Consider the following 71,544-nt stretch of genomic DNA (forward strand, 5'->3'; position numbering starts at 1 on the left):
AAATTGTGATTTAATATTAAAAACACGAACAATTCATTTTTTGAAAATTTTCACTCGTTTATAATTTTAATACTTTTTTGATACTTTGTAGACGTGTTCTACACGTTAGAACATTTAAGATATAAAATTACAATGGAAAAGTTGGTCAAAATAAAAATCCACACCATTTGAATAAATAATGAATATCTTAACTAAGAAAATGTGTATATATATATTCATTACTGTCCTATGAATCCTATCTACTTGATAACTTCCTAGCAAAAGTAGACTACTGTATTTGGCTTAAACTCGTTATCAAGGAAAAAAAAACAATGAACACTAATAAACTCACCAACCCAATCAACTTGTTAAAGTCCAATACATCAATCCATATCCGTACTTGGCTGCCATCCTATTCCACCAGAAAAGATTCCATCCACCCTCACAGGCCCCCACAGCCTGCCGCGTGGAAGGAAATAATGTAAAACCCCAACCCAAAGTGGGACCCCAAGAGGCCAAAAAGCACCACCCCACCCCAATAATTCCAATTATTAAAGCCTCCCACTCTATCTCTCCCCACTTTCTTCTCCACTTTGCTCTATCTCTCTCTCTCACTTCCCACAGTAGAAAACAAACAGATCAGTGCCCATGGCCATGGCCTCAGATCAGATCTCACCCTCTCTCTCAACCACCCAACCCTAACAAACCAACCCTCACAGCCTCACCTCTCAGATCCCACCATGCAAAAATTCAAGCTCTTAGCCACACAATGCGCCGTCGTCACCGGAAAAAGCCCCACCCACAGCCCCACCGCCAGCCCCGTCATCCACCTCCGCCGCCGTAAAACCCTCCGCATGTTCCTCTCCCGCCGAATCCCTCGCCCTTCGGACTCTCCTAACTCCGACGACGACGACGGTCTCGGAGATGCAAATGACCGCCCGCCGGAGAAGAGCAAGGAGGCTCGGGTGCGCCGCAAGCTCAAGGACCTGTTCGTGTCGTCGCCGCCGCTGGAGAGAGGCCGGGAGGTGGGAGACGGAGACCAGCTGGGATTGCTGTCGGCGACCGACGGCGGCGGTGTCGGTGGGTTGGCGAGGACTCGGCGCGGCGGGGTGTTCAGCCGGCCGCTGACGGCGTCGCTTCGTTGTAGATTGCTGAGGAGAGCTTGGCGACCTGTGCTGGTTAGTATTCCAGAGTCGGAGCGGTGAGTGATCGAGAGTAGTAATCAAGGTGTTTCCAGTTTTGTTACCTGGTTCTGATTTCATAAAATTTCACCAAACATGGTAAAAATCTTCTCTGATACGCCTGTAATTAGTTACTATAGTTAATTTTATTGTGAAAACAATATTAACTGCAAGATTTATACCTGCATTTCATTTTCCATTGCAATATATTCATAATGGCCCAAGCATTACAAGGTTCAGTAATGCATTTTCAATATTCCTGATGCCGAATTCTTATCAGTTTGACACTTTTGCCAATATTATCATAGTGCATTGTGGTGTACTAGAACGAAAAGGCTAAGGCAGGGTTGCGAATGGCAAGTGCCACGTTCGGCACTAATGAAGGCGAGTTTTGATGCCCATTGATGTGGAGCTGAAACTCTGGGGGTATTGGTGTAGTGTTTTGGCTGCTCTGGTGGCTTGGCTATGAAGGATCAGGTGAGGTGTGGACATTTTGTGACCAGATGAGACTACAAGGGTTATTATTTTCACACACAGGGGAAACTAGTTGAAGGGTGTCCAAATAAGCTGATTAATGTAGACATTTTCAAGAACGGGATGATCGAGCTCAAATGCTCAATGCCCCTCAAAGAAATGAAGGTAAAATTACAGGTACTAAACTAATCTCCCCATGAGAGAAGATTAAGGAGGACTTGTAGGATATGGTGACTGGTCCCTGGAACAAGATAGGTCGTATCGTATCAGAATTCACACCTAATGTTACATAAATGTTTTCACAACCGTTTGGAAGTGGCCTCTTCTCATGGGACTATTATATGTACACCTTTGCTTGGGCTAGAGTAGAGAAGAGGCGAGCCCCATTGTGTACAGTTTTTGTTGGTCGGAGAGATCCTTGAGAGAGAGAGAGAGAGAGAGAGAGACGATTTTGCCTGGCGGTAAATTTCTTCTTTCACGCTCGTGGTCCTAAACCCGTTTCTTGATGATTTTCTCCACTTTACGAAGTCTCCGAACCGATTGACTTATTTTGCCAAGTGTTTATTGTTGACAACAACCTACATTGGTTTCTCGACTTCACTCGAAATTGAAACCGAAACGCGTAAATTTCCAATTTAATTTCAAAAATAATTTAAATTTCAGGGCTCACATAGATTTTTACATTAGTTTTCAAAAAAAAGAAAGAGAGAAATATTATGCAACTAATTGCAATTAAAATTGGGCTTCTTATAAAAAAAATCACTTTTGACATTTGAAATTAGAAAAAAGTCTAGTAAGATTTCAAAATTATAAAAAACGCAGATGGTTAAACGCCTTAAAGCGTTGCCTGTTGCCCACAATTTTGTTAAAAATTACACGATGTCACTGCTATTAATTTACGAAGAATGCCACTCTCAGCTACCCACCCAAACTCTCACAATTCCATATCGGGTTTCAAACCCTTTTGCTCTCAGTAGAAAAATCCATCCCAACCTCCACTATCGCCTCCGACAGCGATTCTCCTCCCCCTTCGGCTTCTTGGTCAAGAAGGTCGCCTTCGACTCATCCTCCTTTACCTTCACCTTTAATTGGTCATCTCAATCTTGCTCGCGTCGCAGGGAATTGTGGTGACCGCCATTACTTACCATTTGCAAGCATGGGTGATCGAGAAGAAGGATCCGGTTTTCTTGGCTATCTCCACGCCATTGGCGTTGGTCATCACGCTCTTTGCTTATGCACTTCTCCTGGGAGAAATCATTAGTCTGGGAAGGTATACGATTGTGACAATGTTTAATTGATTGCTTAACTACGTAAATATTCATTTGGAAATGTATTCACTGCAGTTTTGGTAACCATGCTTCGTTTCTATTTTTGTTTGCAATATCTTAGGTGGGCTCTTATTGGTTGGAGGGTTGTATAGTGTTTTATGGGCGAAGAGCAGAGAGCAAAGTATAGTTAATGAGAGTTGCTCAGGAGCTGAAGTTGTCAAAGACTCCTCAAAACTGAAAGAAACAAAGGACGACTTTGTTTCTGTAGCGTAATATGTAACATCATGTTCTTGAATTCATATCGATCAGTGACATTATTAATGATCGATGTATACATCAATGAAGATGTAAGCTATGATTTTTGTAATAGTTTTAACTATATATACAGTATACCGTGGTGGATTGGAGAGATCGATACCGTAAATAGATAGTGTGACAGGAGGTGTGATATGAGGTGTGACAGTTAGTGTAATAGGTAGTGTGACAGAGATTGTGACAGTGGGTGTAAATAGATAGTGTGATAGCGGTTGTGACAGCGTCTGTGACAGGAGCTGTGACAGTGGGTGTGATAGGAGGTGTGACAGGAGGTGTGAAATTTAGTGTAGTAGGTAGTGTGATAGTGGTTGTGACAGGTAGTGTGACAGAGGTTGTGACAGTGTGTGTAAATAGATAGTGTGATAGCGGTTGTGACAACGTATGTGATAGCTTTTGTGACAGCGTCTGTGACAGCGTTTGTGACAGGAGTTGTGACCAGTGTTCGAACTATCGGATATATCGGCCGATATTTCGAATCCGATATGATAAGGGCATATCAGTCAAAATTTATCGGTCAACCCATAAATGATGGTCAACGGTCAAATATCGGTCAAACTTTGATTTTTTTTCAATTTTTGTTTAATTTTTTAATATGTATTTCCTCTTTTTTTTTGAAAAACTTATATATATTTTTTCATTTTTTCATATATATTTTAAATATATGAGATGAATTTCAAGGATAAATAATCATTCTTAAATACCTATTTTTATTATTAGATGTCGTTCGTGTACTTTAATTGTAAAAAAATCAAGTATTTATTTTCTTTAGTTTACTTAGTACTATTTTTTTAGTTTATTTGGTACATATTGAAGTATAATTTTATAAATTTTATTAAAAATAAGCAAATCCGATAAAACCGATATATCCCCGATAAAACCGATATATCTCCGATATATCGTTTTACCTCTCGACCGATACGATACCGATAAGCGATATTGTCACGACCCCAAAATTTCGAGTATGAAACCCTAATTTCGAAGTCATGAAAAACTCTAAAACAATCTCAATAAATCGAAATTATTTTAATGTTACAGTGGATTATTTCTGAGTTCAAAATACAACTCAGACAAACCGATTATTACAAACCAAATTTATAATTCGACATTATAACAAATGGAAATGTATAAATCCTCACAAAAATCCACACCAAATTCTCACCACAAGATAGAATAAAAACACTTCGAGTCTTCAGAGTTGTCCTTCGATTTCCACTAATCGACACCTGCAGAATTATCCCATACACCATCGAATAGGTGCACCGGGGTTGTAAACACAAACTCAGTAAGCTTTGCAGCTCGTATGAGTAAAAACAACAAATACAACTCGCTTAAAAATATATATATGAAAATCCACAAATCAACAATTATAAATGCACTCATGACTCATTAGACGGCTCATCTGGTTGTCTAATAATGTGAAAATATATATGCTCATGAGAAGTTGGGCAACCCCTCTGTTTACCCAATTGCATTTATAATACGGGTACTCATGAGCGCTGGTACACATCTGTTACCCTCATGTAGTACGCCGCCAACATTAGACAACCATCTGTCATCCAATATCAAAAATATATGGGTACTCATAAGCCGATAACTCATATGTTACCTCATATGCAGTACCCCGGTAGACAGACTAGAGCTCTAACTGGATCGTAACTTTCGCCCGGCCAAAAGCTAGGTTCCGACATGCCAAACACGTCCGAAGACATAAACACGTCCGAAGATTGGTCCGAAGACATAAACACGTCCGAAGACATAAAACACGTCTGAAGACATAACTCGTCCGAAGACATAAAACACGTCCGAACACATAAACTCGTCCGAACACATAAACTCGTCCGAAGACAATCACGTTTTAACAAAACTCAATGTTAAAACCACGTACAATAATCATCATGTCATATTATACAAATCAAATCACATGCTCGATATATAAATCTCATCACCAAAATGAACATATTCACCACGAAATCATGACAGTATATAGTATAACAAACTATATATATGTACCTATTTACCATTTATACAAATATATATTCCACTATATCATATACATGTCATATTTCATTCTTTAAAATTCTGCATAATCTTGAATCTCCACAAGGGTAGATTCGTAAATGTGAGATTTTACTCACCTTATAATCTCGAGTGTAATTCCACGATTCCGAAAGCAAAATATTTTCTTGAATTATCGATCACCTTGTCAAGATAAGAAAAGAATTTAGAATCGTTACGTAAACCTTAAATGACGAAACAGTAATAATAATTTACTGTTCAGCAATATATGGTTTTACGAAAGTACTGGTCACGTAGTTACTATTCACGTATTTTACTATTCACGTATTAGTGTACAAATACATATTAATTACGTATTCCTGTATGAGTAATACTGTTTACGTATTTCTATACGTATGCATACTATTCAATCGTAAATACTGTCTTAGTAAATAAAAATTACTGATTTACCATTCTGAAATTACTTTTACATTTACTGAACGTAATTTACATTTATAATTACCGTATGTAAAAGAAATTTACATTTACCGTACGTAAATCACTTTTACATTCACCGCACGTAAAAATAAATTTTACAAATTTACTGTTTCGAAAACATTATTCACGCGCCACTCACTGTGGCAGCGCGTGGGGCCCACGCGCCGATTAACCGGTGCGTAGCACGCCACCGCCGCCCCAAATCTCCTCCTCTCCTCTTCCTCTACCTTCTCATGGCCTCACGCCGCCTCTAGGCCACTCCACTGCCCTTCACGCACCGCCTAAGGCGGCGGTATCTTCACCAACTCCCTCCTCCTCCGATCTCCTCCAATTCGAATCAAAACAACCACAAATTCACATCAAAGAATCACAACAACCAACTTAGCTTAACCTCACCTCGATTCGAGCTTGAGAACCACAGGAGATGAGCTTGACAGCGGCGGAGGGAAAACGCAGAAGCTTGGCGACGTTGTGTGGCTTCACGGCGGCGAGCTCGAGGGTTGCAGTGGAGGGTCGCGCGATGCTCTAGGGACCGGCGGTGAAGGCCATGGCGGCCTGAGGAGGGAGATCACCGACGGCGATTTTTATGAGGCGAGAGAGAGAGAGAGAGAGAGAGAGAGAGAGAGAGAACTCGGGGAGAGAGAGAGAGAGAGAGAGAGAGAGAGAGAGAGAACTCGGGGAGAGAGAGGAGGGAGGCGCGAGTGAGAAGAGAAGAGGGGTTTCCAAAAATGGAAACCCTAATCTGAAAAATTCCATTTTTATACTCATTTCTAAAATCGGAAACTAACTTCCGACGTTGATAACTTTCACGTCCAATGTTCGATTTGAACGCGTGACGCGTCTACGAACTCGTATCGACGAGCTCCACAACTTTCGTGAAGGAAGTTTTCACAACCGAGCGACGAAATAAGAGTTGATTCTCACGTCGCGGAAACGTAACGTTTTTTTAAATCAAAGTTCCGATAACGTTTCCGTTTTCGATTTCCGATGTCACAAAGCGGCACAAACACGTTTAATGAATTTCACAAACTTTATAAATTTCAAAACAATCCAATAATCGTTCTGAAAAATCGGGTTATTACAGATATTTAGACCATTGGCTGTGACATGCCGAGAGGAAATGTGGAAATATGTGAAATTTTGTTTAAATTCAAATGAGATTGGTATAAGTATGCTCAGAATGAAGAGAATAGCAGGAATTATGGAACATTGAGCTTCAGTTTCGCCAGAATTGCTTGAATCACCGCCATTGATGGCGGCAACCCTTTGTGGTGGCTGTTGTGCCTTGTACGGTTAGTCCGTTCAGAGTGGGTAGTATATCAAATGAAAGAGGTGAGCGAGATTTTTCTAACGGTACCAATTTCGTCAATATATATCTCCGGATGAGAAAGTTATGGCCGAAATTAGAAAAAGAATAAATAAAAGAAGAAAAAGAGTAAGAAAGGGCAAAATTGTTCGTAAAAAATTTTTAAAGTGATATTTTTCTAATTTTATTGACTGTTTTATAATTTCCACTTAAATGTGATGAATTTTTTATAATTAATTCATAAATAGTGACTGTTTTCTAATATAAATTAATAAATGGTACATTTTTATGAGTTGTCCATTAAAATTAGCTAAAAATGTCTGAGACTTACAACATTGTGTAGAGTACAGAAGAATGTGACCTGACAAAATACAAGCTAGTGCTCGCACGGATGTTTTACATTTTATTTTATTTTTGAAAAATTTAAAATAATTAACCCTAGCACGTGTTGCAGTCGACACGTGGGAGTATGGTTTTGGCGCGAATATCGTTTAGTTATAAGGAGAAGTGGGAGGGAGAGAGTGAGAGTAGTAATGGCTCATCCTATCGCTACCTTAGGGTTTCGTCCGCCTCAGTTCTCCGAGGTACAATCTCTCTATCATTTCTGGGTTTCCCATTGATTGGATTCTAATCTCTTGTTTCTCTTTTCTATCATTTACGACCCAATGTCCCTAAAGTTTCTAGGGGGTTTCCAATCCGTAGAAGCCATCACATTTATGATCTGATTTCTCATATTCAAATGGGTACAGCTTCGAATTTGAGTATGAAAATGCATGTATTGTTTACGACTTGTCGGACCCAGAAGCTGGGGTTGTGTTGTTTTGGTTGGAAATGCTGTAATTCGATGAATCTGTGATCTTTACCAAGTTTAGGGTGTCTTTTCCTTTTCTTAATTAATGTTTAAGTTTCCGAAAGCTTTCTCATGATGAGCTAAAAAGCAAAATGTAATTAGAAATTATTTTGGTAAATCCTTCCAGTGAAGCTTCTCTTTATGAATCCTGTCGCATGCAATTATAACAGAGGTGATGTTTTTCTAATGCGGTAACCATACAGGACTTAGCTTGGGCTCCTGGTTGGCTTCAGCAGCATCAGATAGAACAGTTTGATGAGTGCATGAAAAATCTCAACGGTACCGACTTTGAGCTAGAATGCAAGGTTGGTACTAGACCTGTTCTTGTTCAGATGTCCAGAAGCTGTGGTGTGATTATGTTAAATTGTTTACTAATTCATCTTGTTCACCTCACTGATTAGGATTTGAAAGTCTCTCAAGGGGAAAACAGTAAAGGTAACTATGGCAATAATCTGACAAGGGAGGAAGGTGGAAACAAAAGCTACCACCTATTCTTATCAGGGGAAGACAATACACCAGCTGATTTTGCTTCATCTTCTGGAAATGTAAGCTTATCAATTAAACATGATAGCCAAACTATGATTATGTTTTCTCGTTCAAACAAGTAAATTTTGCTCTATTATGTGCCTCTTAGCACTGTGTAATAAATCTGCAAAGCTGTCAGCTATCCATCATTTTTAGTGCTATATATAGGTGTAGAATATATTTCTCTTGGAATATTCTTTTTATATTGCTTACAGATCTTTTTTTTTTGAAAGGATTTCTTACAGATCTTATAATATGATAGTAAACTTTGTGATAGTAATAATATGATATGTTAACCTAATAGTATGCTATAATTATAGTATATGCAAACCTTCCTTCTTAACCTGAATTCAAGGTTTGTGGATAATTGCATATTTTGGTTTTAAAAAAGGGCTCAAGTCGTTAACAAAATTGACTGCTCTCCTCAAAAAAAAAATTTTTTGAAAAAAAGTTGACATTTTTGCACCTTTCTGCATAAATAAAGACATCTCTTTGCAGGAAACATCAGCTTTCCCAAGAGGGTTAGAATCTGAGTTTCTTCATAGGCTTCAGTTTCTTTTGGGGATGGAGGAATAGTTGTATAGAAAAGATACACCTACAAAAACTTGAAGATTGTACTCTGATCAATTTGGAAACTGATGCTTCATATATACAAAGAGGCCTATTTTGATGTAAACGAACATAATAAGAATTGTTACGCCCTAATTGAATTACGAAAGTAACTAAACTGACCTAATTACTACTTCTGTGGGTATGCCAAGAATAGGTACTCGGCACTCAGGACACCTTTTTTTTTTGTTTTGTTTTTCTTTTGCTATTTTTTTGTAGTCTAATCTACATCTCTTTAATTTATTAGGTTCTACATTTCCATCTTTGTCTTTCATCAACTGGATATTCACATTGTAGCCCAACTCAACTTCCAGATGCTTCTGAAAACAATCTTAAATCCAACAGGGTTGCATCTGTGGAACTACATGACACCTCATTACGTTCAAAGGACGATACTTGTTTTAAAATGGGGGTTCATATTGGTGGGAAAAGTTTGTTACCTCTAAATTCCATTCAGAAATCCATGGAGGATGTTGGTCCAAAACGTCCTTCCAATGACAGGATATCAACAATGCATTATAGAGAAAAGTACAATGTCAAGTACCTCAAAGCAACTGATATGACTGCTGCAGCTGAACTCTCAATTGCAGCATCTGAGGCAATGGTTATACATAATATAGTGAAGCATGGGACTATTGTGGATGCATTGCCAATTGACGTGGTACTTGAAGCTGCCCTTCGGGTAAAGAAAGCACGGTTGGAGTGGTCAGTAGATGCTGTAGACAGCCTAGCTGACGAAACAGACGAGAGTGATACTCTTTCGGACTTGGATGATTTAACAATGGCTGATGTATATGAAGATGTAGGACTGTCTCATGGTATTCCTTCCGATGACTGCACTTTTGATTCAGCTATTTCTCTGGTGAAAGAAACTCCTCTTTCGGAAAACCAACATGAGTGTGTAGACCTATGTGATCCTGTAGAGATGGTGGCTCAACAGCTCAAGCTTGATGATAAGTCTGCTCGAGGACAACTATCGGGGAAATTGTTTATGGATACATCGAATGACAATGTGCCTGCAATATCTTTCAACCACGAGAGAGAAGAGTTCTCCGATGACATTATACCGGGTATAGACATATGCAATGCGACCAAACACAACCATTCAGCTGTGAATAACTCAAATGTTATGACTGGGAAACAGGTATACGTCACTCATTTTCTGTCTTCAACTCTGCTCAACCTATCAATATTAAAGAAAGGTGTATATACTATATAAGGAAAATTTAATGTCTTATCATTTTTGTTTATCGTTGTATAGTTAGCTGTCTTTTTGGTCAGGATCCTCGGCTTTTCTTTGCGTATTTTAAATCAGATTCCTATTGATCAATTTGAACTTATAACAATTAGTCGTGCAACTTGCAGATAATTGGCCCAGGTATGGTAGATGTAACATCTTATCAGCCTCAGAAAGAAGAAGATATTTGCCCCCATGTTTGGAACTCTGCAAATGCTAGTGAGTGAACATTTAATATTCCATGTGCCTCTTCCCTATTCCTAATTACACAGGCATTGGTTGTACCTTTTCGTCATTGGTTAGTTGATTTTGGGGAGTAGTATATGCTTACTTCGATTCTGATGTGTTTCCATGTTTTGTTTAAGGAGAAGATAGGCTATCTTACTTAGTACAAGACAGGTTCAGGAGCCGATGGCTAGGTGGTTGGACAGGCCAAGTATGTGCTCTATTTCTTTTTAAAATTCTTCTGTTTTAACATTCTCAGTCATTGTTATCCCGATATCAAGTTATAACCAAATAGAATTTTGCTACCGTTACTTGAGAGCTTAGAAACTTTATGCCTTAAGTGGTAAGGTTGGATGACTCCAGAATATGTCTCAAGATAAACTTCATATACATGCATGATTGGCTATAAAAGGAAACATGCATGTACCAGAATAATGTTGTTCTTTACTACCTAAAGGTCCTACATTATAGCATATGAATCACCAAGCCATCTTTGAGGATTGTTTTCTCTGCTAAAACCTGACTATATTACTTTCAAAACTCTTCACACATCTAATTCTAGACACTTGTCAGTTGGTATGTTTGGACTATGTCCACCTTCGTCTATGATTGCATATAACTTCACAACATCAATGTACTTTCAGAATCTGCCATATATTCAACCTGGTCTTCTCCGCTATTTAAGCAGTTATACCTCATATATTTCTGATGCCTCTCTTCACCACCCTTTTTTTTTTCCTTCTACATTTTCAAATCCTATTCATTTTCACACATAGCCTTTTCTGTTTCAATCTTGTTGATATTATATGCTGCAGTAAATTTACTACTATTCAATGATAAAGAAGCCACTAGTATGCAGATTCTTGGCCCCACACTCACTCGTAAATGATCAAAAGGGAAAATGTAAAGACTACCACTAAAGTACATTCAAAACCTTACACCAAGTAATAAGTAAGCAAGATTCATTTACTTTTTGGGTATCACCTTTTCTATAGGATGAGCCATGGGAACTCATCATATTGATTTCACAAGCCTTTAAATCAAAGAAGAATCATTGAACTAACTACTTAGTGCTATCCTCCTTGATACAATTTCTTGTTATATCAAGCATAATAACTATTTTGATGGAATATATTTTCACATACTAACACTATTGCCATTGTGTGTTTGTTTTGTTGTATCTGACTCCTTTGTTCTTTCCTTTTGCTCCTTAAATTTCCCATTGGCAGGAAGTATCTGCTGTTGGACACATGGGACAGAATACTAGAAGGATTGTAACATGTTTTGCTGGTGAGACAAGCTATCTCTCAGAATCTGAAGATATTGCTCCAGATGTGAACTCCTTCGTGCAAGTTCATGAAACGGAGTCACATAAAATGTCACAGTCAAGCATACACTCTGATCTTTTGCCTACCGAATGTAATAAGGGCATATTGCTTTCTCAAGATGTCATCAGATCGTCTAGCTTATCATTGGTTGATCCTCTTTGTTCGGTTGTTCCTTGCAGTATTCTTTCAGAAAATGAAGTTTCTACATTAGTACAGACTCACAGGGATAAGGAAAGCCATACTGAAAAATGCTGTAGTCCCACTACAGAACTTAAGATGAGGAATTCACACAAACCCTCAAATCGAGTTATTGAGTTTCCTCATGAGGATGGCCAAGCTACTCCTGCAATTAATGGTGAAAATTCTCCTGTCACAGTTCGAAGGCAGTTTATTTCACTGAAGACTTATAGTACACTTCTCCCAAATCCTGTTTCCAATGGGGAAAATCAGTCAGGTAAGCTAGATTGTGCTCATAGGCAGATCACCTTGGATCAGAATGCGGGTTGCATTAGATCTTCGGATAGATGTTGTAATGTGTCCCTTCCTTTTAAGCACATGTCTGAGTATTTGTCTTCAAGAGATAATATGGAAAATGGTAAAGTCATCTCAAATGGAACTCCAGAGAAGAGAAAATATAATGAGACTAAAGGAGATGGGAATAGTTTACCTGTTCAGGCATCAAAAAAGAGGAGACAGTTTGTTTCTTTTAACCAAAGGGCACACTGCCATCTTTGGGCTGCAAAATCATTTCTCAACAATTCCACTGGGGGGAAACATCCCAAACTGGCTCTGGTGGCAGAAAATGTTGTTGAGCTTCAACGAAAGAAGAAACTCCAGATACCATCTGAATGCAAAATTCTCCATTGCAGAGATGTTCTGGCGAAGAAAAGAGTTCACTTCGCTGAAGCAGAGGTTCAAATTCAGCAGATGGAGAACCCTAAAATGCAAGATTTATCAACCAAAAATCGTAAGTAGTGGCCATAGATTCTCTTTCATCCCATTAAAATTTGTTACCTCACATAATTGTTACTAATTGTGCTGCTATACTTTAAATGTAGGGTTGACTGTTAGAGCTAGTAAAATGTCCAAGTATCCTAACTATTCTAAGATTCAAAATCATGAGAAATGTCGGCGTACCGATTCTCAAGTTGAGGCCAGGAAAAGATTGCTATTTCAAGGTATACAGTTCCTGCTTACAGGATTCTCTAGGCAGAAAGAAAAGGATCTTGAAGGACAAATATGGAAACACGGTGGTATTGTCCTGTTTGACATTCCTTCCCCAAAAGCAAGGGCAAAAATAAGCTTAAGATCTAATGCCAACCAGCTTCCTATTATTCTATGTGCTAAAAAGGTTGGTCAATTTTTTTTTTGGCAAAATTAAAGTGAGCTACCTTGCCCGGTTTCCATTTTTCTTGTGACCTTTCATGTTTAGCACCATGTGTTATAAATATCAATATTTGTTTAACTATCTATTTTTTGCTCTGTTCATCCAGCTTCTTCATTTTTTTTTGTTTTCTTCCTGCGTAACTCTAGACAAAACACTGCAAATTACATTATCTATACCAGAATCACTTGTAGTTGGTTTATGGTTTTACTTATTGGGTTTAGACTCAGCTCATACATTTTCTCTCCTGCATATGCCTCGTGTCATCAGCCACTTTGTGTATTCTCTCTGCCAGTTGTTTGTGACATGCTTTCGGTTTTTTGGTTTTCTAGGTGAGACAGTCTGATATTATGAATCAAATAATTCACAAATGATTCTGGGAAAAGGTTCATACATATTAGGAGCTAGTTTATGCCTAGGAATATTATTATAGTTATTCTAGATACCATGGACATTTTCAGGCGGCCTGACTTTAACCCTAGGCTAAGAAATATAGAACGTAAAAGACCTTGCATTCAATTACTATGAGAGTTGAAAATGACTCTTCATTCAAATACTGCGAGAGTTGAAATGACCTATCAAAGACATGCAAATACATTTGGTGAGTTCATTTAATTTAAAATCCCTTAATCATTATTCTAGTGATTTCAGTGAGTTGAATACAGGGATTAACTCACAAACACAAAAATACAACTTGTTTTTAGTTATTGCATAGCGTATTTGGTGATAAGAGTGCACATCACTACAATGCAGTGATTGGATATTGCTGAACAATCTGGTAGTTATAATGGAAACAGTGCGGCGTAGCTCCCCTTTTATACTGTTTTGTGGTGGCAACACTAGGCTTTACATTGCAGGGAGTGTAATTCTGTTCTCTGACATTTTATCTGTTGATTGCAGCTACAGACAACAAAATTTTTGTATGGGTGTGCTGTGAATGCCTTCATATTAAAAGATGATTGGCTTTTTGATTCAATCTCAGCAGATCATATTGCACCACCTGAGCAGTAAGTGGTGTATATACCTTGGATTTGTTACTTTGGTTAGAGATGATTAAGTTCTGGGTCTTTGTTTTATGCCCACTACTATGGCTCGTAATTTTAAGTCAATCAACATCAGACAGTGAGAACTCTCCCTACCTTCCTTCCAGAAACTGTAACCCATGATTATTTTTTAGTTCCTTTCCAGCTTTAACTTCTGTTATTACTATTGTGTAAATAATGTGGCTACAACTTGTTGTGCACATTGCGTACTAAATAATATTGGTCATAATACCCTTATCTTTTATGAGAAGCAAAATGTACTGATAGGGCAAAACCAGATCGAAAAGTAGTCAACCATGAAAAATCTAGTAAAACCCCACTGAAGTATGAAGGTTAAACCAAAGAATCACTCTAACAATAAATGCTTTATTAGGCACTCTTCGTCAGATATATTACTTCTGTGTAATACTTTCTGATCATTCTTTTTAGGCAATATAGCGGAATAAATTTCTCTGCCTTTGTTTATAAATGTAATCAATAACTTCTGCAGATACATTATTCTGCGTATCGTGGCTGCTGCAGAGAATATTAGCATTGGGAGGTCGCTTTGTTACAGTCGTGATTATGTTTTCGAGAGAGTAGGAATCATGCTTCATGGGAAGCAAAGTTTCTGCTGCAAGTTGGCAAAAATAATTAAGGTAGGTATCACTGTCGATTTTTGATATATATTTTACTTTACTTTCAATTCCTGTTGGTCCGCATGCTTAAATAATAATTTATCCTGGTTAATTTAGGTTAATTCAATAAAGCATCTTATTACATTTCTTTTGCATATAGAACTATTTATGTTATTCTTGTATATGAGATTAAAGCATGTCCAATCACTCTTTTTCCCCAAGTATTGAATCTTAAAGAGAATACACAAGTTTATGGCTCCGTATCTTTTGAGCATGGTTGAAAAGTATCAATATTTTCTCAGGACATGCGCAAAATCACTGATTGTCCTAATTTACCTCGGGATATAGCATGTGAGCTTGTTTTTTCTCAGAGACAATACCATCCTTTGCACAATCACAAAATTGTCAAACTGTTCCTCAATCCTCATCTTCCTTAAAAATGGAAAGATGTAATATACTTTGAAGAATAGAAGATTATGGTATCATTGTTGAAGTGACCATAATTTCTTAACTACCAAGTTAGTTAGTGACCTTAATTTCTTAACTACCATTGTTAAAGTGTGTGATGCGCACCTCGATAGTTTTCAAAGTGTGAAAAAATAACTCTTGTGAAATGCATTGACACTCTGGAACCTGTCTTGTTATAAGATGTTGCAACATTTGGAACCCACTGCTTTTTTTTTTTTTTGCTTCTATTAAGTAGTTGGATTCTTATTTCATGATAAGTTCAATGTTTAGTGGAGAGTGAATGTGATGCAGGAGAGAGGGTAGTTTAAGAAAGAATTGAGTCAACATGCCTAGAATCTGAAATTGAAAATGAACTCTGGCCCATGATTCTTTCACCATCTTTTGACTGCCCCTTGACCAAGGTAATCATAGACTTAAAACCATGTTCCAAGAATACAGTTTTTCAAGCACCTCCATATACATCTTCTTAAAGTAATTTTCTTGAGACAAGTTGTCCAATTTGGATGAGAGCTCCGATTTGATAACCATTATAGTTTCTAAAGGTAATAGAATAAGGAAAAATAGGATGTTTTAGCTCTGATACCAAACTGATCCAGGAGAGAGGGTAGTTTAAGAAAGAAAGAGAGATTTTAGAAGGTAAAAGTAGAATGAGGGAGGTTAGGGGAGAGAAACCAAGGCACAGCCTTCAATATGATCTTCAATTCATTCTAAACTGATTTGAAAGTACAATGGATAACTATACTTATAAGCTTCAAAGACAACTCTTAGACTTCTAGAATACCGTAAGACTATAACTGCTCAAACTTATTGATAATAATCATTAATAGACTCTTAAAACCCTAGACACATAATTATTCTTGTAACTGACTTAAACTACCATGGAGACTTTCCTTTAGACCAAAAAGGGTTGGGCTTAGCCTTTGGCTTCCAAAGAGGTTTGTTTTCCAGCCAACTTATGGCTGCCGTATCAGGTCAGAATAATAATGGCATTCCCTGGGAAAAACAAGTCACTGGTGAATTTCGTCATGACTCGTGGCGCATGTTATTAAGTCTACTACATTGTTAAGCTTTAGTCAGTAACTGATGCAAAAAGCATGGCTTTTGTTAGCCTACTATTGGAGGATAACCACTGGGTTCATATGTATTTTATTCCAATCTTTTGTTTATGAGAAACAATCAGCATGCAATAAAGTTTTGTGATCTTATCTTTTTTCCCCTAAAGACAAAAATTACTGTATCTTGATGTATTTTGTTCATGCGTATGTTTTGTGCAGCATGCAGGTGGGAAGGTTTTTAAAACCCTCCAGAGGTTAATGCTCGATTTGGGACAAGAGAAGATTTCTTGGGGAGCTATTGTTTCTGAGAATGAAAAGACATCACGGCACTTGAGGCACTGTGCAGCCGAACAAAGGATACCGATAATGGTCAGTAAAATTTAATAGTCTTAAAATTGAATTTGATTACTGACTAGGGAAACTTTTATGAAGCTCACAAATTGCCTCAGCATGTTAAAATTTTAAACGAGTCAAGTCTGTTGATTTCATTAGACAATGATTAATGGTTTGGTTTCTCTTCCCCTGAACTTTGAGCTTCAGTATGTTTGAACCGAGTTGATTATTTGTTGCAGCCGGCCAGCTGGATTATTAATAGCTTGCATTTGGGAAAGCGTCTTCCATTTTCAGATGCGTGAACTGAGGAAGAGAAATTCCAGTTTGATAATGATTTACATACAATTTTGAAGTAGGGAACATTCATTGAGACGATTCGTAGTTGTACAACTTGTATCACATGAAAACCCTAGAAACAGATATTTTCGTACAACAAGTGCTTTGGTCTTGAAAGTCTTTCTGAGAAGACCATGATCATATCTACTCCAGCAGTGAATTGCGGACCTGGGTTCATGGAGACCTTGTGCCATTTCGGTGTGGGCTCTGATAACTTCTTCTTACAGGCGAGGAATTATCTTCTGTAATCATATCTCTCCCTCTCATCTTTGATTTCAGAGATTGCTAATGGGTACGCTATGGGTTCTGGGCATGTCCGCAAGTTCACCTCACTCTTACAGTCATGTAAGACCATGAAGCAGCTTCACCAGATACAAACGCAGGTTACTGTCTTGGGCTTCTCCCAGAATGACTACGTCACCCCGAAATTAGTGGCGGCATGTGCGGAGCTCAAGCGGATGGCTTATGCCCGTAAACTGTTCGATCAAATTCCTGAACCAAATATCGCTTTATGGAATGCGTTGCTGACAGGGTATGCGAAGAATGAGGGTCACAGGGAAGTCGTGGCTTTGTTTTGTAAGATGAAGAAGATGGATGTAATGCCGAATCGTTATACTTTTCCGGTTGTGATCAAGTGTTGTGGGAGGCCGAGTAGGTTGGTGGTGGGTGAAGAGGTGCATTGTGTTGTGATCAAATGTGGGTTTAGGGGGGATGCATTTGTGGGGACGACGCTGATCCAAATGTATGCGGCGGGTGGAGTGATTGGAGCTGCTTATAAGGTGTTTGGGGACATGTTTGACAGGAATGTGGTCGCGTGGACTTCGATGATTAATGGGTACATTTCGTGTGGTGATATGGTTTCTGCGCAGCGTCTGTTTGATTTGGCGCCAGAGCGGGATATTGTGATGTGGAACACTATGGTTAGTGGATATATTGCGATGGGGGATACGGTGACAGCTAGGAAGCTTTTTGATAAGATGCCGAGGAGGGATGTTATGTGTTGGAATACTGTGTTGAATGGTTATGCCAGTAATCGGGACATTGAGGCTTGTGAGGATTTGTTTGAGAAGATGCCTGAGAGGAATGTTTTCTCTTGGAATGGCTTGATTGGAGGGTATGTGCGCAGTGGGCGTTTTATTGATGTTCTGGGATCTTTCAAGCAGATGCTTAGTGAGGGTAATGTGCTTCCTAATGGTGCTACATTCACGACTGTGCTGTCGGCTTGTGCGAGATTAGGAGCTCTTGATTTGGGTAAGTGGGTGCATGTATATGCTGAGAACATAGGGTACAAAAGAAATGTTTTTGTTGGGAATGCGTTGATTGATATGTATGCAAAATGTGGTGTTGTGGATAATGCACTCGATGTCTTCAAAAATATGGAGACGAAAGATTTAATTACTTGGAACACGATAATTTGTGGCTTAGCAACACATGGACGTGGGGGTGATGCCCTTGAGTTGTTTACTCAGATGAAGACTCGTAAAGTGAAACCAGATGGGATCACCTTCATAGGCATTCTTTGCTCTTGTACGCATCTTGGATTAGTAGAAGATGGCATGTCATATTTCCAATCAATGGTTAGTGACTATTCAATTGTGCCTCAAATTGAGCATTATGGCTGTATGGTTGATCTGCTTGGGCGAGCTGGTCTTTTGGAACAGGCAGTGGAGTTTGTGAGGCAGATGCCGATAGAAGCAGATGTTATCATTTGGACTACCTTACTCGGGGCATGTCGAATATACAAGAACATTGAATTGGCCGAGTTATGTCTCGACCGGCTCATTGAACTTGAACCGAAAAACCCTGCAAACTATGTCATGCTTTCAAATATATATGGTGATCTTGGGAGATGGAAAGATCTGGCAAGATTGAAAGTTGCGATAAGGGATACAGGGTATAAAAAATTCCCTGGTGTTAGCTCTATTGAGGCCAATCATGGTGTGGTTGAGTTCTGTTCCTTGGATAATAGGCATCCTGAGACTGAGGATATATATGAAGCTTTGGAGGGATTAACCAAACTGCTAAGATCTTTTGGATATGTACCAGACATTCTGGATCTTGGGCATGGAGACTAGTCATAGAACCTGAAATTAGTTCATTTTCTTTAATTCTATTGGATTGCAAGAATCATTATCATAAGGTATGGCACTTCAAAATGTTTATTTTCTGTTCCTATCTTTAGACTAAGAAAGAGCTCAGTCCAATTAGCTAAGCCTTATCAAACTTTCATTGTTGCTCAAACTCTGCTGTCTTGCATTTTTGTGGTGGCTTTGCACTTTTGCTTTTGCTTCTCCTATCTAGAAACAATAAGCTCACCTGTTCAGCCTAAAAAGAGTAAGCTCACCTACATTGCCTCCAATTCTGAAGTTAGTGGATCCTTATCAGTTTGATTTGTTTTTGCAGTTTAGCTTTGTTAAGTTAAAGCCCATTATGCTCCGAGGCCTTATGCCTTTTGACCCTTTCGGAACTAAAACATGAAAGATTTGAGCTGTGGAACAAATTCATTCTTGGATTCTGAACTCTGTATCCCATAAGATGTTATTTGCTTATAATTTGAGTACATTCATGAATATATAATTGAAAGCCATTTTCAGTTTGATGCTCGTGGGGTTCCATTTCAACATGTCTAAACTAAACCTTAGGCTGTCGTTTCATTTTAAAAATAAACATGGAACCTTACCCATCATCCTCTAAAATGAATAAACTAGCTGACATGACATGCTTAGTTTGTTGGTATTATACGTTGTCCTTAAACCAACAATTTTTTGTTTATCTAATCTCTCGTAATCTCTACTTAAATACTAAACCAAACACTTCATCAAGATAAGTGCGGCGCTAAGATATTCATTCTTGATATGCCTAGATGACCAACTAATACAGTGTAAATGGGTGATTAAGCCAAGTGGAATGTACTCTAAGTAAGTTTTTGATTATATATCTCGAGTATAATTAAATATGGTTCACCGATAAGAGTATAAATACAGATGATTATATTTGTTTTAAACAACTAGTATCACATAATCTGGTTTATCTGTCTATTTCATTATGCATGTGGATTGGAGTAAAGTAGTTTAATGGGTGTGATTTGGACTGGATGAAGCGTGGTTTAGCTATTAAACCTTCTATTGCCCAATTCTATCCACTGTAAGAATAAAATTTAAGTGACATGGTTTAAATATATTGATAGGAATCTATAATATAATATGGGGAGTGATTTTGGCACTCATAAAAGTGGAGTACGAGGGATGAAATATATGGGAAAGTGGAGTGCCAAAATTAGCGTCCTATAAGATATTGCTTTAGCTTAATTCAAACAGCTAGTATAGTACATCCTGTGATATAATCCTGACATACCAAATGGGACTTCACTTTCAAGAATTTGTTGTACATGAGAATTCGTCAAATAATGTGACGTGTGTTTTCTACAAAGGGAGCTGTTATGTCAGTAAAAGTTTCTTTCTGATTGACAGGTGACAGGAAAAAGGATTGTCCAACAGCTACATCTGGGAAAACTAGTAGACATAAAGAAGAAAACTGTATAAAAGTGCCAAAAATATATTGGGACCTTACCTGGAGGGCTGTGCTGACAATGGAGTGGATTGATGGAATAAAGCTTACAGATGAAATTGGCCTAAAGATGGCCTTTCTGAACAGAAAAGAACTCATTGACCAGGTACTTGGATGGAATCGCTCCACATCTATCTGCAGTGTCAATTTATGTTAATTTTTGTTTCCACTTTCGGCATTGGCGAAATAGAAGATAAATTGATAGGGCACTAGCAGAAGCAAAATTCAATAATACGATAAAATTTTAATTTTCTAGGTTAAACCTTAGGGAAGTTAAGATCTGTTGATCTTTTGTGATTATATAAGTAGGTTAGTAAAATAACATTTGGGAACTAGTGGCTGGTCAAAGTTTTGCCTTGCTTGAATGTTGATGTGTACTTAAAACACTCCTCTAGCAATTACTTATTAAGTTTACGTTATATCATATATTAATACTGCAGATGATAACGCTTACATTTCCGTCATCTGTCTTTCTAGGGATTATACTGTTCTTTGATACAATTGCTGGAGGTGGGATTTTTTCATGCCGATCCATATCCTGGCAATCTTGTTGCCACTGATAGTGGTGCTCTTGCATATTTTGATTTTGGAATGATGGGGGATATTCCTCGACATTATCGTGTGGGGGCTTATCCAAGTGGTAAGCACTGTTGATTTATTTGAAGCTCAGGGTTCGAGTCTAGATTACCATAGCTCGAGTTCTCTTCAGAAAAATATAATTTGGATTTGAGGTTTGGCATTTTATTGGATTCATTCCCATTTTCTCTATCCATTCTTTTACACTACTGAGTTGCATGGGAGGTCTGGGAACAAAAGTCGGAAGATGAGCTCAATGCTAGAAAGAATCAGGAGAAGTGGATTGAGTGGCCTATTAAGCTAGTTATGTTTTAATTGTTTAACTTTTGGTGTCTCAGTTTTCTTTTCTATTGTTAAAATTTACTTCCTAAAACATTGCAATTGCAATTTTGTTTCTTGTTGGCTTAGGATCTCTGTTCCATTCTTAAGACAATAAACAGTACTTAGATTTCATGTCCTTGAATGTTTTGTTCAACTAGAATCATGTGAAATATAATATTTACAAGCCAGGTTTCCTTGTACCACTTGATGTGCAAATTAATGTGTGTTTTTGCGTACATCCCTTTGGGGAGTTTAAATTCCATAAAATATGTGTGTTATCCATCTTATTTTGTGTAAAGTTTATAGCTGTTGAGCTGTGCATTTTTGTGGTTTCTCTGTCTTGTATATGACAGCTATATCTATCTGCCGGATGATTGGTATTGTTTGTTGACAAGTCTGCTTTTTTCAGCTCGTGCACTTGTTAATCGTGACTCTCTGGGTTTGGCAAATGACTTTCTTTCATTGGGATTTATTCCTGAAGGGGTTGATATGCAACCAGTTGCAGATGCATTGAAAGCCTCCTTTAGTGACAGGAGCAGACAATCTCAAGATTTCCAGGTTTGTGCTTCAGCACGTGTACATATTGATGTAGACCACACATGGTTATTTGATATCTTCGATTATGTTTCGTTTTTGTACATTGGATTGCTAGTGCCGATACACACATATTAGGTCCATCTGATTTGTTCGTTTTGAGTTAAATTGTATGTACCACATTTAGTAGAGATGGCGCGTGCGACTTTGACCTCTGAAAGGGAACCTTATTAGTTGGAGCAAGGGTATTTATAAAAAAACAACAAAAGCTTATATTGTGTGACTATGACCTCCTGGGGAAGTACATTACACCTCAGTTTTTCTCTGTTTACGCTTTCTGTTTGTAATTACAATTTTTAGGTCCCTGTTCAATAGCAACAATTTAGGTGACTACTTAATTATGTAAGCATGTACATGATAACTTGGCGTGAAATTTTGAATATAAATACATCTGTAACAGTGCGAGGGTGTGTGTTTTTGTTGATTTAACTAGCAAAGCAGCACAGTGGTTTGGTTTGCTTATCTCTTTGTCAGACACTTGTTTTAATGGATTTCAGGGAATAATGGACCAACTATATGTTGTGTATGAATTCAACTTCTCTCTTCCTCCGGACTATGCCCTCGTGATAAGGGCTCTGGGATCAGTAGAAGGCACACGGCCAAAGTTCTGGATCCTGATTTCAAAGTTGTTGAGTGCATATCCTTTTGTGATTGATATGAGAAATTTTTTTAAGAGAACTTCTCATACGCAATGATGGATCCATGAGGTGGAATAGGCTAGAACGACTAGTAGGTTGAATATTTTTACGTTTTCCTTTGTTAGTTCATGACTATAGAAGCGTTCATTATACAGACATAATAGGTACTATACCAGCATGTATGGAGTTTTAATAGCTCAGTCGAAGTTAATGTGTCATTGTATCTGATTCATGAGGAGCCATAGACCAAGTTGTTGAACAAGACTCCACTGTTTTTCGGTGTTTTTTTGTTAGAGATGAATTCATTCATTGAAAGCGCACGCACATGTCAAGACGGTCATTACAGATTCACCCGCTATCACATTTGGTAAGATAGACAAGGCTTCATAATGTAAACACCATAGCGATACATGGGATAGACCATCTATCTAAAAACGAAATGCCAACCCCAAACCAAACAAGGAATGAGACTAACACGACAGACAAACCGATACAACTATAATATAAAGAACAAAATAAAAAATAAAAAAATAAAATGAAATAACAGAACTCCTACGCAACCAACAACGGGATTAAAAGGATTAAACACCATCAAATTAAACTCTTTCATTGCCCTTGGAGGTCAGGCTTGGAGTCTTCGCCGGACACTGATAGCTCAAATCCGAAGGCACAAATTTCTTCTTCTCAGTCTTAGGCTTCTTGTTCTGGCTTCCAGGAGGCCTCCCTAGCCTCTTGTAGGTCACCATGCTTGTCCCCCGAGCTTTTCAAACCCTCCCCTAAAGGTGCAGAGGTCGAAGAGGTCGGACGGGCTCACTTGAGGCTCGGCGGTGTCACACTCCCTCCAACAGACTCCAAAATCCCCATAAAAGGCTTCAACCCTGGTCAAAGTCGTCTATGACTTTTCCAAACTGGGCTTGCCCACTTCAAATCCAGTCAAAGATGCATCCATAGTCAAACTGAGTTTGTTGATCGGTCCAGGCCCAAAATTTGAAAGACCCAGCTGAGATATTCCCACCGAAAAGGACGGGATTGCTAACACCTGTTCGTTGACTCGCACATAACCCTGATTCGATCCTGTCGCCGCCGCCGTGTCAACCTCCTCCACCACAGGTCCGTCTGACCATGGCTTTCTTGCCGTCCCGGCCATCAAAGAAGACTCGCCGTCGTCTCTATTTGAAATGCCCCTATCACAAACCCGACCACAATGGCCAAAAGGGCCACTCAGGGCACCAACCATGGCATTTTTCATATTTGAGAGTCAACTGCACCGCCACACTCAAGGCATTGTTTCTCAGTGTTGATACATATGACTTAGAACATAGAAGGCCTCTCAACTTAATAATATTCCTTAAAATATCAATCCAAATCTTATATGACATGTATTTTCTTCTAGGTTGTAGCAATATCTAAACAGTCTTCTGAGTCTGTTAGAGAGCCCTCTAATTTAGGGGAGAGTACTCCTAATCCTTTGAGGGCACGTTTACTAAAATGTATGAGATTGAGAGGGAATGAGAGAGAAGATGAATGAGAGAGAGGTATCATTCCTATATCACATGTTTACTTGTTGTCAAGACTTGAAAACAATCCCCAAATTGACCATGTATGTGTTTACTAACATGTAGGAATCAGACTCATTATAAATTGATCACGAAAATGCCCTTACATATAAACATAGCAGTAAAATAATATTATAACATTTGAAAAACATTGGGATATAATCAAATTCAATACAATTAAAACTTGCTGAGAAAATGAAGTCAACTAATATGCTAAATTTTTAGAAAGCCAAATGACCAGCAAGGTTACTTGATCCGGATTCTGCCATAATAATATGCATGGTAAATGTCTAAACCCATTACAGTGTTGCTGCAGTTTAGCTATGTGCCCACAAGGGAATATCAGAAAAAATAAGCTTCCTATGGAGAATGCAAGCACATACTTGCGACACATATAAGTAATTATATTAATAAAAATTTGTAGTTTAAAGGCTAAAGGACTGGAATTCTACAATCAAATGAGAAAATAATTATACAGACAAACATTTGCACAAATTGAGAAAAGATATACAATAGCAATTGTACTGTGACTATATTCAACAGTTAATTAAACAATGTGTGCAAGTGATCAGACTCGAAAAGGTACTTGATGAGACGGTGCCAAAAAGCAATTGTCGTGTGCATTTGTGCATATATGTCAACTTAGAATGTAAGTTAGGTCACTTGTTCTTAGAAGAATTTCTTCTTTATCTTTAATCTTGGTACATGCGCATATGGGAATTTAAACCGCACTTCTTGAATAGGCTGTATGTAAGCAATGGAGGAAACTTTACAAGCATTTTTCCTATGGCATCATGTCGAATGCCAATGTCCTTGCAAAACTTTACCTACAAGACAGTAAAAATACACATGAATAACATCTTATGAAGCATGATAACATGAGGAGAGGCAAACATTTTGAGTGTGTGGGTGTGTGTATAAGTATATGTATGCATGCAGTACGCATGTGAATATGAATACTAATGAGATCTACATAGGCTAGTTGAGACTGGAGAGAACACAAAATACCTAAGAAAACTAAGCTAGATTGCTCAAGTTGTTCCATTACAAGTACATATCAACATCAAAATTGAAGCGCACGAGTTTCTAACATACCTTTGGCACAATGATGGAGCTGGGGCATCAAATGGGACTTTCGACAGCCCAGCTCAAACTTTTGATCCAGCAACTATTGCAGTGGCAATGATCAAATGCTGGCCCAATACATGATGCAGCTATCCTTGCATATGATCCCAGAAACAATAGAGGACCTTATTTGGTGAACACTTAAACTCCAATCCTTCCCTGGTATCCCGATCCTTCCCTGTCAACCTATATACAGCATCCAAAACCCCAATTACACCCTCTACCCGGCTACAATCCCTCCAACAGACTCAACAATCACTTCCATCTCTTCCTCTCTTGAACAACTCAATCTGAAAAAGCCTTTGCCCAACCCCAATTGAGCTTGAGACTCTCCGGAATCCCAAGATCCAACTAATCCGTCAAATGCCATCACAGTTCAACCTCCCATCCCCCCCAACTAAGAAGAGATCTACTAGGAAGAAGGGAGGAGGTGGAGGTAGCAACTCTGGCAAGATTAGGAGAAGTACAAGGAGAAACCCATGTTTGGGAAACAAGGACCAAGCTGATCTTCCTGTCATTATCGACAGCCACCCTGTGACAGAAGTACTCAGATCCAAAGCACTGTGCAACAAGGTGACTTGATATGAACAAGGCATACGACCGTGTTGAATGGAACTTCTTGGAGTATGCATTGTCAAGACTTGGTTTTAGTAACTCTTGGATTCAATTGGTGATGTCCTGCATCAGATCAGTCTCATACTCCATTCTTCTAAATGGTAAGCCTGGAAATTGGTTTCTTGTGGATTAAGACAAGGTGACCCTCTGTCACCTTTCTTATTTCTCTTTGTTAATGACGTGTTATCCAAGATTCTGCTCAAATCCACAGAAAATGGAATGATTCATCCTCTGGGGTTAAGGTCCAAGGCAAATCCCAGTCAGTCACCTCTTCATTGCTGACCACTCAGTGTTCTTTTTTAGAGCAACTTTGGAAAATTGCTCTCACCTCTCAGACATTATCAACACTTTTTGCCACTCTTCTGGTCAGCGGATTAACTTTAATGGAAGCTAGGAAGGGCTCTAATCCCATCATGGCTTTGGACTCGCCTCCATGAAGGTCGTACTCCTTGAGTAATGGTGAATCAGTCAACTTCCACCCCCAGAATGAAGTTCGGCGAATCGTCTGGAAACAAAACAGAAATTACAGAAGATGAGTTGGTTGAAATGCACTACCTGGAAGCAGTGATCAAAGAGACGGTTCGGTTACATCCCCCATTACCGTTACTATTGCCTAGAATGACCAATCAAGATGTGGAAATAAGTAGCTACAACATCAAGGCCAACACTCAGGTTTTAATCAATGCTTGGGCATTTGGAAGAGATCCCACATCATACGTCAATCCAGAGCTATATGAGCCGGAAAGGTTTATGAACAATGGCATAGATTATAAAGGAAAAGACTACGAGTTGATTCCGTTTGGTGCCGGCAAACGAGGTTGCCCTGGGATTCAATTTGCGATGGCCGTCGAAGAGCTTGTTTTGGCAAATATTGTGCACAACTTCGACTGGGCTTTGCCGGATGGAGGGGAAGACCTAGACATGTCAGAATCGACTGGTGTGGTCGCACATGGAAAGTATCCTCTTAAAGCAATTGCTATTCTATCCAAAGAACTTCCAACAAGCTAGGGATCCAATAGGCATAATCATCCAAAAATCGTAAGCCTGCCAAAAATTATCTATGTTCATCTTTACTTTTATGGCTTGTATTTCCTAACGTAAGTTGTCAATGTACTTCTCTCAATCAAATTTATCTAATATAAGGTTCTGAACCCCACTTCAGTATTTCCTGTGCAAATAAAAATGTCCCGTTCAATTATCATGTTGAAATCTGCATAGGCCCTGCTTAGTGCGGTTTTTAGAACATTGAGAAACAGATAAAGACATTGCATATTCCAATAGGTATCTATAGACCAGTGTTATACAAGGGCTCTCTTGAAAACATTTTAATCAAATTCGTTTAATAATTCTGCAAAAATTGCTGGCACAGATAAGTGGGGACTTGACCAGAAGAAAAGGAAAAGAATAATAACATGTGAAAGAAGTCAAAGAAGTTTATTTTTATCTGGGTGTAATGAAACAAAACTGATAGTCTGAAACAACATACTAATTACACAACATCAGCAGATGAAATTATGCACGAACCAAACATGAGCATACAAATTTTACTGCTTTACAATTTCCTCTGGAAATGGAATATCAAACACAATCCCTATGCAGAGGACTTTGGGATCTTGTATTGTTTCTTGACAAATTGGGAAGCATCTGAATCACCCCTGTGACATAATATTCGCAATAGAGTCTTAGAATCAGCTCCTAGTTTGCTTCTACCACCCTGCATTTCCAGGCCACTTGATGATCTTAAGTCCTCGATCAGTTCTCGAGTCTGCAAACACAAAGATCAAAATTGTAAACAAAAGTTAAAAAAAGATATTAGATACTGTTCGAGTTGGTTAAAAGTAATCCACCTAAATGAACAACATCATAGGAGTTTATGTAGCATTTTCATAGAAAAAGGATCATGTCATTCATGTGTCATGGGTATGTGTCCATGTGTGAGTGTAGCCGTGTAGGTATAGTTTATGCAGAGGTAGCAAAACACAGATTGGCAGGGGCAAGGAAAGTAAGGATTGAACAATAGTACATGCACGGTTTATAGAATAATGAATATACATGTGCATATAATGTTTGTTAACCTGTTCATATAGAATAGTGCACACCATCAAATGTTAACATCTTATCAATTGAAGAAAGTGATCACTTAAAGAAAACATTAACGGTACAAGCAGTCTAATAGATATGCCTCAAAATATGTGATTTACTTTGAAGTACTGTCAACCAAAGGAAATACTAACCTCGCAACTGTGCAACTTTACCACAAGCCGAACACGCGATACCTGATTTTCTACTACACCTCGTGGAAGCCCATCTCCACCAGAAATAAAAAACTCCTATTGATCACACCCACAATAACATAATTAAGTGTACGTTTGTTTTATAAACTTTACAGTCCATGAAATTCTCTATATTGCAGAATGTAGGTAAAGCCTGCTCATGGAGCGAAATAAATGATTCCACCCAAACAAAGGTTTGTCTTAGTTAAATCAAAATTTTAGAAACTTCCAAAGGACTCCTTTGAAGTCGATGTTCTGAGCAAAACATTGAACAAGGATATGCAAATGACTTAAGAAGTCTTTGGTAATATATCACATGATACATATAATAGCTGCTTGTGTATTTGATATATTCTATCGGTAACATTAATTTCCAGCCTAAACATAAATTCATTGGTATGGTGGAAGATGAACAAAACATTTCACAGTATAGCATACCACAGTTCAATGCCAATATGGACAACCACTCAACAGAGATTTAATTGTAACAGTTCAAGCTCTCTAAAGGCGAGGAGGCTAACAGTTTTTTTCTTTGGCATACATTTAGGTTGAAAAAAGATATAAAAGCATTACATGCCACATTATAACAGCGAACGGTCTTAATAAAAACAGATCAATAAAAATTTCAAGACTTTTGACATTTCATGGGTTGGATTTCAGATACCTTGAGGATCTCTAAATCTTCTTCTAATAGCTTTCCATCTCCTAAAGAGAAAACACGGGATGGGCCTCCATCTAATAGGACACGAACTAAGCCATCCTGAGGAAAAAAAAACAGACTCACGTTAAGTAGTAATTGCAGGATCTCTGATTTTGTTTTTCAAAGAACAAGGGTGAGGCAAAACCAGTGTTGCTTGAAGCAGACTTGTCACAATACGATCCCTGAGTGGTTCCACAATTATATCACATAGCTGACCAAGTTCCTGGAATGGTTGGAATTACAGTCAGCCCTTTAGATCCATCTTCAATAATACAGCTTTAACAAATGAATACTAACTTAAAAAGGACATGATCTCATCAAACTCTGATTAAACAAAAACTAATGACCAAAGCGCAAGAAACTCTCAAATATGCTTAATCCCGACATAAACGATAGGTTGATAGATAAAGATTACCTTTACTCATTCTTTGAATCCATAAAATATACATTAAAACAGAATGAATATTAAACTCCACAAAGGTAGTTAACAGAGGGGAGTCATATTGAATCACATGCAATTTGAGGGAGACCACTACAATACTTTTCTTTCCTTCTATTTTTGAAGGAAGCATAGGGCTAAAATTAGATAATGTTTCCGCATATCCGAATTACACTTCAACAACATAAAATTAAATGTCATAATAAGACAAATCTAACCGTATCAAGTGGTTCGATCACTGCCTCAAACCTAGAAAGTGAAACATTTGGTTTATACAAGTTGTTGATAAATGGTTCCCTCAAATCCCAGAAGATAATTTTAGTCCCTGCAACAAGAGAATGAAAAATAAATCAGTGATCAAGTTTCTCGAGGTAAATACAACTTAAGGAAAAAAAAAACAGATCATATACACTTTTTAAATACAGGGAAGGTGCAAACATTCCACTGATTACTTAAAATCTTAGAAACATCTAGAAAAAAATCATCTAAACATGTTGTAAAAATACCTAAAACATCTAACTAACAAATCATGTATTTACAAAAAGAAGGAAAATAAAAAGGGGCAAAATCTTTACTGATTAACTTACAATCTTCGAAACATCTAGAATCATTAAAAAAATCTAACAACCAAATCATGTACCTGTGAACTCGCATATTCGATCTATAGCAGCATTTATATCTTGCCTACTCCCATCAAATGTTTCCTTCTGTGTGGAACTTTTAGATTTCTCATCTATGGATTTGTCTGCAAAGATTAAGAGATTAAACTTTCAAAAACTGAAGAAAAATCACCACCAGAGATATAAAATACTTTGGCCTTCCCCAACAAGCAATATAACGATAAGTCACAAAATAGATGTTTGCTTATTACCTAGTGTTTCATTATATTAGGTAATTGTACTATTGTAGCATTTCATTGCATGATTCGGCAACACTTTCAAAGATTTACAAAATTGACTAAGTCCGGTGTACCCAGATCCTAAGGGGAAGAATATATTTGGTCATTTGAAATATTAAAAGGCTCAACTGGCCACAAAATTGCTTGAATCTAAAACGGTTTATGAAATTATTTTCAAAACTTGACTCCTGAAATGGGTGCATAATCTTTAATTTAATGTTATATGTGAGAATTAAATTGTAAATGAATTTAGCAAATGGTTGAAGTTGCGAAAGTTGAATCTAGGAAATTGGAGAGGCTTTCAATTTCTGTCTTGAACTATTTAATATAAGTCAAGATACAAAAACTTTAGAACACATACTGGTAAAACTTCGGCGGGGCTTCTTTCTCGTCCATCGCTCCCATATGCTATCTTCCAACTTATTCAGCTCATTGATAGCATACTGTGAATCAGCAAAAATAATATTTATATCAAAATGATAAATTATGGGGGGAATAAATTCCTATATAAAGATCTGGCATTTAAGCAAGTTTAAACATAAAACAGATGCCTAATAATAATAATAAATGATCAAAAGAAACAAAGTAAGTGTACATATAGCAGCAACCATAATAGAGTGTCCCTCGGGGGAAAATACATCAGATTTAATGACAATAAGTTACACAAAACTTACATAAAGTGTGTTCAACTGAACACAGAGGGTTGGAGTGGTTCGAATATTAATTTCAGTGGATCTTCTCTCATCAGGCAACCTAGGATCAAATAGTTCCTTTTTTACAAAAGCCTTTATCCCAGCTTCCTTCCTGTATCGTGTGAGGATGGGCACGGGTGGAATTAAATCCTCCTTGGTGGCTGCATGACCAAAATCACAATTTAAGATCCACATGGGTAAGACGAGTGGATAAGAAGAAAATGATCAGTTAAAATAATCTGCATCGCACATAAAAATAATGTAAATTAAACAACAATACTTGAGAAAACAATTTATTCTTTTCTATTTCAAGAGAAACAACAATCATGAATCAGGAACGTATTCATCACCAAAGCCCAATTTACAGAAAGAAAGCACCATGGCAACTTTAAACCAAATCAGTGTCACGTTACAACCGTACAACACCCTTATCTATGATACAATCACAGAAGAGCAGGGGACTCAACACACACCCTTTGTTAATGCTAAGCACCAACCATGTACAAGCAACAGGGGCTGGGGGAACTTTTAGACCTAAATCATTGGAAATTTTGCTGAACTCCTGATATCTCCCAAGACTGAAACTTCTCTCTTTGCTTCTTTAATTGTTATGATCACAAGTACGAAGTTAAACATACCCAATTTGTCAATGACGTGATTTGCATAAACTTGAAATGCATTGTCAACTCCTCGAAACAGACCACTCAATTCCGAAGACCTCATTGGAACCTTAAGCTCAAAAAACTGGTCTACAGTCTGCATGGAAACATGATCAAGAATAAAACATTGAAAAAAAAAACGTTGGTCGCTACTTAACCAGTTGCAAAGATATATCTGAAGATCAACTTGAATTAGTACAGCTTAAGTTGTTAGACTCCATATGAAATTCCAACAAATTCTAGAGTTCAAGTAAGATAATTCCACTAAAATGCGTCTCAGACAGCCCCAATAATTTTTGATACTTTCCCCTATTATTATATTTAAATTCATATAGATAACCTTTGAAGATGATTAATTCAACTATTTGAAAATTCAAGAAAGCCATGGCTCAAAACGTGGAAAGTATTAGGTGGCCCAAATGGAATAAATCCATTGTTCATGGCACTGATTAAGAGACACTAACAAGATACCACGAAAGAAAATAGAACGCCTATTGTTTCAGGAACAGGTTTATACAAAAAAATTCAGCCATACCTCCTCAACAATTCTAAATACTTCAACTATAGAGCTCCCATGCCGCTGTTGAGGAGATATTGGGTCCCACCTCTGTAGAATGAAGCACACGAACATTAAGCAACTTAAAGCAGGAAAAAGTACAAGCCAGATATATTATTATCATTCAATTGATCAAACAACGAGATTCTGTAGATGATCATAATAGACCAAAGGAATTTGGAATTGCACTCTACTAATGGGTACCAGGACCACGTACTTTAACAAGTCCCATTAGTCCAGATTACAGCATCACATGACATAGTAAAGTAGTACCATTGACTTTTGAAAAAAGAAAAACGGGGTCAAACAGTCAGTCAACAGCTTTGGGAAAAAAGTATTTTTTTTCTTACAAAAATTTATTACTATTTTCTCAAACATGATCTTTCACAAATAGTACCATCCTCTCATTTTCCACACTTGAAAAACAAAGCGTTGAGACTTAACATCTTATCACTTTCCCAATTACCTTGGACAGAATTTGTTGTCAGGCCCTTTTTTTTTTAATAAGAAACAGCTTTTTATTGAAACAGCTTGTTATTAGTATTAATAACCACTGCTTAAGTGCTCCACCTCTTCCCTGCTCTAAACATCACCCTAACTACTGAGTGACCTAATAGCAGCTTCTTGTTACCCAGGGCCAAGAGATGACTACACGCACACTGTATTGATAGTTTAATTCCAAGTGAGAACTCGTTTTGACTAACGGGAATTTGGAGGGCCTGACGAACTAGATTATCAGAAGATACAAGTCTAGAATGTATACAAGTAACAACTTTTGAGAAAAGAGCACAAAACTTTAAGCAACATAATGTTCATATTTGTGTCCTCAACATGAAATGAATACAAAAGAAAATAAAAACTTAAAAGTGATGAACTTTTCACCTCTTGTTGAATAGCCCTTTCAACCCAACCTAAGATCCTCGCAAGTTGTGAATTGACCCAACGCATCACTAATGTTCCAGATATAGATTCAATCTGAAAAAGATATAAGAAGTTAGAATAAAAAGGATATCGAGATGAAAAAAAAAATTATACATAGTTGTAAATAGTACTTATTATACAATTGCAAATATCCATGCACTGACAATATTAGAAGATAAATCTATCATCAAAATATTATGTGTAAAGTAAAAATAAAACCCGACTACTGACCTGGTAAGGAACTATTTTCCTAGAGTATATATCTGCAGTTTCCTCTCCACAAGAAGACAAAATAAGTTCCATCATGTACTGCTCAAGGTTGTCAGCGGCAGGAAATACAGATACTACATCCTCAGTCAGATGCTCAGCACCACCAAGAAAAGGTTTCTGCAATAAAGGAGTAAAATTCATTAGTGCAACCTAAAAATATGCAGTTTACTCAAACGAACTGTAAACTGTAGTGTTGCTCACCAACTTGATTCCATAAAGCCTATGTAGAAGTGATGATGAGACAGCAGTTGCCTGTGGATGCCTCTGAGATAAAATTGGCATGAAGAGGGTTGTGTCCTTTTTCAAAAGTTTCTTGGTCTCTTCAGCAAGCAATGCCAAATGATGTTCGTGCTTTGTGTCTGAGTTTTCAAGTGATTGCAAAATCTGTATGAACTGAAATATTAAGAACATAACCCAGGATTCTTACAGGACTATTTTTAACATTATAATATCATAAGGCTTTTGGTATGTTCCTTGTTCAGTTGTGAGATATATAAGTTCTACAGAGATATGTGATATATGCATGCGTTGTCCAAAGGCGCTTGCATAATTTCTAATCTTTTCAAAGTGCGTGTCTGTGAGGTTGAGAGAGAGAGAGAGAGAGAGAAAGAGAGAGAGAGAGAGAGCTTGCAATAGTTACAGAAAAGTACTAGTAACACAGTCTAAATCTAAGATTGCAGCAACAGAATTCTTACCTATTGGAAATTGAAAGTTTCCATCAAGAGAAGGCTAGCCTATGTTTCTGTACTTTACACACATAATTAATACACTGATGTGAACTACCACTTCAGATTTAAAATTAAACTACTAGTAAAATATTATATTGTATGATACCGTAAGTTTCAATATACTTTCGAATGTAATTTGTCCAAATAGCATACACATGCACATTACCTGTGTTTGTATAGTGTGTATTCTTTTAAATCTTAGATGTTGCTAGTAATCCATGCATGACAATTTTCTTCCCCATCCCATCTTCCATGGGAATATGTGGAAGTTATCATTTTACATTTCTTAAATAAATCGAAAGAAACAGCTAACTGAAACTTGGAAGACGTAGGAAAGAGGCGGAAACTCTGTTAATTTAAACTGCAATACTCACCCTTGTAAATGCGTTCTTGATAGAAGATGATATATAAGATTCTATCTGATCTCGATCTGTGGCAGCTGTGGATTGCATCGCTGCCTGTAAAAAATAAAATAAAATAAAATAAAATAGAACTACAACCTTGAATATTTGACAAATTGCCAATAGATTCAATTTTCGAACTTTAATAAGGAAATGCAAAAGCTAGTACAGCTATGCCACTTCCTTTGAAACAAGAACAATCCTTGGCTCCTCACCACTAAGAGTTCAGTCATTTCACCATTCATTTGTATCAGTCTTTAAAACTGAGGGCCCCTACCACTTGAACCCAAGCCCCAACATGATAACCCAATAAATATCTTACTGACAAGGAGCCAAGCATTATTCTTCCAACAACATAAACTCTAGCACAAAATTTCCTCTAGGGAGTTCTATACATACTGCTTCAGGTTCCTCAAGAAGAAGCCTCCGAGTAATCATTGCAACTGTCACTATATTCTCCATTGTAATTGACACCTATAGAGCAAAAATTTTAAGAAGCGAGTTAGTAGAGGCAGTCAGCAGTCTGACCACGAAGATTAATTCATTGGCTATTTACAAAAGAAGCCATAGGAGTGCCACAAATGAAATGTGGTGCATAATACATGTGTGAGCATATAGTATCAAAGGATGACCATGTAAGCAGTACATGAGCACAGCAAAAATAAATATTTTCTGTGGTACTATAAAACAATATATGTGCCTTTTTAAAAAAGAAAAACAAGCAAAAGAATTGTTTAACAAAACCTTGTATCCGCCCGACTGAATATTCAATTAACCAGATGGTCCACACCCAACGGTTCACCAAATTTTTGACATACCTCAGTGAAGTGCTGGTGGTAGTCTCCTAGTTGCTTATCAGCCCATTTTTGAATGGGAGACAAAAAGGACTGTAAGAAAGTCAAATCTTGGTAGCCCTGTTTGCCTTCAACTCTAGAATGCAAACTTTTCAAGTGTAAACGCTCTTGTGGTCCCCTTTGTTCCTTCAATGGTATTTTCTTCAACTGTTCAATGGCATGTTGTAAAATTCCTTGCTCGCTCGTAATAACATGCTGTGGTCATAGAAACAAGTACAAATTATAAATGATGAGGTAATTGGTGAACACAATACTGCCAAGGTCCAAGTTGATGGTAAGTTGGCATTTGACAACAAATGTATAGTAAAAGACAGAAATGTGAAAACATATAAAGCTGAAAAGAAAACAAAAATTACAATTAATACAGCAATTGTTGCAGAATGTAGCAAACTAGAAAAGATTCAATTGTAGATATTCGACGTCTGCATTCCAAGGATCTGAGCTATCTGACACATCGAATCACTCATGAACCCATGAGTATCCTTATGCTTAAAACAGCCAAATAATATACATGTATAAATGAATATGAGTATTTATGTATACACAATTGAGAAATGTTCCCGTATATAATCCTGGAACACAGAGTTGCCAATTGTAATGTGATAGTGAAACATCAACTTGTTCAGAAATTAAAATTTACTTGAACCGACTTTATGGATGCGCGCACCCATAAGTTCAGAATCTACTTCTAAAACCCTCATGTGCAAGTTCAACCTCTACTAAGAGATACAATTTTTGAAAATACAAATACAAATGCAGTCCCATTAGACAATGACCCAACTGCATTACCATGGGATCTACATGAAGTCCACGGCCAGCCAAAGAACATGTATTTTGGGCAATCAAAGGGATCCACAGGGAAGTATGAATGACATATCTAATGAGACCGTCCACCTAAGACTACAAACATAAACCAACTACATAAACAAGGCCAGCAAACCAAACATTAAGGCATCAAACTAAGCCTCCTGCCCAAATAAGGACAGCACCACAATGAATGGTCTCAAGAGTTTAGACGTTAGAGTCTATGACAGGTAATTATGTCTCATACATATGACTAGCTCCACTTTTGAAAATTTGTTACATTCCTTTCCATTAAAGGTCATATGAACATGGAGAGAGGAAATCTTTTGTTGGTAGATAAAAACATTGGTTTATATAAGAACAAGAACATACAATTCCTTAATGATCTGCTTATGGTACCAGGCAATCAAAAAAATACTTCCCTTTGCAAAGAGCATAGACTAATGAAATGTCTTTCAAGTCCTTATTTTCAAGTAATGTTCAAAGAGAAATATCTTTAGCTTATGATATAAAAGTTCATACACATTTCAGTTGATTCTCAATGAGAATGTAGTTTCTCTATTCAAGGGATACAATTACATTGTACACGCGACACTGCAAAAAATCATTTATTTGCTATTGTACCTGACGGAATAAAACCCATGCATAGCAGGTGTAATGAATGGTCTCCGTGATTCCTAAAACACGCCATGTTGACTTCAAGAGCTCAAGTATTTCTTCCACTTCCTGAAAATAAAGATAAGGAATAAGCAGAAATTTCAATTTGACAATTAACCATTTAATAAATATGGAGGCTCAATGTATCAATTGCTAATAGAAACCCAACAAGTCAACTGGAAATTATATTGTGATCTCAATATTCTTTTTAAACAGATGATGCCATCATGACCGATATCCAAATGCACTGACCTGAGTTAGCTTTCCCTCATCTAGCATATCAAAGACACTGACAAGAAGCTTCTCATATAGTCGAACATTCAAGTGATATCCATCTGCCCAGTGGCATACTTCACCCGTTAAGTCACCCCTAGCAGGCCTCTCAGAAAGTGAGGCCGTAACCTCTCGAAGAGATCTCAAGCATTCTGTTCGTTGGAGTTCACCGGTGGACGGTGGAAGAGACTGCAATCAAAAGGTAAGAGATTATTGAGAACCAAACTTAGATGAATTTCCAATGCATGTCCATTGGAAAATTACTCATGGAAGGGTGTGTGGTTTCTAAAACAGGGGGTGCCAATGTACAGCAAAGAGAAGGTAAACCAAAACTCCATGAAGGAAGAACACAGCATTGCTCTAAATAAGAGAAGGCAGAAAACACAACTGTGGGGCAGCACCTAACTCCCCTAAAAAAGCTTTGCACCCTAGATTGAAGCATATAACAGAATGAACCTTCAAACCAGAAGCCTAAAGGGCTGTTAGATATTTTGCCCTCTTCTACCCCTACCCCTATCCCCAAGTAGCTGTCCAAAGTTCATCTTTTTCTTTCCATCCACAGCACCAAGGACATTATCCCCAAAGCACCTAACTCTACTTAAGTCTGAACCCGACATGGTTTTTTTTTTTAATTTGGTCAAAAGAATCTGACATGGACGAGGTACCTCTTTTTGTATATAACAAAAATAGTTAAAAAAATAACACCTTAATATTAGACAGAGACAAAACGATAATAAGTGGAAATATCCCACACAAGAAAAGAGCAACAGAAGCTGGAGCCGTTAGAAACACAAAAACAACAACATAAAGAAAAAAATAACCCTACTGCTTATTCCAATCTAGCATAGCACAAGAGAAGCTAAACGGTCTCAGAAAGAAAGCCCAAACGGCTGGCCAAAATCTTACTCTTCCACAGCTCCTCCTTCCTGCCCTGTATAGGCTTGATATATTCAACTGATCCTTTCACCTGGAAGAGATATGTTATCTAAATTTTAAAATTTCACCAGAAATTCTAGCGAAGAAATCCCTGTATCCCCATCAATGTCTGGGATTCCTGTCAAATTTCTCATGGGCAACAATTTCCCAATATGCTGAATGCTGAATGGCTAAAGGCCCCAAGGGAATTTTTAAAATCATGTAAAATCCACTTTTTAAAAATGTTCTCCCGAAATAGAAAGGACTACCTACTCTACCAAAATGACAATGAAGACTAAAAAGAGAAATTAAATTTCCGAGATATGTCCAATTTAGGACAGATCTATATATGAAATCATGGATGGTTATGATAAAGCAAACATCTTACAATAAGCTTTCTAGAAATACTCCAACAAGTAGTTAGTTGATCCTCAGCCAGGAAATCTTAAAATAAGGTCCCACTTAATGGTTCAAATACCAACTAACACCACATCCTTGGTGGGTGGAATGACTTAGCTGGTAAGTCATAATTTTTTATTTCTGAGAGGCAACAAACATAAAGGGAGAGAAGAAAACCGTAATTGATAATACGACATGCGATATTATTATTTTTAGAAATGAAGAGACCACAGGAATGATGGATAAGAATGATCATATCCACTATACACCAGTAAATACAAAAGTACAAACTACACAAGTTTACCACGCAACTCCCCGATCTTGTATCTCTGATGCATATAAAAGTGACCACCAACTATTTACGGTACGATATCACATATTACTAAAGACTTCAACAGAATGAGACCACCAGAGTGTCAAAAATGACAAGACATTATTTTCAAGAAATCCTTAGATAGGGAAATCTTGCATTGCCTATTTTCATGAATGAACTAAAAATTCACCTCAGATTCTTCAATCTTTGCTAAGAGAATCCTCAACTCACTCCCCTTCCGTCCAGACTCCCCAAATCCAACAGCAGTGTGATTAAGAAGTCCTTCCTCTAGTATATTCAGCTGGTGACAACAGAATCAAATTGCTTAATATGTATGTCATGAACATAAGTCCAGCCCACCAATTCCAACAAATAGGAAAGTTAAATGCCATCAAAATGAATCAACACAAATTTGAAAGACAGACGATAAGAACACAGTTTACCTGCCTTTTCTGCCATCGTATATAAGCCTTCTTGTCAGAAAATTCGGAACGTGAAATACAACACAAGAGTTCTAGAGGAACTAGAAGCGCATCCATTCTTTTTCCCACTTTTCCTGCTAGTGCATTCAGCAGCCCTTGTCTAGTTCTGATGTCCATTGCCTCAGATATCTGCATTCGTATGAGAAAACGAATCATCAAATCAAGAACAATTGATATCATATAGTTTGAGGGGCTCTTGCTGTCAATCTTCGGTGATGACATATATATAGGCTATCAAATTGACAGATATAAATACATATATTTTAATGTTGGGGTTCAGAAGATAATAATTGAGAGGCATAACTTCACTAATACTTGTAATACTAAGATACAAAATATTGATGACAAACCAATATACACCACAGGGCCCTTTGAATTAAAAGTAGTTCAAACACACATGGATATCATACCAATTCATTGAATTGTATGCTTGAACATAAAACACACATCTCACCTGACTTTTTACTACTACCTCCATGAATCGCATAGTATCCATCTTATGCTCTAAGTTTGAATTATTTTAATGTCAGCCAAAATATTAGTTGACTGTTGGTAATCTCCTTCAATAAATCCATGGAGCAGCACATGTACTCGGAACTGGCATGATGTTTACAATATTTCTCATATTTTATAGAAGTCATAGGACTGATTGCATATACTCACAATTTCAGTAGAAACAGGCTTATATCCTATTCATTTTAAGTAATCTCAATGTAAGCGCTCGATTCAATTATTTGCTACCATGTTCTGATAATCTGCATATATTGTCCTCTTCTGTTTTATCCTTCAGACAGTAACAAAATGTATTATACCAAGAGGACGGATAAATTTTACTATATTTGCTAAATCTTTTTCAACCGCTATATTTTAGATACACCCAGGAACATATCTGTAACTAAAAACGAATAACACCACCAGGGCTGGTGAATCTGGCAAAATATTTGAAAGAGAACGGAAAATATAAATCAAGCAATTATTCCTTTGATAAGTAAACATAAAACGAAATACCTCCATCTGGACACGCATGGCCTCCAACAAGCCAACCATCCCAGGTGCTCGTTGAGACTGACTCACAACAGTTTCACTTCTACTACGTCCTAGTTTCCTCATCAGCTTTGACCTTTTGTCTTTCTTTTTCTCTTTTGATGGCACAATGAGACCTCTGTTCGGATCATTTAATCAGAGAGTGTAAACAAGGAGAGTTATATAAAAGGAGAAACTACACAAATAAAACAGCAATCAAAATTTCCTTTATAAAAAAAAATAATTTTCATATTTTCTATTATTTTTAGCCAGTATGAAAGTATTATAAGAGAGTGAAAGTGTACCCAGCAGCACCAGCACACGCCAAAAGGATTTCATATGCAGTCTCACGGAGATCATCTTCTACAATACCTAGAAAGGTAGGTAAGAGGAAAAAATAGTGACAAACATGAAAATGGGCATTTTAGTGTTAGCTTTGGTCAAACACTCTTGGAACATACTAATTGCCAAATAACTGAAGAGATACCTAGGAAAAACAGACAGATGTATGCATAAATGTACCTGCACATTCTAAACACTCCTAGGAAAATTACCATTTCTGTATTTAATACTTCAAAAATATATATCAATCATCGTTTATGATAAAATACTATTATGTAGAGTTGGATTGATAATATTGCAGACTGAATCATTAAATCTGCGTTAAATGTAAATAATTAAGAACCATTGATACAAGTATACACATATATAGATTATCTGACCAAACTTTGACCCGACCAAACATGTGTGAATACATTGTTGAGCTTTAATTTGCAGTGGTATTCCAACCCTGCATATTCTTTCAGAATATTTATTTCAGCGGCATCCATGCTAAAGCTTCTTAGGTCAAAGAAACAAGGTTACTTCATCATGAGAATGTCAAAAGGCCAATGTCTTCAAATCCACCTTCCCATCATTATCATGGTCCAATTCTCATCATGTATGTCTGAATAGTTGCATAGGTTTTCAAGGGTCTCAAAGAGGGTTTTTTCCTAACAGTGTATAAGTAACTACTTGGTTGGTTCTTGGTATTCTACCACAGGTCTCCCTTTAGAATATTGGGTACTGTTCATTAGTATGAAACAAGAACTGTGGTTCAGTATGAAACAATTGGATGTTAGCTAATCAGAAATTTTCCAAGAGACAACAAACAGGTCAGACCACATGCTAAAAACCTTTACATATTTGAAATTAGACGCTAAAGTTGAGGCCCCTGATTTTTATTCAATGCCTTACCATTCCACAAAACATTTCATTGTTCAGCTAACAATAAAACGGAACCCATGCAACAGAACGTACTTAACAGAGCAGGCAGCTAACACATACATAGACCTGAATTAAAAGACTTACCTGTTTTAAAAGAAGGCAATCCAAGAGCAAGATCAGTGGCATCATTACGAGTTCTTCTTGAAATCCTGAGACTGTCAGTCTCATCTAAATCATCATCCTCAAAATCTTCAATATCATCTACAGTGAGTTCCCGAACTTGTGTGGAGTTAAAAGATTCAGATTGTGATATACTCGTTGCGACTGGAGACGTGTCAATGTCTGGAATAGATGGTGTGATTACTGGAGGTGGCGCAAGAATAGCAGGTGGCATATAGGCTGGAACAGGTGGTGGTGCCCTCTTGGGAGGAGAACCGTAAGACTCTGAACTCGTAACCAAAAAGAATTCACCAGCCGAACCAGTATTATTCTGGTAAAGCAAAAAGAATAGAGTCAAAACCAACCAGCAGAAGCAATGCACATAAATAAGGGGAAAAAAACAACCAGCAACTTAGGAAATGAATGTTGATCGAAGAAGCAGAAGATTACTAATTAGGAAATGTTTTTCATGTCATCCTATTAGTACTAGACATAAAATAACTAGTGAAACTACATAACAAAACACTTGAAAACACAAACATAAATGATCAGCAGGGCAGCAGAATTAAACATCCCGGTTTGACCCTAATTGGAATCCGCAACAGTTAATGTCCCTCCAGAGCCTCATTCAAACACCGAACATCACATCATCAACAGATATCAATGAGCATAATTGCACATACCATATGGGGCAACCCGGTATGGTCATGATAGTCTCTAATAGCTTCACTGAGTTCAAGCATTCCACCTACATTGTCAAAAAACAACAACAACACAATGTACGTAAAGAAAACAAACTCTAAACAAAAACCGCAACTCCGAATCGATTACATAACAAAACACGCACACTAAAAACCAACCTTTCTTAGCACAATTGATGACATAATCAACACTGACTTGGTCCAGATCCACATCGTCCAGCGTAACGGCCCCGGGAGGCATTATGACCTTCTTGATCAAGCTTCCAGCCAGCACAAAATCCAGAAGTATTCGCCTGTCGCGACGAAACCTCTGCAAAAGCTCCAACGCATTCTCCCTGCATTATCATTATTATTGCATCAACTGAAACTTTGTCTTTCAACAAAAGCAAAAGAGTGAGAGACTGGAACACTTACTCCTCCATCTCAGAATGATTGCAACTACGCAACCTTCACTACCTGAGAAGACCAGAAAAACTGAGGTGCGAATCAATCGGAACTTGAGAATGGGGAACTGAGAACTGAGGTACCTGAGGTGTGCGCGGAGCGAAATGGAGCATGAAGATGAAGTGATAATGGAGAAGAGGGAGTGAGTTTTGACCGGTGTTGAGTTCGGGTTGTGTGTGAGAAATCCGAGTCGATGAGATTTGGATCTATAAGCCTATGTATGCATTAAGCACCTTCTTTTTAATAATCGGGGAAATTATAACCATCCAGATTTGCGCCGCCGTTTTAAGTCTGTCGACACTTGCCCTTTTTTTTTTGTTACAAACCCAATCAAACAAAAGCACAAAACACTTATTTCAAGCGCCAACTCTTCTCGCTCTAGTTGCACAACAACATAAATCATCCGAGACATTGAGCGGCATGTTCAGGAGAATGATCAATGTCGACACTTATTTCAAAGACTAAAATCGATTGACGATTCCAAAATTGAAATTTTTGATTAAAATATTGCATAAATATCGATCTTAGTAAATATTTGATGGAATTTTAGAAATAAACATGGAATAATTTGAGATTGTTGTGAAGAATTTGTTCTTCATAGATGTGCTTAGTCTTCGTATGTATTAAACTTAGGTACTTTTTGAAGAAAATCATATGATTTTATAATCAGTAAAGTCCATAATAGTTATTACATACTTCTCCGCTATCACGATGAATAGACAAGATGTCATGAGAAATCTCATAACTAGTACATAGCATAGGTCTATTCACTGGAAATCTAAATTACCCTAATTGAAATACTAAAATGCATATTCTATGGCATGCACATAAACCTAAAAAATTAGATTTAGACTCAGGCTCAAAAGCCCAGGCTCAACCCCCTCATGTGAAACCCTCGGTTGAAACACCCATGTTGCCACTGTCTTGAGAGTCTTCGTTGGTCGGCGATCTGCACTTCCACCACTAGCAATCTAATTGAATCCTCAGTTTGCCAAGGCTTCTTGTCTTCATCGATCAATGGATCATGTATCCCCTGAGGCACATGAAACTTAGACCGTCATCAATAGATCAAAGACAACTTGTTCATTCTTTGATCTCATTTCAAAACCCGGTGGCTCCTTTGGGGTTACAACTTCTTCATTAGTGGGCATATAAACATTGTTCTCAACTTGCCTTCCACTTCTCAAAATGGAAATGGACTTGACCTCATGCCTTGGGTTGTTCTCCACTTGACTTGGGAAGACACCTTGCTTCATTTGACTTAACTCATTAGCTAGTTGCCCCATTTGTACCTCAAGCTTGCTCATGCCTTGTTGAAGGACATTGATCTTCTCATCTTGTTTGACTTGATTACCCTTGCTCTCCCCAATGAAACTCATTAATAAGTCTTCAGCAATTGGTTTTTTCACTGGTTCTTGAGGTGGAACTATAGGTTGTGCTTGAGGTTGAGGTTGATAAGAAGCCCTTTGGAATTGATTGTTGTAGTTGGAGAAGTTTGCACTTTGGTAGCCACCACTAGGCCTTTAGAAACCTTGGCCTTACTCACGATTCACAAACCCTTGGTCTCGGTTTTGATTGCCTCCCCCACCCAAAGTTAGGGTGGTTTCTCCATCCTGGATTATAAGTATTACTATAAGGATCATTCCTTGGTTTGGGTTGGCAACCAACTTGGTTGCATTGCTCCATGTTAACTTGATATGCACCTCCATTTGGACAAAGCATCGTCTCATGTTGGTCACTTTCACAAATTAAGCAAACTTGCTCAACCATCTTGTTTGACATAGGTTGAAGATGCTCTCTATTTTCCTGAGCATTGAGAATCAAATCTAGCTTCTTGTTCATGTTGGCTTCAATCCTCTTCAACTCAATTTGCATTTGAGTGTTGGGTTACTCCATCTCATAAGCTCTTCTCTGTTGATCTTTCAAAATCACATAGGCTTCCTTTACCTGCCTCCTATCACTTTGAATATCATAGAGTTGTGATGTCTCTGCTAGTGAGCCAAGAATGTTTTCCGCTTCAATCTCATTCTTTTCCATGAAGCACCCTTGACAAGCATTGTCAATTCTTTTTTTTAGTCTCTTGGCTTGACCCATTATAGAAGGTGCTCAACAAAAGCCACTTCTTCACATCATGATTAGGACAATTTTACTTCATGTTCTTGAATCTCTCCCAAGACTCATGAAACAATTTCGATGGGAACTTTTGGTAAGTCATGAGGGAGTTCCTTAATGCATTGCTTTTGGATGGTGGAAAATACTTCTTGAGAAATGTGGCCTTCATCGCATCCCATGAGGTGATACTTGCTGCCGGAATCTTGTACAACCAATCATTGGCCTTATCCTTTAATGAGAAAGGAAAAAGTCTTAGCCTAAGTTTGTCTTCATCAATACTATTGAGTTGGACCGTCGAGCAAACTTCATTAACTAACTTGATGTGCTTGAATGGATCACCGACAAAACCACCATAAAAAACCAGTCCAAGTTGCCAAGTGTTTGGCATGATATGGAAGACATGAGCACGTGGTGGTAAAACAATGCAACTTGGATGATTTGTGAAAGTGAGAACTGTATAATCCTTCAATGGCCTTGGTGCATCAACCATATTTTCCAAGGGAACCTTATCCATTGGTCTCCTTCTATAAATATGAGTGATGGTCTTACCGGGATTAGCTTATTCCTCTTCACTATCCGGAACGATAAGATCTTAATTGTCACTTGGGGTGCTTGGAGGAGATCGATGTTCTTCACTTGATTTACCAATGAGATTCATAAACACCTATAACCATTCAAAGTACAGGTAAGAACACAAGTTGAAACACAACAATTAGAAAATAAAACTGAAACAGGGCAAATGATCGATCGATTGTTTTTAGAGAAAATACCTGAAAAACAGAAAAAATTACAAAGATAAGTAAAATTATAGCTTCCTTGAAGGCAAACCGAGTTAGCAATTGGATTTTACTCCAATTCCCAGCAACAGCGCCAAAAACTTGTCGACTCAAATATCACTCTCAAGTATAAGGGTCAAGTTATAGTGTAGTGAGATTGTGAGTAGGGGATGTTGTACCCAAGGGATTGGAAAAACCCTCTCTAATTAGAAGAACCTAAGGGATGCATGAAGAATATGCAAATATACAAGTCATAAATCAAGGCTCACAAGTGAACCCAAATTCATGGTGGATATATGCAAGTTGGTGTAGTGATTTAAATTTGTTTCAGATATGGAGTTACTTCTAAAAACTAAATGACTACTTAAAATGTAAACTAGGTTATGTTAAACTAGATGTGATGAAATTGATGAGAGTTAGGACTTAAGGTTTCCACCTCTAGCTTCTCTTGTGAACAATGATGTTACTAAATTGAATGATGTCACTCTAACTAGCCAATTTCTCTTTTTGTATCCCTCTCGGGTATGACAAGGGATAATCTTCTTTGTTGGTATCAAGCAACCCCTCTCGGGTGTAATACTTAATTACTCAAGTCATGCATATGAATCCGGTTAAGTATCAAATGCATTATCCTAAGTGCATAAAGTTTTGGAGATGAAGAAATCATGCAAACCAACCATGCTTATCTCTAAGTGATTGTAGTTCACAACTCTAACATGCACATAGATATGCTATCATGCTTCAAACAACTAACGTTAATCAAGCCTTAATTATTCATCATGTCATGGCAAACAATCATACCCAAATTGATTAAGTTTAAGCATGAATGTTCAACTTTTGAACGACCATATTAGAGTGCTAATGAAAAGTGCATCAAACAAAATATTTATATCAATGTCATACAAGATTGGCTAGGGCTTTCACCTTAGCCCCAATAAACTAACTACTCACTCATAACTAAATACACAAGCTTCAACATGTTTATGAACATTAAAGTAAAGAGAGTAGAGAGGTGACTAGTGAATCTCAAGTTGAGGATGATGTGGATTAACTTATGAAGGTCTTGACATGGTGGTGATGGAGATCCTTAAATGATGCTAGACTCTTCTTATTTCTCCGTGCTTGATGATGGGGTATGAAAAATAGTGGATGATGAGGTGATGAAACTTTGTGTTTTTAGAATAAGATGAGTAAATGGAAAGGTTCTCTTCTTCTCCCCTCCCTTTTCTCTTGGTTGGTGGTGGAGATGGTGGTGGAAAAAATAGAGTAAAGTGAGAGATAATGGTGTAGTGAGTGGGATGGTTGGTTATGGAAGAAGTTGGTGATAAAGGAGGAATTGAGTGATAAAAGAGGAAGTATGTGATAAAAGAGGAAGTAAGTGGATGACTAGGTAATGATGAACCTAGAGATGATGATTACACCCAAAATCATATCAGTTTTTTGCATATTATATGGTGGGATTTTGGACAATAGGGAACCATGATTTTGTGAGAAAAAGAGAAAAGTGGTGTAGTTAAATCCCAACTAAAAAGATGAGATCTAGTTGTGATAGAACAATGTGTTGTTCCTCCATAGAGATGATGATTGCACCCAAAATCAAATTAGATTTTTGCATATTATAGGTGTAGATTTTTGGACAATGGGGAGCCTGATTTTGTGAGAAATAGAGAAAAGTGTAGTTAAATCCCAACTAAAAATATGAGATCTAGTTGTGATAGAACAATGTCTTGCTCCTCCATAAAATTAGCCGGAAAATGTATGGCACCACCAAAAATGGTGGTGCTCCGTCATAATAGTTCCGCTAAAAGTGGTGGTGCTCAGAAAATTGCTGGAACTTATCGTTTTTCTCTTCTTGTCAAGATATTCTACAAAACATGGAAATGAATTAGTCTAAATTAAATAAGTACATAGAATAAGTAAATTCCATGTTTTAGGGTATTAGAATATATGAGAATTATAATCCAACATAAAGCCATGTGAAAAAGTGAATCGAAGAGTTGATGTCACCTATTTCAAAGGCCCAATAATCATTTGTTGAAGATTGGGTCACCGAGATTTGACGAATAACTTGATGTTGCAAGAGATGTTTCTACAAAGGATGCAAATTAAGAAGTAGGAGTTTGTGGATGTTGAAGAGTTTAATGATACCAATAGGCATATTGACTTCAACTAGGATTCAAATGTATGTGAAGGTATGCGATTGTTTCATTTTCAATTAGAAATCGAACAAAAAGATAATGTTGAAGTTGATTGGAATTTACCACCTATCTACAATGAATATCTTGAGGTTGGAGCTTTTGATCCAACAAATGAGAGTATTGGTGAACGAAGAGATGATACCAATTTTGATGATGCATGCCAAAAAGTAAACCAAGGAGTATGGGTTTTCAAAAGAAATTCTTACATGCTCTAAAAAAGTTGTATATTCTTATTGATCTCGGACTCTCGGTAAGCAAGTTTGTATCCAATAATATGTACAAGGCTTAGACTTGGATTAGCAAGATATGTGCCCTTATGTTTTTCGGGTTCAAAATTTGGTACATGTACTAAGGTAGTATGTTGTTTTATGTGACAGTCTACATGTTTATGACATCTATCTGATTATCGTAATTAGTTTGTGGTATGTTTAATTACAAGGAAAAAGAATGATTCCATAGGAAATCATTTCCATTCTCCCTTGAAATGGTGTTTCCTACCACTATCAAGAAATCAAACATGTGTGGGTCCCACATTAACATTTGAAGCATTCCCCCACTTTCATTCTTTACAACGTTTTGGATATGATATTGTAATTTAAGTTTCTATATAATTTATAAAATTATGGGAATTAGATTTCAATACATTTGAATTTTATTAATTGATAATTTCATTGTTTTGATTACATAATGTAAAACTTTTAAAATAACAAAAATTAAAGCCATTTGGAATGAATTCAGAAAAAACTTTTAAGGGGGGATGTATTGTATATGAAATTAGTGGGAGTTTTAAAGAAATCCATGGATTTCAAAAGTCTAGATGTATTCAATATAGAATTTTAATTATCCATACAAGTTTAAGTGTATTTTAATTAGGGTTTTAAAAAATCATTATAAAATCCATGAGAGTCTTAGGTATTCAATCATGATTTTTCAAAATGAATAAAAGTCTGTGGGTATTCAAAATATCATTCATACTTATGGAATTATGAATATACACACCAAAGTCTAAAAATTGTCTTGCCACTTGGGCTGGACTTTTTGACACTGAAAAAACCGAAACCGGCCATAACCGAACCGCACCGAAACTGAGAAACCGGAACCGAACGGAATCACCGCGTCGGTGTCGGAAACCAAACCGAACCGAGTAATTGGTGCCGGTTATCGGTTTCATACTTTCAAAAAACCGGTGGAAACCGAACCGAACCGAGAGTTGACATTTAAGGTTATAACTTGTATTTGATGAACATATGTAATCGATTGGGTGCTTATGCAAAACATAGATTTGGTAATAAATATATACATGCATAGATATGTGATTTTGTACAAGGTAATATATGATTTTGATTTTTGTATGTGTACAATTATGCATGCAGAGATCTAATGTAATGTTTTTGGGTTTTGTCAACTAGCCCTCATGTTAAGACAAGTCTGAACATCCGGTGATGAAACTCATGGGGTTTAATGTTTATTTTGGTTAACTTGTTCTGTTTCAGCAAAACACTATTTTTCTTTACTTAATATTTGAGTTCTTGATATTTGGTGAATATAACTTAATTAAAGTATTGAACTTGTAGCTTACTCCTTCACTTTTAATCTTTTTATTTTCACTAGTCAAGTACGAAATGTCAATAAGGATATTAGGTTTTGTAACCGAAACAAAACCAAAACCGAACTGAATTATAGGTTAACCGAAACCGTGGTTTCTATGTATATTTTTCGGTTTCGGTTTTGGAAAACATGAAACCGAAAATTCGGTGTCGGTTTTCGGTTAGTGCTCATAAACCGAACCGTTGGCACCGAGTCCAGCCCTACTTGCCACTAGACCAAATATTTCATAGACTTTTCAAAGGACTTTCTCATTTCATTCAAAGATCGATGTTCATCCTCCATCATTTTTCTTTATTTTCTCGTTGTATTTTCTTTACCATTTGTTTTTCCTACAACCCAACATGATTATTCACCATTTGATTATTTTCTTCTTCTTTATGTTATGTTCTTACCTTGTATCTTTATACTTTCTAAAACCTCATTCTCAATTCTGGACACATGTCCAATGCTACCAATAAAAACAATGACGATGAAAGAAGTACATAAGAAAAAAGGATTAAATCTGAAGGGTTTCTTTTACTTTCTTATAAATAATTGAGATTATCTTCTTCTTTTTTTTTTGTAATAGACACAACCAATAAATTTGCTTAGAATCAATGTAATACTTGAAAACCACATCAAAAGTTTATTAGACTAATTAAATTAAGGGATATATATAGTTATCAATTTTTTTTAAAAAAGAAGTCAATTTTGACCGACATGGCGAAAGAGATAAAAACAAAAGTACTAGCATAAGAGGGAGATACCTCGGCTCGGCTCCTCTCTCTCTCTCTCTCCATAAAATTTATTGTTGAGCATTGTCGCCATTGATGACATTGTTATCTGTGGGAACCGATCTACAAGACCATGCCCAAAAGCTTTCTCATCTTCTCCTCTATAAAATCATTCATTGATTTTAGTTTTTGGTGTGTTTGGAATTATTTTTCTTGATTTAATTTGAGTCGGGATGTCGCAATAAAAATTATTTTGTAGAAAATTTTATTAGCATGCATCCGTTAAGTTCCCATTTAATAGTACCCACGAGGTGTTAAAGAACCAGGTCAACCTAAATGTTTAAGGGTCACTCGAGAGTTAAGCAAATTATCACGGAACTGTACATAGTGAAGCAACGGAACCGTAAGTTTGTAATTGACAGACATGATATGTACATTAATTAGTTACCATACCTTATTTCTTAACTAACAAAAAAGAAAGATTTAATTTTTATGAGTACTAAAAATTTTGTAAAAGTCGATCGATATAAATTTTATGGATTTTATGAATCAATAGAAATCTATAGAAATAAGCCAAAAGTATGTGATTGAAGTCAGTGGTTTTAATGATTACATGAAAGTCTGTGAACTTTTTAAAGAGTCCGTGGACTTTCTAAAAAGTTTGTCAATTAAAATAAGTCCACACAAATCCAAATACAATACACCCTCCTTATTTTTATGGAATCCAAGGGGGGAATCTTCATCTTAAATTCCCTGATGTTGTGTTTGGATGAAGTAATCTTATTTTGTTGGAAATCTGACATTCATAGGAATTCTATTTTCAGTAATATAAGGGCGTGTTCGGTAAGCAATTTACAAAACTATTTTTTCAAAATGATTTTATAAAATGAAGACAATGGATTAAACTTCATGTTTTAAGGATGAAATAGAATCTAAGAATGCATTTGGTATGGTATTGAAGTTTTCTGGAAAAACCGATTTACAAGTCTTTACTGATAAAAATTAAAAACTAAACTAATACATCGAAGGCATTTTCTTTTCCTTACACCTTCAGACATTACCTCCACCCTTCTCTATTAAACACTTCCACATCTCTTTCCCTATGTCAATCTATCATTCTACTTGATAAAGTTGGCAAAAGTTATTACGACCCGAATCTTTTACGATTCGTGGCAAGAATAATTTAATCTTTTCCTCGGAACGAGAATCGTACTACGTGTGACGACTTTAAAAGTTGACTTTGTGACGCGTAAGTTTTCTGGGAAAACTTCCTTCACGAAAGTCGTAGAGCTCGTCGATACGAATTCGTGGACACGTGGCACGCCTAAATCGGAGTTCGTATGAAGAAGTTCTCTGCCGTCCGGCCACTGATCGGGGCGCCACTGGTCTCATTCGCTTGGCCTCGTCATTTCTCGTCGATTAGTACCAGCCCCGACGCCTGCCGACCGCCGTGCACGGCGCAGCAACGCCTGAAAGATCCGGCCAAAGTCAACGCCGCTGTGCGGCCGTTTTCCGGTGATTCCGGAGCTCGGGGTTAGCATCGTTCAACTTGGTTTTCCATTATGGGCACGAATCGACCGGAGTTGGGCGACGAATCGAGCTAGATCGTGATCTTAGAATCGGGGGCACTGTTCCGACCTTCATTGGCAGTTTCCGACCACTTCCCGGCTGATCTGGGCTTCGACGCCGTTGTGGAAAAGGTATGGTTTCTTGTGATCTACAACTTTGATGTTGGAGTCGAGTCGATTTGGTGAGGTCGGACATGGGTAGCACGTGGGGCCCACGCGCAGCCACTGTGGCGGCGCGTGCGGCGGTGCGTGGTGACCTTTTTGGGGCAGTAGGTTACCCTTTTGTGTAGCATTCGTCGATACGAACTTATCGACATATTAATCGATGTAGTTAGTCGTTGTATGTTGTTGGTAATGTAGATTACCGTATAAAAGATTAAATGTGATTGTTGTGATTGTGGTATATTTGGTGTATGATGATTATGATGATGGTTGTGTTGATGTGTGTTTGTTGGGTAAGGTTTACGATATTAATTGTGCAAGGGTGCATTGGCTTAGAAATGTCAAAAGGAGAGTTTTGGTGAATTCGGGTGTGTTGGGTGTCCTTAGTAATTTTAATTAAATATTAGGGGGAACTACGAATGGCTTGATCCCTCGAAAAAGGGTATGTAGGCAGCCCAAACAAGGTTTGGGTGCAGCCACAATTATTTTAGATTAAATATTGATTTACGTTTGCAAGTATCCAATTTTGATGCTAGGTTTCTGGCTACGAGTAGACGTTAATTTAAATATATGCATGCATGAATAATTAATTATGTGATTCCGGGCGTTATATGATTTAATTGCTTTGCGATGATATTTGGTTGACTTGGAGATATATATGAGATATATATATTTATAACGCCTTATTTGATTTAATTGGAAAGTGTGGATTTTTATCCGGGAACGGGGTTCTCGGGATTTGTTATATTCATATTGAGATTTATACCTACGGTTGGGAACCATACTCATTCTAATTATTCTTATCCAGTATCCTCTCCTCTAACTTGTTAAGTTAAAGGGGGCACGATCAATGGATAAGAATGATTTTCTATCTTATTCCGGTATCCTCTCCTTTAATCCTATAAAGGAGGTACGATCAACGGAATCATATTCCATTCTATCCGGTATCCTCTCCTTAGACAACATCAAAAAGGGGGCATGATCAACGAATATGAATGATATTTATTTTGTGACTATGTTAGCATACTGATCTACTTTTCCGCCTGGGAGGCGATGCCGCCTGGAGGGCGATGCAGCCCGGGGGGCGAGGTTACGTGATATCACTTTTCCGCCGGGAGGGTGATGCCGCCCGAGGGGCGAGGTTACATGATATCATTTTCCGCTGGGAGGGTGATGCCGCCCGAGGGGTGAGGATATATAGCCGGTTAGGATAGGATGTTTCAATACCCTCTCCGTGAACGTGATGTGACGGTATTGAAAACTTGAGATTTGATAGGTATATATATATATTTTTGGCCGGGGGCCTATGGTACGATATTATTATATTGTTGCGACTAGCGGGGCTAGTCAGCTTCTAGCTATTTGTAATTATTTATGTAGACTAGCGGGGCTAGTCGGGTCTCTAGAATGATCGGATAGTATTAATTTGACTAGCGGGGCTAGTCCAATTTTGTTTATGAGTTATTAGTTTGACTAGTGGGGCTAGTTTATTTTTATACTTGCCGAATGATTATTAGAGATTGGGAAATCCCCTAAATTGATTAAATAGTTCCGAGATTTTAGTAATTATTCGGGAATTATATATTACGTTAAATAACGACTTTGGTGGTCGTAACGTGAGTTGGGAGGTTGTGGTAAGAGGAGCGGAAAGCTCTAGGGATCGATCGAGGTTTGTGTCCTAACGTCTCATAGCGTAATGGACGTCTTTATGAATGTTATAGGTTGATAATTTTTATTGTTGATATATTTGTGATTTGTGTTTGAGGAGAATGTGAAATTATGGGGAGCATGGCTCCAGGTGTCAGGGTGGTTTTGAGATATTAGAAGTGTAGTTTTCGTGCAGATAGGGTTTGCTACTTTCAGGGGAGACTATGCCGAAATTTTGGTAAATCTCCTTTGATAGTGGTCCCCGCACGATCTGTCTCGAAAGTAGGGTTCATTTTAGGGCGGGTCGTGTCAAAAGTCGTTGCTCATGCTTTTGTGAACTTCAACTCATTTACAGTTGATTAATAGATGATTGTTCAAACTCTATTTCTCTTTGACTATCAATTCGATCCACAACCCATATAAGACTAGCTAGAAGAGCAATATCTCATTGGAGTCATGAGACTTTGTAGTCTGGCATATTTATTTTCTTCTCCTTATTTTATATCCTACAGAAATCAACAAGTTCATGTATGTTAATCAGCATTTTTATGGAGAAAATGAGATTTGAGCGATGAAAGCGTACTAAGAACATAAAATTGTTGGTTGGGAAGAAAAGTGTGAGAATTGGGTAGGGACGAGGGCCGGGGTACGAGTGAGTTCATATGCATATTGACTCCTATATTGGACATGTCAATTTCCCTCATTGTTCTCTAAAAACAGTGAAAACAACGAAAAGTCGTTTTCCATATTTGCACGGAAGCTTCGAGTTGTATCCTAAAAAGTGTTTTTCTATGTTTTTGGGATTTAAGAAACCGAATACGTTGTAAGTCAGATTTTGTATTCGTAATTCAAAAAACAATTTTGTAGTCACATACCAAACAACCCCTAAAATTCTAAGAATTGAGAATTCTTTTGTTTGGATATTATTCCCTAAAATTAAGGAAATGGTTAAAATTGCATGGTAAAGATTAGAAATTGAAGAATGACACTATTTTTCATGGAAAATAAATAGGGAAAACAAGTTTCAAATTCTCTTGATATTTTCCTATACAATTTGCACTTTTCTAGGAATTTCACTCCAAACAGGACAAAGAATATCAAATTTATGGAAATTAAATTCCTCATTGTTTTCTTTTATCCAAACAAAACATGATTTATTTTCCATAGAAATTACAATTTTCACATAATTTTAATCCAAACAGAAAATTTTAAGGAAATGAATCCTAAAACACTAATTTTTATTTAAATTCTAGGGAATTTGATGCTATCCAAACATACAGAGAGGGGGAGTATGTATTGATTCTCATTCCTTGGTGAATCCTTCTAAAACTAACCTCATACTTTTTTTTTTAAAATCTCAAACCTACCAAATACAAAAACAAATATGACATTTGCAATATAAGGGTGTTTTTGTAATCAACTTCACTTCTATTTCTTATTCTTATTTTCTCATTCCTTAAAGAGAGCTCTATTCATACCTCTAAAATTGGTACATACACCTCCTTGATGAGTGAACCTCCAATTTGGTTTTACAATATAGTGAAATGCTATTTAGACCTCCACATTTTCCCCCAAAATGCCCATAGTCTAATTGAATCAAGAAAATGATATTCATACCTCCAAAATTGTTGATTGGACCTCCTTTAATTTTGAACGTTTGAAAATGATATTTTTATTCAATAAGTCATTAACTTTTGTCGAGATTCAATGTCTATCTGTTTAAGTTACAGTATATCATCAAATATATTTATCTCCAAGTTTTTTGATATCATCATTAATCATTAAACATACGGTGGAACCGAAAAATAAACTCACTGTAATTAGAAGCTAAAAACCACATAAATATATTTCAACTGAGTGCACGAGCATCATATTTTAGAAAATACATCAGTCACTGCTACAAATTATATTACAGTCAAAACGAATAAGTTTCTGGTATCAAAATTGTGGTCAATGTTATGAGATTTAAGATTACAAGTGGGCTGTAATAAAATCCTTAACCCTAAATATTGGAACTCAAAAGAATATTATGAACCCTAGAAAGTAGAAACACATAATATGTACAATATCAATTTATGGAGATAATAGAATAAAAAAACAACAAATTCATACCTTGTATGGAGACTGTAAAAAGATGTTTTGCTCAACTATAAAATCTTCACTTTCTTCCATGTTATATCGCGCGTATGTTGGGAAATGTTTTTTCCTCTTTAAGACATGTGTTGTGGAATCAACGACTCATTTTATTTTATTTCTTTTAATTTATATTTGAACTCTTAATGTCTTTTTTTTGTCATTTCACATGCGTTGTTTTTTTTTTAAAGTTGATATGAAAATAGGAGGTGTATGTGCCAATTTGGGAGATATGAATAGAAGCCCCATTCCTTCAATAAGTAAATATGCAATAGGAATAAAACCAAATCTTTTGGATAGGGTACGCACCTTAGTCGAAAATTTATTTTCGTTCCCTTATCTAGCGATGAGCCACTCGCCATCGTCGGACATGCTTTGTAATCTCTGTTGGGGCTAGTGTAGGTCTCCATCCTCTCGTTCCTAGTTAGGAAGAGAGATCATGGTGGTTTGGGTGGGGAAGAAGAAGGAGATGTCGGTGAATTTTGGGGTCCGATTTGGTGTGCACTGGTTAGGGCGGGGGCGGTGCTTGATGGTGTGTTGTCAGATACGACGTCTGGTGGTTATTCCCATGGCGTCATGGAGGGTTCTAATCAGCCATATCAAATCCGGATCTGGATCGGTTTCCCTCAATTTGATCCTTTGATTGTACAATAAAGACGGTTGGAGGGTGCGTGTGGTCGAACGATACCGAAACGGGGGCACCAGTGCCGGTTGGATGGCTGTGGCGGCGGTGCAATCGGGTTGGGCTCTATTGGAAGCCTACTGTCTCCTTGGTTCTTCGGGTGAGACCTTGACTTGGGCCTGTACTTTATTATTGGGTCGGGCCTAGTTTAAGGAACAAAGCCCATTTAGGGCACTAATGTTTTTATTTTTATGTTATGTTGTTTTATTAGTTTTCATTCTTTTACTGCTTTCAATAAGAAGATGTGGGCTATGTCCTTGTAGATGCACTATGTGCGCCATGTCTGCTCTAATGAGGTTGCGAGTTCCTTGTTTTGTCAAATGGCCGCAGCCTTCTAGTAGTAGGATGAAACTTAATGCCGCTGATAAGGTCCAGCGGCAACATAGTGGGAAAGCTGATAAACATAGTATCTTATCGCTTTGCATGAACATTATCTTTCCGGTATGTCACCAGACTTGTAAAGCAAATGTAGTTGTCAATGTTGCACTCATTGCTAATTTGTGCGTGTTAGAATGCATAGGTTGTATTGTGCCTTCCGATATTATTTCAGGATGTTTCTACAATATGGGGTTCGTGTTATTTGTCCTCCACTTGTATTATGCGGTTTCATTAATGACAATGGTGTGAGGGTTGTTGTCTTAGTCCTTCCTTACAAAAAATGACGTGCAATGGAAATGACTCATTGTCTCACATTCCTTTTTTCTCGGATTCATTCTCTATCCGATTTCTTCTTAATTCCATTTCAGATAAGTAAACTCAACCCTAAGGACATAAAGGCTGTGTTTGGTAAGGCTTTTGGCATCAGTGATTATAAGTTAAGTTGTTGCCGATCGTTTGGTAAATGAGCTTATCATCTTTTGCTTGAATAAGCCAGTGTTTTTAAGCCCGAAAATTTACTAAAGTTTACTAGAGGTAATAAACTTCTACTGGGGGTATTAAACTTGAAAAACAGTATTTCTAAAGGCCATAACACACTTTAAAACGGAGAAAAATCAACTTAGATGCAAAAAAATAAAGTTTACTGGGGGTAGTAAAAATTTACTAAAGTTTACTACCTCTAGTAAACTTCTACTGGGGGTATCAAATCTATGATGCCTGCATCTGTAGTATTGATTTAGGTCTTACATAATAAAAGGTATGAAACTACTTAATGAAGGCTTTCTATGATTGTCACCTTCTTGCTGTAGCAGCTTGACTGCTGTTTAGGTTTTCCTAAGAGCAGCTGTCTAGGTTACCAGCCTATAGAGTGCCCCAATAATTGGTGCATTGTGATATAATGATATGCTGATATACCATATAGGTTCAAGCAGTCTGTCCAATCAATTAACCAAATACACAGGTGCTTGTTAAATGTGACATCTGATCGAATTTCACAAATTCTGAAACTCAGAAGTAATGCTAAGTACATTTGTAGACACATGAAATTTAATGAAGTAAATTATCTTCGTTAAATAACTAAATCGACCAAGAGCCCGACAAAATTGCACACGTGGCCAAAAGCCAACAAAGTTGGTGCGGATCCGAATAAAACTCGTGTCAGCACATAAACGGATGATCATAATCGAAGCTACGTGATTCCGAGTTGCATCATAAAATTCAATGTCATTGACGATTCGAAAATAGGTAATCGGACATTTGATTAAATTAATAAAATTTTTAAACGGTCATAATTAAATCAATTATTTTTCTGTTTAATTTAGTTATGAGAATAACTAATTTTAAATTAATCGGAAAATACATATTGATTTAATTATACAATTAAAGAAATTTATTATTTTAGTGTCATTAAAATATTCTACAAAATAGAAACCTTGACACTATAAATACACCCCTTCAACATGAAGAGATGAGGATTTTGAGACTTGGAGAAGAAGGAGAGAAATCACTTCAGCAAGAATCACTCTCGACAAATCCCGAAGTCTCTCAAGTCCACGAAGATCATCAAGTCCACGAAGAATCATCAAGCGGCCAAATCGCTCGTTGTTCATCAAATCCAAATCCAACCTCAAGTCCACGAAGAATCATCAAGCGGCCAAATCGCTCGTTATTCATCAAATCTAAATCCAATCCAAACTCAAGTCCACAAAGAATCATCAAGCGGCCAAATCGCTCGTTCTTCATCAAATCAAATCCAAATCAAACTCAAATCCTCAAGATCAAGTGCATGTCACCCTTGAGCCAAATCACATATGGAGATAGAATCAAAGGAGTTCACCAAAGATTGTAACCCCGCGCTTGATATTCAATAAATTACATTTATTTGTACACGTGTCTGCATTCTTGTTTGGTTTTCAGATTATTGTTCAACAAATTGGCACGCCCAGTGGGACATTTTTGGGGTCTCATCTCATTCTCCGAAGAAATCTTTCGTTAGTGCGATGGCTTCCAAGAACAACCAAGCCGTTCCACCGAAGAAATCCAAGTCCACAACCGCGAAGTCAAACGGAGAGGCCGAATCGGTGAAGAAATCCAAACAAACATCATTCAAATCAAAGAGTGAACCGATTGCTCTTGTCACCCGGAGCGTGGCTAGAGCTCAACCCACGACGTTCATGGCACTTGCTAGTAAACCTCGTCAACCAGTCATCACTTTGGAGAGCTTGGGAGCAATAGAGCATGTCTTTCAAAGCGGGAAGAAGCAAGTGTCAAAGGAGAAGGAGCCAAGTGAGCAATCTCTTCTACCCATTCATGGTGATGGCCCTATCCTAGAAGATGTTTTCTTTGATGAAAAATCAAGCACGGCATCATACCATGGAAGTCCCAAAGGAGATGGCCCTATCCTAGAAGACGTTTTCTCTGATGACGAATCAAGCACGGCATCATACCATGGAAGTCCCAAAGAAGATGGCGATAATTTTCATTCTATGACACATGAATCCTCTTCTGACAATGCGCAGGTCTTGGTGATGGGGGCATCCACAGTCGAGGAGCAACTCTCCAATCTGTTGGAGATGGTTGAAAAGCTCACCCGAACGGTTGAAGAAAAGGACGTGCAAATCGCTGAGCTCTATAGCAGGTTGGAAGATCACAATGATGAGAACTCCACCAAAGGATCGCCTGGTAGGAGGAAAGTAAATGAAAAGGGAGAAACATCCAAGAACGATGGCGACTTGCTTGGTTCCTTATCACTCCAGCAATTACAGGACATCATCACCAACTCAATTCGGGCTCAATATGGAGGTCCTTCTCGTGACTCCATCACTTACTCCAAACCTTACACGAAGAGGATCGACAGCTTAAGGATGCCACCGGGGTATCAGCCACCAAATTTCCAACAATTTGAATGTAAAGGAAACCCAAAGCAATATGTTGCTCACTTCGTGGAGACTTGCAGTAACGCCGGGACAGAAGGCGATCACCTTGTTAAGCATTTTGTTCGCTCGTTGAAGGGAAATGCCTTCGAGTGGTATACAGACTTAGAGCCGGAGTATGTTGATAGTTAGGACCAAATGGAGCGCGAGTTCCTTAATCGATTCTATAGTACAAGGCGGACGGTGAGCATGATGGAGCTAACTAACACGAAGCAACGGAAGGATGAACCCGCGATCGGCTACATCAATAGATGGCGCTCACTTAGCCTTGATTGTAAGGATCGACGGTCAGAGGTGTTAGCCGTTGAAATGTGCATCCAAGGCATGCACTTTGATTTGTTATACATCTTGCAAGGAATCAAGCCTCGTTCTTTCGAAGAGTTGGCTACTCGAGCCCACGACATGGAGCTAAACTTGGCAAGTCATAAGGGAAAGAATGAAACCCTGGTCGACCAACGAAAAGACAAAGCCTTCGGAAGCAGATTTGACAATGTTGTGAAGAAGCCTTCCAAAGAATCAATGGTCATCAATACTGCACCAGTTAAGATTTCTACGCGGGATAAGAAAGAGTTCAATAAGGTGGAACCTCCTCGAACCTACGATAGGAGTAAACGCACGTTAAAGGAGATGGAGCGAAAGACGTACCCGTTCCCAGACTCTGATGTGGCGGGCATGTTAGAGGATCTGCTCGAAAACAAGATAATAGAGCTTCCGGAGTGCAAACGTCCAGAAGAAATGCATCGAGTCAACGATCCGAAGTATTGCAAATATCATCGCCTCATTAGTCACCCTATAGAGAAGTGTTTCGTTCTTAAGGATTTGATAATGAACCTCGCCAAGCAAGGGAAGATTGAGCTGGACGTTGATGACATTGCTGAAGTCAATTGCACTACCGTAACATTCGGTCGTTCGAGCCGGTTCCACTCCCTTTTCACCCGATGAAAGCACCGTTCTGTTTCACAAATGAGGCGTATGAACATAAGAAGACCAAAGAAGTTAAAGAATGTCCTGCTTCCACACCTATCCTTCAAGTTGCCTCTAATGCCGATGATGAAGGATGGATATTGGTCAGCCGAAGAAGAACTCGCAAAGGTATGATATTAAATTCACCGATTGCCCAACCAAGCCATAAGAAATCACCTCCACGACGGGTGGAGAACGGACGAGGACGTTTTGAGATGAAAGTTGTTCCATATTTGTGGAAGCCTCTTCGCCGGAACTTGTCAAAAGAACACTTGCCGACAAAACAACCGAATGTCACTTCAATGGCCACAAGTTGTGAAGTTAGCTCCAAAGAAGACGAGAAGCCTGAAGCAAGAGAAACAGGTGCAAGTCAAGTGTTAAAGAAGAATGAGGTGTTGAAACAATTGGAGAGTCTACCTTTCCAACTTAACCTCTCTGACCTGATGCAATTGCCAAAATCAACGAGATGCGCACTTGTGGAGTTGCTTGTTAACGTAGGAAAACACTCTACAAGCATGAAGGAATGTGGCTCGTGTGATGCATATTGTGATACCATTCACTTCACAGATGATGACCTCCAATTGGGCTCTAAGCCACATAATCGGCATCTTTTTGTGACAGGGTACATGCGAGAGCGAAAGTTGAATCGCATGCTCATAGACAGAGGGTCAGCAGTAAATATCATGCCCAAGTCAACCATGTCTCAACTCGGCATCAACGTTGATGAGTTATCAAGAAGTCGTCTTATGATCCAAGGTTTCAACCAAGGAGGACAAAGAGCGATAGGGATGATCAGACTAGACATGTACATCAGAGAGCTAAAATCAAACACCTTGTAACATGTCATCGATGCCAAGACCTCATACAACTTGTTGTTGGGACGACCATGGGTACATGAAAATGGCATCGTACCATCCACTTTGCACCAATGCTTCAAGTTCTCTCGCGGAGGTGTGAAAATCGTGGTAGGAGATACCAAACCTTTCACAGAAGCCGAATCGTACTTTGCGGATTCTAAATTCTACACAGATGAGGAGTCAATGAAAGAAGTCATTCCGGTCGGAGTACCCTCCACGGGGAAAGTCACTAAAGTAGGGAGAATGATGCCAAATCAAAAGACATTGAGCTTCATGGTGAAGTGTCGCAAAAAGTCTCATCTGAAGTGGCAACATCGTCTGGAGAAAGAAAAGCCAGCCATGCCTTTCCGGTCTTTCGCTATGTTCCGAAGTCTAGATGAAGGGAGGGGGAATCTCCATTTTCGGGGACAAAGTCACAAGAGTGTCCACGAAAATTAGAAGAGGATGATGTGAAATTGTTGAAGGAGGAGTCAACATTGCCATTAATAAATGTGAGCAACCAAAATCCCACGAAGCAGCCATTAAAGGGGTTTGTCAAACCAAGTCAAGGTAAGACGGAACATGGATCGCTGCCCAAGAAGAGAACAAGTGAAGGGTTCGATCCTAACGCATACAAGCTGTTAGAAAAGGCCCGATACGACTTTGGTTCATCAAGCAAAAAGGACGACCAGATCGCAGCAAGGATGGCGCATGAGCTCGATGAGTCACAAAAGAAGTTAAGAGAGAAAAGGGCAATAGTTGATTCTTCTAAAGCTGGTCTCGGTTTCACTTCAAGCAAGCTAATCAAAATTTCAGGAAGGAGGAGGGCGGAGCGAGCCAATGTGCAACATATCAGTGTCAAGGTAGTTGAAGAGAAGAGTCAAGAGGTTCAGTCGACCCCTCGCATTTCGTCGTTCGATCGCATTCGTCCAAATTACCGAAGAGCAACATCTGAACGCATTGAAGGATCAATCACAAGGGTGTCGGTTCTAGACCGTGTGAACATGACAACAAGTAGAGGTTCAGTCTTCAATCGCATCGGTAGTACAACCACTCGGCCTTCCGTATTCAATAGGATGTCAAGTTCAGACAAAGATAAGAAAAAATCAAACCTCATTCCGCGAAAGCCTGCGTTGGAAAGGATCCAAGCACCTGAGGAAGGACAGATATGCAAGCGGAAGACAACTTGTAGTCGAGCGGAGAGCAAAGAAATCTGAAGTCTTATCCCATCATGAATGAAGAGGCATTGTATGTTGGAAGTGGATTCCACATATCAACTCAAAGTGAAGCAACATACCATCATATTCACTGGCCAAAAGGAGATAACAACACCAGCAACCTCGATAATGACGGTGAGGATGACATTGTCGAAACCTCTTATCATGTCACGGTGGCAGAAATAGATGCCGTAGAGCAAGACGATCATGAAGATTTTGAAATTGAAGTAGACGAAACTCCTCCAGAACTTGAAGACAGGGGGCAAGCCACTATGGATGAACTTAAGGAGATTATCTTGGGAACAGAGGAAGACCCAAGACCTATTTTTGTGAGTGCGTCTTTAAGTTCTGAAGAAGAAAAAGAACATCTTGATCTGTTGCTCGAGTACAAAGATGTATTTGCTTGGACGTATAAAGAAATGCTCGGCCTAGATCCAAAGGTAGCAGTTCATCGACTTGCTGTCAAACCAGAGGCTCGGCCGACCAAGCAAACACAAAGACGCTTTCGAACAGAACTTATTCCTCAAATTGAAGCAGAAGTTGATAAGTTGATTGCCGCGGGCTTCATTAGAGAGGTTCAGTATCCCAAGTGGATCGCAAACATTGTTCCTGTCAAGAAAAAGAACGGACAATTCCGCGTTTGTCTAGATTTTCATGACCTAAATGAGGCATGTCCAAAAGATGATTTCCCTCTACCAATCATAGAGCTCATGGTGGATGCGACAACCGGGCATGAGGTTTTGTCATTCATGGACGGATCATCAGGTTACAATCAGATAAGGATGGCCTTAGAGGATGAGGAACTCACTGCATTTCGAACTCCCAAAGGAATTTATTGCTATAAGGTCATGCCATTCGGGTTAAAAAATGCCGGTGCAACGTACCAACGCGTTATGCAGAAAATTTTCGGTGACATGCTGCACAAGTATGTAGAATGCTATGTTGATGATTTGGTTGTCAAAACAAAGAAAAGAAGTGATCACCTGCAAGATCTACGAAGAGTGTTCGACAGGTTACGCAAGTACCAGTTAAAAATGAATCATTTGAAATGTGCATTCGGCGTCAGTTCTGGAAAATTTCTTGGATTCATCGTGAAGCACCGAGGCATCGAGGTAGACCAATCCAAAATTAAAGCCATCCAGGAAATGCCAGAGCCAAGAAATTTGCGCGAGTTGAAAAGCCTCCAAGGACGACTTGCCTTCATCAGACGGTTCATATCGAACCTGGCGGGCCGCTGCCAACCATTCAGTCGACTCATGAAGAAAGATGTTCCATTTGTATGGGATAAAGCTTGTCGCAATGCCTTTGAGAGCATAAAGAAATACTTGGCGAATCCTCCGGTGTTGGGTGCACCTATCGCCGGGAAGCCTCTTATCATTTACATCGTGGCTCAAGAGAGATCACTTGGGGCTCTTCTTGCCCAAGAAAATGAAGTCAAAAAGGAGAAAGCCTTGTACTACTTAAGTCAGACTCTCACTGGACCTGAGCTAAATTATCCGCTGATAGAGAAGATGTGTCTTGCACTCGTCTTTGCCATTCAAAAGTTGAGGCATTACATGCAAGCTTACACAATACACTTGGTGGCGCGAGCCGATCCAGTTAAGTTCATATTATCTACACCATTTCTAACCGGGCGCATGGCTAAGTGGGCATTATTATTAAACCAATACGACATCGTATATGTGCCCGCTAAAGCAGTGAAAGGACAGGCGCTGGCTGACTTCCTGGCATACCACTCTATTCCAGCGGATTGGGAAATCTCAGATGAATTCCCGGATGAGGAAGTCTTCCTTGCAGAGGTCCTCCCTACTTGGAAGATGTTTTTCGATGGCTCATCTAGGGTAGACGGAGCAGGGACTGGAGTTATCTTTGTCTCTCCACAAAAGCAGATATTGCCTTATTCTTTCACTCTTGGGGAATTGTGCTCCAACAATGTCGCAGAGTACCAAGCCTTGATCATGGGATTGCAAACAGCGTTAGAAATTGAAATCCAAAGTCTCGAAGTGTATGGAGACTCGAAGTTGGTGATTGATCAACTGCTCACTAATTACGAGGTCAAGAAGGAAGATTTGGTACCTTATTTCCAACTCGCCACACAACTCTTGAAGGCCTTTGATAATGTTACACTCATACATGTGTCACGGAAAGAAAATCAAATGGCAGACACATTGGCAAACTTGGCGGCGACCTTGGCATTGTCTGGAGACGAAATTTTAGACATCCCAATTTAACAAAGGTGGGTTGTAACAACAAAACCTTCACTCCAGTGTGTCAGTTCTCATGTAGTGTCAGTTCAAACCATTAACGTTGAAGACTGGAGGCATCCTTTTATCGACTATCTTGAGCACAACAAGCTTCCCGAAGATTCGAAGCAAAGGTGGAGTATCAAGCAACGAGCACCGCGCTTCCTCTACTACAAAGAAACTTTATATCGGAGGTCGTTTGACGGAGTACTCCTTCGATGCTTGGGAAAAGATGAAGCGGTCAAAGCCATAGAAGAGGTTCATTCTGGAGTGTGTGGAGCACATCCGTCAGGACCAAAGTTACATTTCCAAGTAAGACGACTAGGGTATTATTGGCCTGCCATGGTCAAGGATTGTATGGACTATGCACAAAAATGCCAAGCTTGTTAGTTTCATGCCAACTTCATTCAACAGCCACCTGAGCCGTTGCATCCGACAATTTCTTCGCACCCGTTCGATGTCTGGGGAATGGATGCAATTGGACCAATCACTCCAAAATCATCGGCTGGTCATATGTACATTCTGGCAGCCACAGATTCCTTCTCAAAGTGGGCAGAAGCGATACTGCTGAAAGAAATAAAGAAAGAAAATGTTGTGGACTTCATTACTAGAAGCATTATACAACGCTATGGTATACCGCGATGCATCATCACCAACGCCAAGTACTTCTCGAATACCGCAACAGAAAATTTGGGCAAGAAATTTCACTTCAGGCTTCACTTTTCTTCGATGTATAACGCTCCGGAAAATGGATTGGCAGAAGCATTCAATAAAACGCTATGTAACATTTTGAAGAAAACTGTCAGTAAGAAGCAGAGGGATTGGCATAAGAAATTGGGCGAAGCTCTCTAGGCTTACAGAACGACGTATCAGACAGCCACAAATGCTACACCTTATTCTCTCGTCTATGGTGTCGAAGCCGTGTTACCATTAGAGAAAGAAATCCCGTCATTGAGAATCGCTTTGCAAGAAGGTCTCACAAATGAAGAAAATGTCAAGTTGCGCCTGTAAGAGTTAGAAGCTTTGGACGAGAAGAGGCTTGACGCACAACAACACCTGGAATGCTACCAAGCTCGGATGTCACACGCCTTCAACAAAGGTGTTCGACCACGGTCATTTCAAGTTGATGATTTAGTCCTTGCTGTTCGAAGACCCATCATTATGACGCACAAGTCTGGCTCCAAATTCAAGTCAAAGTGGGATGGTCCTTACGTCGTCAGAGAAGTTTACACCAATGGAGCTTACAAAATTGTGGCGGAAGACGGTTTGAGAATCGGTCCCATCAACGGCAAGTTCTTGAAGAAGTATTATGCTTGAAAACAAAAGAAAATGCTCTAAGTCCGCACGAGCCTAAACTGCACAAGACACCCAAAAAAAAAGTACGCTCCAAGTCTGCACGAGCCTAAACTGCATAAGACACAGAAAAAAAAACGCTCCACATTTGCATGAGTTTAAACTGTACAAGGCACCCAAAAAAAACCTTTGAACTACGTGATGACTTGATTCCTTCTTTAGAAGGATACGTACGCATCTTGAGAAAAACAATCTTAAGTTCAGTCACATCAAAAAAAATAAGGGTTTGATTGAAAAAAAAAAGAAAAAGAAGAAGAGATAAGCAAATCCTGATCATTCAAGTCAGTTGTCACACCCAGGTCAAACCCTTGAAGCTGCTCTGACGCTCTTCAATCTTTGTTGCATTCTGTTCTGGAATCTCTCAGATTTGGGATTTCTTCTTTAACTTGAAGCTGCTCTGACGCTCTTCAATCTTTGTTGCAGTCTGTTCTGGAATCTCTCAGATTTGGGATTTCTTCTTTAACTTGAAGCTGCTCCGACGTTCTTCAAAGCTGGCTCTCTGTTCTGGAATCTCTCAGATTTGGGATTTCTTCTTTAACTTGAAGCTGCTCCGACGTTCTTCAAAGCTGGCTCTCTGTTCTAGAATCTCTCAGATTTGACACTTCTTCTTTGACTTGAAGCTGCTCCGATGTTCTTCAAAACTAGCTCGAATCTCTCGGATTTGACACTTCTTCTTTGACTTGAAGCTGCTCCAATGTTCTTCAAAACTAGCTCGAATCTCTCGGATTTGGCACTTCTTCTTTGACTTGAAGCTGCTCCGACGTTCTTCAAAACTTGCTCATATCTCTCGGATTTGGCACTTCTTATTTGACTTGAAGCTGCTCCGATGTTCTTCAAAACTAGCTCGAATCTCTTGGATTTGGCACTTCTTCTGTGACTTGAAGCTGCTCCGACGTTCTTCAAAACTGGCTCGAATCTCTCGGATTTGGCACTTCTTCCTTGACTTGAAGCTGCTCCGACGTTCTTCAAAACTGGCTCGAATCTCTCGGATTTGGCACTTCTTATTTGACTTGAAGCTGCTCCGATGTTCTTCAAAACTAGCTCGAACCTCTCGGATTTGGCACTTCTTCTTTGACTTGAAGCTGCTCCGACGTTCTTCAAAACTGGCTCGAATCTCTCGGATTTGGCACTTCTTATTTGACTTGAATCTGCTTTGACGTTCTACAAATCTTATGTTCTAGATCAACAAGTCTTGCATCGTGAAGAAAACCCTTGAAAGCCGCCATGGTGAATGTGATGCGTAAAGCCTAACACGCTTTTGTTGACTGCTGTCAAGTCTATGAAATGAGAGTAGTCAAGCGATTAGGTCGTTTACGTTCTTCAAACTCTTGAAAGCCGCCATGGTGAATGTGATGCGTAAAGCCTAACACGCTTTTGTTGACTGTTGTCAAGTCTATGAAATGAGAGCAGTCAAGCGATTAGGTCGTTTACGTTCTTCAAACTCTTGAAAGCCGCCATGATGAATGTGATGCGTAAAGCCTAACACGCTTTTGTTGAATGCTGTCAAGTCTATGAAATGAGAGCAGTCAAGCGATTAGGTCGTTTACGTTCTTCAAACTCTTGAAAGCCGCCATGGTGAATGTGATGCGTAAAGCCTAATACGCTTTTGTTGACTGCCGTCAAGTCTATGAAATGAGAGCAGTCAAGCGATTAGGTCGTTTACGTTCTTCAAATCCGCCAGAAATCAACGCGTTTCGAAAGAAGTCGAATAGTTTGATTGATCGCAGCGCTTGAATTGATTGTCAAAATCTTACAAAAATAAAATAGAGGTCAAATTCAAAAAAAAAAAATTTAATTCGGATTAAAAAAAAACTCGGACGAAAAAACAAAATCTGGTCAAAGTCCAAAAAAAAAATCTGGTCAAAGTCCCAAAAAAAAATCTGGTCAAAGTCCCAAGAAAAAAAAACAAAGTCAAAATCAAAAAAAATGGGGTCGCACCGTAAGCCTGTGGGCAAGCCCGCACATGATCACACCAGCCGGAGTCGCACCGTAAGTCTGTGGGCAAGCCCGCACAGAATCGCACCAGCCGGGGTCGCACCGTAAGCCTGTGGGCAAGCCCGCACAGGATCACACCAGTCGGGGTCGCACATTAAGCCTGTGGGCATGCCCGCACAGGATCATACCAGATCTTTTTTTTATAAACTACCCGAGAGCAGCCTAGAAATTCACAAAAACTCTCCCCCTTTCTTGCAATCCGATCTCCGGCGACTCTACACCTCCGGCCGGTACACCACCTGCATCACCACCAGCTCGCCGTCGTCGTCCTCCCTCCGGCCTTGGATGGCCCCGTCGCCGCCGGAAACTGGAGAACAAAGGAAGAGACAGTCGGCTCTTTCCGACGTCTCCCACCGCCTCTCCGGCCAGCGTTTGGATCAACTCCGGTACTTTTCTTCTTCTCCTTTTCGTGCTAAACAAGTCTGTGTAATTAGTTCTTGGATTAGATGAAGATTTGAAGAATTTGGATTTTAGAAGTTCTTGAAGCCGTGTTGTTCTTCGTGCTTCGATGGAAAAGGCTGCTTCTGCTTGATTCCATTATTCATGATACATGTTGTGAAGTCTTGTTGTTAGCTTCCGTGGATCGAATTGATCAAAATTCCAAATTGCTGCCCATTGGTTTGTTGAAATGAACTTTGCTCCCTTACCTTGCCGAGAGGCTGCCTGAAGAAAAAAAGAAGAAGAGAAGAGCAACATCAGTCAGTAAGGGGCTGAAAATAAGAAGTTTCAATTCATGGGAGACTACCTTTTCTTCTGTGTATTGAATCAAGAGAATTGCAGGTGATTAAATAGGAGATTATAAGAAAACTTTACAGGGACAAAATGATGGAAAATGACACCTCTGCCAGAAATGGAGGATGCACTCACACTGTGTTGATGGCTTTTGCCCGAAATGGAAGGTATGGGATCAGCCACAATAAAAAAAAAGGATGATGGGTATCAATGATAATGATGGGTATGGGCATCAATGATATCATTTGCCTCATCATATGCACCATCATGAACAAAATACCTATTACTGTGGACCGTAAATTCCGATACATTTTCAGTATTACTGTCGTGAGGGCATAGACTTTTTCAATGATGGATAGAAAAAATTTCGAAAAAAATTTCTAATTCAAATATATGATGGAAAGACTACAAAATTTGCGGAGCCTTTGAAGGCAGCTACACAAATTCTCCAAATCAAAATACATACTTCAAGCTGCGTTTTCGACACGTAACGACGAGATGTCTGCATCACGACTTGAAGTGGGGGCATTTGTAGACACATGAAATTTAATGAAGTAAATTATCTTCGTTAAATAATTAAATCGACCAAGAGCCCGACAAAATTGCACACGTGGCCAAAAGTCAACAAAGTTGGTGCGGATCCGAATAAAACTCGTGTCAGCACATAAATGGATGATCGTAATCGAAGCTACGTGATTTCGAATTGCATCATAAAATTGAATGTCATTGACGATTCGAAAATAGGTAATCGGACATTTTATTAAATTAATAATTTTTTTAAACTGTCATAATTAAATCAATTATTTTTCTGTTTAATTTAGTTATGAGAATAACTAATTTTAAATTAATCGGAAAATACATATTGATTTAATTATACAATTAAAGAAATTTATTATTTTAGTGTCATTAAAATATTCTACAAAATAGAAACCTTGACACTATAAATACACCCCTTCAACATGAAGAGAGGAGGATTTTGAGACTTGGAGAAGAATGAGAGAAATCACTTGAGCAAGAATCACTCTCGACAAATCCCGAAGTCTCTCAAGTCCATGAAGATCATCAAGTCCATGAAGAATCATCAAGCGGCCAAATCGCTCGTTGTTCATCAAATCCAAATCGAACCTCAAGTCCACGAAGAATCATTAAGCGGCCAAATCGCTCGTTTTTCATCAAATCCAAATCCAATCCAAACTCAAGTCCACGAAGAATCATCAAGCGGCCAAATCGCTCGTTCTTCATCAATCAAATCCAAATCAAACTCAAATCCTCAAGATTAAGTGCATGTCACCCTTGAGCCAAATCACATACGAAGATAGAATCAGAGGAGTTCACCAAAGATTGTAACCCCGCGCTTGATATTCAATAAATTACATTTATTTGTACACGTGTTTGCATTCTTGTTAGTTTTCAGATTATCGTTCAACACATGTTATGTAGTACTGTGTTAGTAATACAATCCCCAACATGTTAGTAGTTAGATCACTTAGATGCATAGATTTTTAATGTACCACATGTGTATCTAAATAAGTTCAATTACTGTTATGATTAATTTAAACATCTCTTGTTGTTTTGAATTCAATCAAATTAACATATATTCATCTTCTGCATTCTTTAGGTAAATAGCCATTCTGATTAAGGAGAGAGCTGCAGTAACTTACAAAACAGTAGTGTTCCCAAGGTATCTCCTCAAATTCGAACCTTAACAACAGATGAACTATATTCTTGAACATCATGTTAACTTATGTATTTGGTGACATGTGCATGGTTCCTATATAGTTGTGTACTTGATTGTGTGTTTTCATTACGTATATGTGATAGATGACAAATTCCAAAGAACAAGCTAGTTGGAATGAGAATTTAGTTGAAGTTTTTGTTGACTTGTGTATCAAGGAGGTGCATAAAAATTCAAAGCCAGGTTCTCATTTTAGTTCAATTGGATGGAAGACTATTGTCAAATCTTTTGTTGAACAAACCGGAAAAGATTATACCAGAAAACAACTAAATAAGTGGGATTCCCTTAAAGGTGACTGGAAATCATGGAAAACATTGAAGAGTTTAAAAACCGGTCTTAGGTGGAATCCTGTACTCAACACCATTGATGCGGATGAGGAGTTTTGGCATGAACATATTGGGGTACGCGAATCAGTTTCTTTCAATTTATTTATTGATAAATATATTTACAATAGGCTGTTTTTCATACATCTTATGATAAATGCTACTGTTTTTATGCAGAAAATAAAGGAATATGCAAGGTTTAGAAAAAAAGGAATATCACCCGAGTTTGAAGCCAAGTTGGATCAGCTGTTCTTAGGTACTATAGCTACTGGAAAACATGCATGGGCACCATCTTCTACACTTCCTATCCCAGATAGTCCAGAGGAAGGTGATAATGATAACTACCATAAAGGTAGTGGTGACTCTGATGAGAGAGATGTATCCACCAACACTTTTCCTAAGAGGAAAAGAAGTGAGAGAGCTTTGAAAGATAAGGAAAAACTTCCTGCAAA

The 71,544-nt window shown here is 38.2% G+C and overlaps 7 protein-coding genes across 8 annotated transcripts in view; 6 read left to right on the forward strand and 1 right to left on the reverse strand.

Moving 5' to 3' along the window:
* Positions 1-589: 589 nt before the first annotated feature.
* LOC126802985 (uncharacterized) lies at positions 590-1,556 on the forward strand. Its single transcript, XM_050530711.1, has one exon. The coding sequence runs from the start codon at positions 720-722 to the stop codon at positions 1,182-1,184; it is 465 nt and encodes a 154-aa protein (XP_050386668.1). The 5' UTR covers positions 590-719; the 3' UTR covers positions 1,185-1,556.
* LOC126803425 (uncharacterized) lies at positions 1,376-17,061 on the forward strand. The gene is made up of 18 exons (XM_050531235.1): positions 1,376-1,399; positions 1,487-1,516; positions 1,599-1,637; positions 2,753-2,904; positions 3,024-3,037; positions 3,415-3,489; positions 6,132-6,301; positions 8,070-8,171; positions 8,268-8,411; positions 9,248-10,144; positions 10,366-10,456; positions 10,603-10,673; positions 11,692-12,757; positions 12,849-13,141; positions 14,075-14,181; positions 14,708-14,855; positions 16,577-16,726; positions 16,930-17,061. The coding sequence occupies exons 1-18, from the start codon at positions 1,376-1,378 to the stop codon at positions 16,990-16,992; spliced, it is 3,636 nt and encodes a 1,211-aa protein (XP_050387192.1). The 3' UTR covers positions 16,993-17,061.
* LOC126802979 (pentatricopeptide repeat-containing protein At3g29230-like) lies at positions 17,030-21,934 on the forward strand. The gene is made up of 4 exons (XM_050530705.1): positions 17,030-19,166; positions 20,497-20,699; positions 21,071-21,233; positions 21,900-21,934. Exon 1 carries the CDS (start codon positions 17,326-17,328, stop codon positions 19,099-19,101), a length of 1,776 nt encoding a protein of 591 aa, XP_050386662.1. The 5' UTR covers positions 17,030-17,325; the 3' UTR covers positions 19,102-19,166; positions 20,497-20,699; positions 21,071-21,233; positions 21,900-21,934.
* LOC126803426 (uncharacterized) lies at positions 19,912-22,802 on the forward strand. The gene is made up of 5 exons (XM_050531236.1): positions 19,912-19,915; positions 20,497-20,699; positions 21,071-21,233; positions 21,900-22,048; positions 22,582-22,802. Exons 1-5 carry the CDS (start codon positions 19,912-19,914, stop codon positions 22,777-22,779), a joined length of 717 nt encoding a protein of 238 aa, XP_050387193.1. The 3' UTR covers positions 22,780-22,802.
* A 3,672-nt stretch (positions 22,803-26,474) lies between these two features.
* LOC126803427 (cytochrome P450 736A117-like) lies at positions 26,475-27,026 on the forward strand. The gene has a single exon (XM_050531237.1). The coding sequence runs from the start codon at positions 26,475-26,477 to the stop codon at positions 27,024-27,026; it is 552 nt and encodes a 183-aa protein (XP_050387194.1).
* A 306-nt stretch (positions 27,027-27,332) lies between these two features.
* On the reverse strand, positions 27,333-43,031 carry LOC126802978 (protein unc-13 homolog). 2 transcript variants are annotated; one of them, XM_050530703.1, is made up of 27 exons: positions 42,869-43,031; positions 42,756-42,797; positions 42,501-42,676; positions 42,324-42,388; positions 41,626-41,971; positions 40,581-40,647; positions 40,261-40,414; positions 39,214-39,381; positions 38,961-39,071; positions 37,123-37,332; positions 36,838-36,939; positions 35,374-35,604; positions 34,955-35,029; positions 34,529-34,612; positions 33,628-33,810; positions 33,388-33,543; positions 33,118-33,210; positions 32,215-32,286; positions 31,659-31,776; positions 31,003-31,181; positions 30,690-30,771; positions 30,071-30,175; positions 29,649-29,755; positions 29,137-29,214; positions 28,956-29,051; positions 28,253-28,348; positions 27,333-27,783 (listed from the first exon to the last, which is right to left on the reverse strand). In XM_050530703.1, the coding sequence occupies exons 2-27, from the start codon at positions 42,761-42,763 to the stop codon at positions 27,610-27,612; spliced, it is 3,336 nt and encodes a 1,111-aa protein (XP_050386660.1). In that variant the 5' UTR covers positions 42,764-42,797; positions 42,869-43,031; the 3' UTR covers positions 27,333-27,609. The 2 variants fall into 2 exon arrangements, with proteins under 2 accessions (XP_050386660.1, XP_050386661.1); XM_050530704.1 differs by having other exon boundaries at positions 42,756-43,025.
* A 27,824-nt stretch (positions 43,032-70,855) lies between these two features.
* Positions 70,856-71,544, forward strand: part of LOC126803428 (L10-interacting MYB domain-containing protein-like) — an 864-nt gene continuing 175 nt past the window's right edge. Inside the window, exons 1-2 of the mRNA XM_050531238.1 lie at positions 70,856-71,170; positions 71,270-71,544. The exon at positions 71,270-71,544 is cut by the window's right edge and continues 175 nt beyond it. Coding sequence (XP_050387195.1) covers positions 70,856-71,170; positions 71,270-71,544 — 590 coding nt within the window. The remainder of the gene's footprint in view (positions 71,171-71,269) is intronic.

This window comes from Argentina anserina, chromosome 7 (assembly GCF_933775445.1).
Source record: "Argentina anserina chromosome 7, drPotAnse1.1, whole genome shotgun sequence".
NCBI classification, from domain to species: domain Eukaryota; kingdom Viridiplantae; phylum Streptophyta; class Magnoliopsida; order Rosales; family Rosaceae; genus Argentina; species Argentina anserina.

What these genes read in the sequence shown, in the direction of transcription:
- LOC126802985 (XM_050530711.1), top strand. Translation starts at nt 720, where the DNA reads ATGCAAAAATTCAAGCTCTTAGCCACACAATGCGCCGTCGTCACCGGA.
- LOC126803425 (XM_050531235.1), top strand. Translation starts at nt 1,376, where the DNA reads ATGGCCCAAGCATTACAAGGTTCA. An exon ending in ACTTTGAGCTAGAATGCAAG is followed by an intron (nt 8,172 to 8,267) that starts GTTGGTACTAGA and finishes CTCACTGATTAG; the next exon opens with GATTTGAAAGTCTCTCAAGG. An exon ending in CATATTGCACCACCTGAGCA is followed by an intron (nt 14,182 to 14,707) that starts GTAAGTGGTGTA and finishes TAACTTCTGCAG; the next exon opens with ATACATTATTCTGCGTATCG.
- LOC126802979 (XM_050530705.1), top strand. Translation starts at nt 17,326, where the DNA reads ATGGGTTCTGGGCATGTCCGCAAGTTCACCTCACTCTTACAGTCATGT.
- LOC126803426 (XM_050531236.1), top strand. An exon ending in TGTGGGGGCTTATCCAAGTG is followed by an intron (nt 21,234 to 21,899) that starts GTAAGCACTGTT and finishes TGCTTTTTTCAG; the next exon opens with CTCGTGCACTTGTTAATCGT. An exon ending in GACAATCTCAAGATTTCCAG is followed by an intron (nt 22,049 to 22,581) that starts GTTTGTGCTTCA and finishes AATGGATTTCAG; the next exon opens with GGAATAATGGACCAACTATA.
- LOC126803427 (XM_050531237.1), top strand. Translation starts at nt 26,475, where the DNA reads ATGGTGAATCAGTCAACTTCCACCCCCAGAATGAAGTTCGGCGAATCG.
- LOC126802978 (XM_050530703.1), bottom strand. An exon ending in ATTGCCTTCTTTTAAAACAG is followed by an intron (nt 40,648 to 41,625) that starts GTAAGTCTTTTA and finishes CTACCTTTCTAG; the next exon opens with GTATTGTAGAAGATGATCTC. An exon ending in AAAGGGCTATTCAACAAGAG is followed by an intron (nt 32,287 to 33,117) that starts GTGAAAAGTTCA and finishes TTCATTCTACAG; the next exon opens with AGGTGGGACCCAATATCTCC.